Source organism: Solanum pennellii, chromosome 8 (assembly GCF_001406875.1).
Source record: "Solanum pennellii chromosome 8, SPENNV200".
Lineage (NCBI taxonomy): Eukaryota > Viridiplantae > Streptophyta > Magnoliopsida > Solanales > Solanaceae > Solanum > Solanum pennellii.
Window position 1 is genome coordinate 5,740,639 of NC_028644.1, and position 67,627 is coordinate 5,808,265.

Consider the following 67,627-nt stretch of genomic DNA (forward strand, 5'->3'; position numbering starts at 1 on the left):
CAACACTGGTGCACCCCATGGTAAAATACTAGGTCTGGTGAAGCCCTTATCTAGAAGGTATTTCAACTTCTCTTTCAATTCCTTAAGCTCTACTGGAGCCATTATTTAAGGAGGAATAGAAATAGGATGGGTATCTAGAAGGAGATCAATTCCAAAGTCGATTTCCCTTTCAGGAGGGACTCCGAGAAGATCTTTTGGAAACACTTTTGGAAATTCAAAGACTACTGGAACTGACTCAAGAGTTGGGGTTTCAAGTCTAGAATACTTTACCCGAACTAGATGATAGAGATAACTGTTAGATATAATCTTCTGGTCTTAAGGTAAGAAATAAATCGACCCATAGGCGCTAAGCTACTACCCTTCCATTCTAAGATTGATTCGTCTGGAAACTGAAAACGAACAATCCTAGTTCTACAATCGACTGAGCATAAAGCATGAATGTAACCAATTCATGCCTAGAATGACATCAAAGTCTACCATTTCTAACTTTACTAGATCTGCTGAGTTAACTTTCTGAGATACTGTGACAGAGTAATTTCTGTATACCCGTCTAGCTATAACTGGGTCACTGACAAGAGTAGAGACTGAGAAAGGTTCTAAGAGAGTTTTTGGACTAATACTAAAGTTTAGTTCTATATTGAGTTGCAAAAGACAAAGTAGTATCTGTTGTCTTTACACTGAGTGAACCATATGTGAGTCAAATCCTTAAGCTGGTTGGATGCCAATTTCACCCTCTCACTACCAGTTAGCAGTTACTTGCATAACTCCAAACATTTTATTGACCTCATCACTGAGATTCTGTGGGTCCTCACACTTGGGACCCTGAAACTCAGGTGAATCTTTCTAAATAAAGGTCGAATACTAGCTGCCACTGATCCACCATTGTTATTAGTTTGAACTCGAACCTTCTGATTGTTCTAGGTTGTCATACTTTTAGCCAAAAGCTGAACTGGCATTCTGAAACTCTATATTAGATTTTATTTATCTGGTACTAGATGAACTGCGTTAGCATTGCGTGCATTAGAAGTCCATGCCTAAGCTCTAATAGGATGCATGATCTGAAACGTAGAACGTTAAGCTAGAGTGGAATAAGATCATACCTTTCACACGATAAGAGTAACAAGAAAAATTTTTTTTCCTAAAAACTTTGTAGCCTCCCTCTCATTAGATGTGGTGAACTTCACACCCATGAAAAAGACTCTACTTTGTGCGGATTCTTCGACATCCTAGGACTCTTGAACCTAGTGCTCTGATACCAAGTTTTGTCATACCCCGAGCTACCCTCGAGACGCGGACACAGAACCTAGGACCACAAGTGATCCCAAGCTAACCCTGCTGGCATGATCATGAGCATACTAAAGATAATAAACTGTTGCGGAAGCTAAATCATAAAATATAATGAAATGATGGGGAATATCCATATGCTAAAAGAGAGATATATGAAAAACTGATGAGTTTAATACAAAGAAATATTTACTCACTATTAAGTTGAAACTAACTATGTTTGAAAATAGCCTCTAAACTGGACTAGAACTATTGGGAAAAGCCCCCGTTAAATCTAGCAAAAACTTAACTAAGTGACTAAATACTAAAATGAAACTCATAACTGTTGTCCTCGGAGATAGAGGACTCACCACTGAATCTACTGAACTAGAGATCAGTAATCAATTCTATGCGTGATCTAGATTCTGAGAACTGAACCTACATCACGAGAAGATGTAGCGCACATATGCGTCAGTACTTGAAAGGTACTGAGCATGTAGGATAGAGTAAATGTGAAATAAGACATTACTGAACAAGCAAAATAAAAAGTATAATAATCTGACATGATAAACTGAATTCTGAGCTAACTGGATGCAATGACCAATTTATAACATGCTGAAACTGAATACTGAATATACTGATAAATGGTCAATGCAGAGAGTCTGACTGAACTGTGGGAGTTACTAATAACCAATAATAAGACCACATGAGCTAAATGTGGAGTTCGATGTATACGCCCTATCGAAAGGACCCAATAAACCCTGCCAGAGGTATAAATGCATGCTCGCGTGATCACTAAACTAATTGCCCACAGAGGGGACTTACAACCTACTTGGCTAGTAGTTCTAGGACTATTTGGGTACGCTGAACTCTAGTCTAACTCTATATTATGCTACTTCCATGAATTTTGTAAATTTACTAATTATGTCTGAGTTTCAGTAAATACTAGATAGCTTGAAACTGAACATGCAAACTAAGAATGCAACAATTAATCTGGTAATTATGCATTTATAACTAAGGCAAGTATATCTGAAGTGTCTGAAATATCTGACCTAGCATGTGTAATTCAAGAACTAAAGAATTACAAAGCTAGGGTTCTGAAATTCATGCAATAATCTGAATAATAACATGATAATCTGATTGGAATATATATTTAATAAATTCATGAAAATCTACCAAAGTTCTAGAAACCCAAGGTCTAAGCATGATATGAGAATCAAGAATCTGACAGAAAACTAGGGACCTGATGGGTGAAAGGAACCCACTAATGAAATCCCACATACGTGGTGATGAAATCTATGGAAGAATACTTAAGTTTCGGGGCTTGAATTGCTGGAGCTTGTGGCGTTCTTGAACTAGGGTTCTTGAGCTTTTTCTCCTCTCTTGCTTCTAATTTTCCAGGTTTTGATTAATGATTTGACTAGGATATGTTTTAATTATGTTTCTAGGCTTAAATTGACTAAAATCTAATGATTTAAGGTCAAAACGACGTAACTTAGGGTTTAAACAGAGTGGGGAAGGTCTAAAAGACCTCTGGGAAAGTTGCTATCGGGCCAAATGACGGCCAGGACTGATGGTCCATCGTGTGCCCGTCGCCCCGTTGTTAGGTCTGTCGTCTGCCCGACGCCCCGTCGTTGGGTCCGTCGTCAGGGCCTGTTCGATAGGCCTTTACTCAAATGGGCATAACTTTTTTCTCTGAGGTCTGAATTTAGCATGGTCAGTGGATATGGAAAGATAATTCAATTATGTATCTGTGGGTAGGTCATGAGAGACTTAATTCATTTTGTGCTAAGAGTTATGACTATTTGAAATTGACCCAACTGCATTTCCCCTTAACTGTCTGCATTTCCCCTTTACTGTCTGAGAGTGGGTGAATCGGGGTCTCGATCGATAGTCACGGATTACGGATCGTCGTCTGACCTATGAACCGTCGATCAGTCCGTCGATCAAGACTTTGCCAATTTTTCCCGGCTGAATTTTAGGGAGATTCTGATCCCATCGACGGTTGTGCAAGACGGACCATCATCTGTCCTACGGACCGTCGATGCCACCGTTTGTTGCACCTGCAGAATTTTCTGAAAAAAATTGATTTTTGGTCTATTTTGGCTACGGTGTGTTACAAGAGTTGAGACAATTTTTTTTAAGTCTTCAATTAATTTACTATACAAGAGTAATATGTGTTGAAGGAATGCGTTCTTTTCGTGGAGCTTTGAACTCTTCAACTAATTCAAAGTTGGTTGAGTTATATGACGTTGTATCTGGAAGGGAACAAGTCAAGTGATATACTGTTAGATTGGTGTAGATTATGTCTCAGTGAACTTGAATCTCCTTTTAAAGAGATCGAGTATATGCGCCTCAACCTGAATTTGTTTTATTCATTTTTATCATTTTATTTCCAAGTGTATTTTAATATATTTCTGATATATCATACCAACATTAATATAACAAATTTAACTAAATAAATATAATTTTTTCAAATTATAAGAGTGAGATAGAGAATAATAAGAGTGGAAACCAAAGCTTGCGCTAATTTCAAATGAAAGAATGACTATTTTCAATAATTTGATGATATACGGTCCATTTTTGGTTAATACAGAGATCACACAGATATTCTTTCTAAATTTTTTAGAATGAGTTCAGGACAATAGGACCTTAGTTTAGTTAAGATGTGTCTCTGAGATTTCAATCATAGTATAGGGGTATTTGTACCTTATCCCCAAATTATACAAATGAGGTCGCTCATAGCAGCTTAAACTATGGTTACAGCCCGTCAATATGCAAACTGTAACTAAGAAGCCTAATTAAGTTCATTATAGTGACTATTTGCGAAATTTTCTCTATAGATTATGGTGACATTTTGACTATCCACATAGTGTTGATACTTTCCAAGATGCATGGTAGCTTGGACGACCCAAACAGACTTGTGTACTACCTGTTTATTAAGTTTCTAGGTGTAGCAATGCAACTTGAGCTTCTTAATTCCAACTTAGCAGAAACATATTCACAAGGATCTGAAATAGCTGTCTCAAGAGAATAAAGAGATATTTTGATAGACTTTAACACTGAAAAAAGTAGGGAGTATTCCTACCTTGTTGATATTTTAGATAAGGTGAACTTGTGTGGCATGAGCTTAACAATAATCGACTATAATATTTGAAATTCTTATGATTGTCCAGTCAATTCACTTTATGAAAAATGATATTTAGCGACATTTATTAACGACACTAGCTCAATTGTCGTGAAATATATATTTTTAGCGGCTACGCACACTCTTTGTATATGTCCTTAAATCCTTTAGTGACAATAGCTCAATTGCCGCTAAATATGTATTTTTGGCGACAATTAACAGTTTTTGTATATGTCCCTAAACCCTTTAGCGAAAGTGAATCTAATGACACTTAGTAAAGATTTAACACTCTTCATTAATATATGGGAAAATGAACAAGTACCCCCTCAACCTATGCCCGAAATTCTTGAGACACACTTATACTATACTAAGGTCCTATTACCCCCTTGGACTTATTTTATAAGTAATTTTCTACCCCTTTTCGGCCTACGTTGCACTAGCTTGAAAAAAAAGTCAACCAGCATTGGGCCCACAATATAGTGCCACGTAGGCCGAAAAGGGGTAGAAAATTATTAATAAAATAAGTTCAGGGGGGTAATAGGACTTTAATATAGCATAAGCGTGTCTCTAAAATTTCGGGCATAGGTTGAGGGGGTACTTGTGCATTATCCCTTAATATATTTATTTATTGCTGCAAAAAGTTGTTTTTGTTATCCTCATTCCTTTGTGTTTGACATTATAAATTTAGGGTTGAGTCAGATTATATATTCATTTATGGATTTTAAAAATCTTTCGAAGGGAGTGTATTATTATTATTTTTATTATTATTATTATTATTATTATTATTATTATTATTATTATTATTATTATTATTATTATTGGGTTTGCATTAGTTTATAGTAGTGCTTGTCCATAGATGTGAGAATTTCTCGATATGTTCGTACATATAAAGTAACAAGAACGTTTCAACAAACATAGACATATTACAATAGACTTCTCAGTTTACAAAAAAGCTTTTCCTTCAAAAGTTCCACTGCCTTGGCTTTCTTCACAAAAGTTATCGATGAGAATGACAACTAAAATGTGTGGAGATGATCTTGGAAGGCTTTGTAATTCCTGTGTCATTTCACAATGATCTGGAAATGCATCACTCCCTAATAATAATACAACAATGACAAACTTTTCTAGCAGGATCGCATGTTTGAGAAAATATTTACCAGTGACAGCAGAAACTATTTTCACTTAGTAGTCCCCTAAGGCTAGCGATCTCAACAGTCTTCAGATGTGGAAATGAGCCGTTAAAGTTATGTGTCTCAAACCTTTGGATTTGTTTACCCTCGTCTGTGTACCTTAACAGTGAGTCCTGTAGGAAAGAAACCACTACGTTAACTAGAGTACTCTCCTTAGATGAAAACCGGAAGACAAAGAGTTGATTGTGGATACAATAAAAAGGTCATGATCTTTTAAATTGAAGGAACATCTAAAGTGCTTAGCAAATGTTACATACAATGTAGTACATGCAAACAACAACAAATGTTTTAAAGCTTCATCAAATCTGATTATTCACCCCCTTAGCATGAAGGTGAGAACAATCATTTGTGAAACGTCTTTTTCCAACAACTTCCAAAAGTTCACTCAGAAATCATTTTGATAGAGACAATCACCTATGGTGTCTTGAATATTATATTAGACACATTTGGGTGGGCCGAAGACCGCCCTCGAATATTTTATTGTGAATGCTCTCAAGGGAGTTACAAAAACATTTTGGCACTATTAACCTATTATAAAAGATACTAAAGAGTTGATCAATGTGACACAATTTTACAGAGGAGTCTATGTCTGTCTGATTCTTTAGCTGGGATGGGTACAATCAAATATGAGATGTAGAGAAGAAAATTTTCGGCCTTAACTCACAAAAGAGAGAAGCTAGAGGGTACTTAATAATTGACAAGTGGAAAATTCGAAAGAAAACCCAAAGCTTATCTCCAATAGTGCAACAAAATGAACTTCCTGGTTTGATCCTTATGTCAACTCAAATGTTATTTGTCTCACCTTTTTCTCCTCATTTAGTTCTTGTGAAAACACCGTAAAAGGAGAAATCTCCACAAGCAAGAAGATATTGTTGTGAAGCTCCTTTTTGTGATTGGTTTAATCATAGAAGGCATCAAGAAGATGCATAGAGACTAAGGCAACATTGTAGCCGCAAAAAGCAAAAGTGACACCTTGTTAGCTACATTACTTGTGAAGCTTATTAAGCACTTAACTTATTTCTGTCTCAAATTGCAAATGGGAGTCCTCCTTGTAGGGGATTATCTTTTTAACACGTAAGGAAGTCACGTTCCCCCTTTTCGTAATACAAATAAAGATCTAAAAGAAACTTACTCTTGATGAATCCCCACGCAAATCAATGTACAATGTCTCAAGATCCAATGAGCTCTGTAGCAAGCTGCAAATTCCAGGGAAGTCTAACTGGCCTTCATTTATTTGAAGGTCCAACAATTTCCGGCTTGATGTTGGAGACTGCCACCCTTTCAACTTCAGAATGGACATGCACTTATAAACCAAAAAGATAAGGTAGAATATGTCAAAACATGGAAATATGACATACTCGATAAATGATATGCAAACCGTTGAATAATTCCCATAAAATAGCGTTGACTATACAACTGTGATTTTCCACATCAATCATGGTTGGTTTGAAAATCCAAAGACGACCCTTAAACGCTTGGAAACCCTATAAACATGACTTGAAGTAAGATCAATGTAAATCGAACCAAATTTTATACATTGTTCTATCAATTGCGAACTCTTTACTCTTGAGCACTTAGCAACTTAGTTATCAAATTATCCTAAGCAGTGACGATCTTATATTACTATAGTAATGATTCAACAGCAAATAGAAAAATCAAGAATTATGGATAGTGAAGAGTATGAATAAACCTTGATGCACCAGCTACTCAGTTCAAGACACTCGACATGGGCAACACTATGAAAAGTTTCTTCAAATAGCTAAAATCTTTCTCTAAGTTTCTTTCCTCAACCTTAAAATCAAAATGAAAACGAAGGATAGCATAATTAAGGGAAGAAACAATTCTCTACACAATGTGTATCTGACTTCACAATCCCCAGATTTCCAAATGTTCAATATGCGGGGCTATAATTTCTAGCCAAATATCACGATTCTCATCGTAGTACTCTTCTATCGTCAATACTGTCATCTTCACAAATCTACTTTCCAGACGTTGCACGCCCCAAACCTTTTTTAATTCCAAGCGTTCCAAGTTAGGGCAACCAGATAAAACCTTTTCCATAGCACCATCCGTCGATTCCATGAACCCAATTTAAAGAAAACCCAAATTACTCCAATTTACACTAGCACAAGGTTTCAATTGACATTGATTTGAAATCAATTGCTTTAACGACGAGTTTTTATACCCATAATGCGGAAACTCATACTTTTGTTGACTTGCAGTAATCAATGAAAGTGAAAAGAATTCAACATTTGCAACTTTAGTAGAAAAATGTATCCATAAATCAACATCTTTAGAATAAATCTCGTCATACCTAAGGACCCCGTTACCAAAGCTCTTGATTTTCTTGCAAGATTTCCAATAATAAAACTCTCTATGGACGGAGGCCAGGTAAGAAACAGTGTCATTTTGATTTCAACCATAGGGGAAAGTGAAAGAGAGTTTTAATGGAATGGACATCCAAAGAAATCGCCATCTTGTAGAGAGTAGGCTGGTTCACACAACTTGTTTGCATCCCACAACATAGAGAGGATGTGGAGTAGAATTGGCTCCGGCAGATCATTCAGCCGGTCTCCTCCTCTGGCCGCCGCCATGAATTTCTTCGGCCTTCCCATGGAGTACAGATAACCTTGGTAATGACGAATTGAAATGGAGTAATGGCGATCTACCCACTATGGTATCCTCATATTCTGCGCACAAAACTATCAAAAGTCCCTTTTATAAATTTTTTGAATTAAGAGGAGAGTATAAAATTGAAAAAAAAGAAGAGAAAATGTCTTAAATAGGATGCAAAATTGATGTATATATATTATCGACATCTAATAAATTATGCATATATAGCAATGACATCTAACAAATTATGCATATACAGTAACGATGTTTAATCTTATATCTTATATTACAAATTCCAATGAGAAATCAGGTGATATGCTATTCGATGTCCCAAAGTGTGAGAATTGGAACAATCATCACGCCACAATAAGAGAATTTTTCTTAAATGTCATGTTCTCTGTACTTGGATTTCCAAGAATACACTTAACATAAATCAAACACTTGACAAAATATACCTCCAAACGGCCAGGTATTATAATTGCTATTGACTATACGTCTAAATTTGAGAACATGTATTAGAGTTGCAATCCACAGAAGTATCTCTGATTTCATCAATTCTAAAACTTGTCTATATTGAAATATATGAGACGTCTTATATTACATTTCAAATTCTTCCAAAGCTGGACAAAACAAAATAAAAATATCATTTTATCTATCTTAATATTACACCAGCTATTGATGAATCGTCAATACCTCACTTGAGGATAGCAAATCAGTCAATTGTCTATCTTTTTTTAATCTTTTCCTCCTCCTCCTCATTTAAATCGGGCTCACACGTTCAATTTGATCAACCAAACATGCTTTTTAGCACCCAGAATATAAGGTTGTTTCAAACATGTCACTCACATTATCATTCAACTATACTGTTGGGAGCTGATTAACACCACATTCTTCCGTAGTTTTCTTCACTTCCAAAGGACTAAGCAGCATTTTCACAGGGACATTGATCAGGTAGAAACAATGTTTTGCAGTAAAGAATATGAATTTTAAACTACCTGATAACCTTGGTGGATTGTTCATAGAAGCAACCTCAGATTCGTGCAACGTGATCCCGCTAACACTACCTGTCGGGCGTATCAAATATCCATACACTTATCAAATCATTTAATCACAAAGATAAAATACGTACAACTCCAAAACACATAAATACTCATTAAAACAACAATTGTATATAAATTAATGAAACGAAAATACAAGTTAAATAATATATCTCTAGCTCAAATCCCACAATAAGACCATGGAGTATCTATTAGAGTTAAAATGAGTTCAAATGGGGGCATGAAAACAAGTCATAAGTTATAAATAGTTAGATAGAGCTGAAGCACTACTATCCATGAACAATGTGAAGCTTAACTCAGTAACCGAATCCATTCAAATGAACTCGTTAACCACTAGTCTCCCCCTCTGCAATGGTATCTGCATAGACACACAGGTAAGATCCTCGACCCACTACTTTAATATACTCCTGGAACAAGTGTTAGAAAATATATCTTCACAACAAACACATAATGATACGCACAAGAATTGGTTCCATAATATAAGTCCAAGCAAAATATCTCAAACTCAATCCACGCTTAAAGCTTGTGCAGTGCAAGATATCAGCCGACAAGTCCACGACAACATATATAAGCCAGGTAAGCAAGAGTGGCGGTTTGAATTTCACTATTGGGGAAAGTGAAACAGAGTGATACTGGAATGGACATCCTAAGAAACCGGCCATGATTTTCTTGTGGGTCTCCATGGAGTACCAATCTTCAATTTTTCAGTTTTGGTAAAGTTGCACAAAATTGGAAACGAGAAGAACATAACCTAGCACATTTCATATAGTTACGTGAAAACATTATATTCGGTATGTTAAGAAAATCGTATCACAAACTATTCAATAACAAAATTACAATTTGAAATATATGAATAATCAACCTATTGTTTTACAAAAAAATATGTATTAATGTGCATTAGACTACAATTGACTTTTTGTACCGATATATTTATCAATCTCATTGTTATTAGCCTTGTAATTTGTCATAACACCTATAAAATTTATATTATAATCTAAAATCAGTCCAAACCCATGTAAATAAATAGTAATAACAATTACTAAAAGTTAAACATAAAGTAATCAAAGAAAGAAACTTGAAAAGTAAACTTACTGTAATGGCAAAATGGTCTTGAATAAACATGAAAATAATACACAAGAATGCATATAACAATAGGCATAATACATATATTAGACCATAAATTTGCCTTTAAATTTTAACTTTGACCTCCAACTTTCATAGTGCACAAATATGCACTTTTACTATCCAACCTTTTAATAAATAAACACGCGAGTCCTACCTGGAAAAACGCGTGAGGTGCACGTATTTTGCGAGTTAGAAGTATTTTTTGAGGCCCACAACGGTACAAAGAATGCTGAAATGACAACTTTATCCTTAACGAATCTCTCTTTTATATATTTTTATATTTCCAAATTAAAATATCTTTTTAATTTTTTTAATTCTAAAATGAATTTGTAAAATATTTAATTAGTTGGCAGCCATTGAGTGGCTCACTAATACACATGGCTTTGGCTCCAAAAATCGCGTGTTTATTTATTTAAATGTAGAATAGTTAAAGTGCATGTTTCTGCACTATGAAAGAGAAACAGAGTGATACTAGAACGGACATCCAAAGAAATCGGCATAGCATAGCACAATTCATCTAAAGTCTTGCAATATATTATAGTACTAATCCTGACACGTGAGTTACGTGAAAACATTATATTCGGCATGTTAAGAAAATCACATGGCAATAAGTATCACAAACTATTCAATAACAAAATTACATATTTAGAATATATGAAAAATCAACATATTGTTTTGTAAAATATGTAACCCCTAAAATTAAAGTAACTATTGTATCACATAGAATAGTTGAACACGTAAGAATAATAGTGCACAAAGCCTTTCATATTGTATCAGCTTGATGAACTTTGCAAAATCCAAGCTCCTAAAATAAATTACAGTAATTACTTATAACGTAAAAAGAACCATTATAGCAGAATAAATACATTTGTATCAAAATTATTTTTCTAAAAACGTGAGATAAAGTCATGTCAATATAGTGATATGAAAATTTCTATACTGTATAAGAATATAGGCATACTAAAAAGCAAGAAAAGGCAATATACACAAGATATAATCTTTTGTTGTGACACACATGTCAACTACTATACCTCACGATCTAATTTAAATACGTGCTTTACATATTTACATTTATATAAGGATACATGAAAGAACACAATAAATTATGGCAAATATATACATTTGATTTTGGGAGTTATAATTACAAAAGAAATGAAAACTATGGATATTATTAAAAACATAGGTTATGAAACTTAAGAGGTGTAAATTATTGAAATGTGACCTTTTAATATAGAAAAAAGATGAAAAATCCAAATAAAAACAATAGCAAAACTTCTATGTTGTTATAAAACAATATAATGTGGATGTCCACTACTCCAAGAAGTTACTACATAACCTCCTCAATTATGAAGATAACCATAACCTCCATAACCTCCAACTTTATAACTATTACTCTTGTAACATTTCCCATGCACAACCTTCATCATTATATTCATGTTAGTGTCATGTTTATGACTAACTTTTTGTATATGGGAGATAGTCAAAGCATCAGTCTCAGCATCAACAGAAGAAAAGGGCTGACTGACCGCCGTTCAAGAGAGATCCCGAAGGCTCGAACTTTTTGCTAGCTTTGAAACATGTTATATTATAAATAGAGGCATAAGAGTTCATATTGTATACACTTGAAGGTTGGGTCAATGCTTGAAAGAAAGAAAGTTGTCTCATATTGTTCCTCTTGTCTTATATTCTTTTTGTCTTCATGTTTATATTATTCTTTTGTTCTTTAGTTTTACAACACGTTATCAGCACGAGTTGCTCATTCTCCGTCAAGAATAAATGGTAGGTATTTCTTGAATTTTTTATGAATTATCCTAGTAATTCTTCATGCAAGATATACATCATATTCTATATATTATTTGTACTAACAAAGTTTGTTTTGTGGTTATTTGAAAGTGGTGAGTAAATTGTGATATCTTCATAACAATATTTAGAGGGAATATCAAGATGTTTTAATTTTTTTTACTTGGACTTCTATATGGTTCCAACATGTTGTTCTAATTAATAGTTTTGTTCATTTTTATTCACTTTTAAGTCAAATTCAGATTATATTTATGATATTTAGTTTCTTTATTTTTGATAATGTATTGCTTTATAAGACATTGGTTGAGGGTAAGACAGTTAATTCAGGTTTCACCGCACCAAGTGGGTAAGACATCGAGTAAAGTCTCGGTGCACCATGTTAATAAGAAGTTGGGTTCAAGTCCCATCGGTTTATGACCAAATGCGTCTTTATATGGGTAAGACATTGGGTTTAAGTCCACTGCACTATAATGATGATATGATAATGACTAACACAAAGTTGTATACTTTTGACTGAAAGTAATGAAATTTACCCAATTAATTTTCTTCATTCTCTTATGTGAATGTGGTAGCAGTGCATAATATGTCTGAAAAATGACAAGTGGTTGAATTTATGAATATGGATGTGGTAGAATGTTAATGATCATCATTGTAATAATGAAAAGGAAGAATATTATGGGTTCTTAAGATGGTCCTTCAGATGTGAAGGTAAGTTTTATTCATCAAAGTGGTATGAGAAGTTAGACACATTTTTGTTGGTGCAACCTAATTTAAAAAGTTTTGTAAATCCTTCATCAAAATAAATGAATACAAAGTGGTAGTACATTTGGTACATTTGACCACTTAAACTGATGTTGAGTTGAGTTACATAATGCCAAAACAAGACAATGAGATTCTAATAAAAACTTATGGAACATGTACAAAATGGTTATGGTCCATTCTTGAAGAAAACGTGACTTGTGTTCGTATGGATAAGAACATGTTCATGTGTTGTTGGATGAATGTCACATCTCACCTCTACGAGAGGTTTGAGAGATTGAAAGAAAATCTTTTGACATAAGTAGTCATTTTGGTCATATATATATTTTGAGTACTACATAGATATTGTGGTATATTAAAATGATCTATTGGAGGACAAAAGAAAGAAATAAATCTTTTCTGTAAAGGTTGTGGCCATGACCAAAATAAATGTTGTTGTGTGGCAACACAAATTTGTCATTGGTTATCGAGAAATATGTCTTTAATGTAATAATTTTAACCATGACAATAATAATAGTTTTATCCTTGAAAGAGATGGTCACCATAAGAATGACATTGTGAAAATTGTAGTAGTCCACAAAATTAATTGATAGTTACGAAAGGGCTTGTAACTATCAGGAGAAATAAAATTATTCATAATATTGGGGTTGTAGTAAGTCTCAAAAGAAATTTTTTATGTTTCGGAAGAATTGAAAATAAATATTATATCTCGAAATTACTACAACAAAAGTGGGTTATAAATATTTATGTACAAGGTTACCCATTTTTCTTCTTGTTTGTTGTATACAAACATGGCATGACGATGGAATCACATGCAAAACTAAACTAGAAGTTTACTAAAATAAATACCAGTTGACATAATCGGTTGGCCATTCCGATTCAAATGTGATGCAAGAGAAATTGAGAATTCACGTAGCTATATGTTGAAGAAAGAAAAGATTTTTCAAGAATTCTCTTTTGTAGCTTGTTTTCGTGATAAAATGATCATTGTACCAGCTAAGGTTGGGATTGTATCTCCTAAAATTATTTGAAACATATAAAAATGTGAATATGGGTCCGTTCACCTGCCATGTGGACCACTTGCTATTATGATTCAATAGATGCTTCTGTGGTATGGTCACATGTGCATTTGTATTAACTTACAAATTGGTTTTTGTAAGGTTGTTTGCTCGAATTACTAAATTAAGAGTATAGTTCCAAACTATAAAGTTATGTTGATAATGCTGGTTGGTATAACGGAAATTATATGTATCCAATTATAGATAGATCATTGATTATGAGAACAAATCTCTCAAATAAAATTTGGTATGAGATGAGTTTATTTTAACATGTATGCATCAAGACAACAAGGTTCTCCCAACACAATTGGTTCAGGGTCAGGAACCAAATAATTTCCATCTAAAAATTTAATGTGCGCACATATGATTTTATTGCTTTACCACCAAGATGGATCCCCAAATGAGGTTGAGGGTGAATGTTAAATTTCCTAACATTAGGGGAGATATGTGTAGCAGCTGAAAATTATGTGTGGGGTGAACTATCTAGATCCTCATTAAAAAAAATGTGAACTTGAAGTTCAAAAGATAATTCATTTCCAAAATGTTGCAAGTAATTTGCCAGATGTATTTGCTGACCCAGTATTTTAATTAACATGCAAATACTCCGATAAATAGTCCTTGAAGGAAAGAGTCTATGGTACGCCTGAAGCGTGATAGACCAATCGATTCCAAATGTAAAACTCCTTGATAAAAGAGAGGAGCAAATTATCAAAATGGTCATTGTTAATGAGGCAACTGCTTTGAAGAACACTATGACATAAAATTTCATAAAACCTTGGCAAAGGCTCAGGTACCTGAAAATTATGAAAATGAAGAGATATCGATAAGTTTTTTCGTATTAGAGTCGATACCAAAATGGCCATCGACAGTATATTTGATATGATGTATCACTCAGTGCTATAAATGGTTACGATGATCTTAAATTCGAATATGTCATATAGTGTGGACAGATAAATGATTGACACTATTCAATTATATTTTGTTTCACTTAGAAAAGTGATGCTTTTGAACATATAGTTCATAGATAAAAATATATGTCAGTGAGGGTACAAATGAATCATTGTACGAAAGTATAACCGTAAGATGTAAAGTATGGTTTTTGCCTTGGGACATAAAGAATTTTCGCAGAAGTCCTGATATTATTAAATGGATATATGTTCTCTAATGGTGAATGCAACGAGACTTGCTTCAGTCTGGCAATAGATGAATTATTTGAATATGCATAATGATTGATTATTAAGTCTAACTAGACGATGAAGGTTATATGAAAATCTTTGAAAGATTTAAAAGGTGTTAAAGCAATTTCATTGAGTACCTAATATTTTGAGATTGCTTAGCACAAAGAAAGAATCTTTTCAACCTCATGAAAATGATTTAAAATGTCATGCATTGGTGCAAGTGGTGCACTTACAGATTGCTGGTTATGCAAATGCTAGGAGATGTGTGATTTTCTTTGAGGAGAAAAGACGAGCTCTAATAAAATTTATCAATCTCTCATGAGTCAAAAATGATTTGATTATGTAGATTCATAATATTTATTTGATCTATACAAAGCTCGATCGCAAAAGAGTTATTTTCTTACATATGGAGGCACAACAATATTTTGGCATTCAACAAATATTGATAACCACTTCTTCAAATAGTGCAGAAAAAATACTGATCCATGAAGTTAGTTGAGATGTGTTTGGTTGGAATCATGATCTATTATATTAAGAAAATATGTGATTTTTCAGCCACCATATACGACGGTAACATATAGCTCAATTGAAGGGAGGATATAATCAAAAGAGATCGAACAAAGTATATTTCACCAGAAGTCTTTCACACATGACCTTCAACAAAATTGTGAGATAGACGTTCAAAGGTTTATTCAAGTGATAATCTTGTAAACTTATTCACTAAAGATTGCCAACATCAATATTGGGAAGTTGTGATCAATATTGAAATGCATTGCTTTCGAGATATCAACTGGAGTTTTTATCGGGGGAGAAAAATACGCATTGTATCTTTTCCTTAACCATGACTTTGTCCCAATTGGGCTTTCCTGGTAAGGTTTTTAACGAGGCAACATTCAAAGCGTATTAAAAGATATGTGTACTCTTTTTCCTTCACTAGGATTTTTCCCCATATGGTTTTTTCAAGTAAGGTTTTAACGAGGCATATTATCTATGGACATCCAAGGGGGAGTTTTATAAAACAATATAACGTGGATGTCCACTACTCTAAGAAGTTATTACATAACCTCCTCAATTATGAAGATAACAATAACCTCCAACTTTATAACCATTACTCTTGTAACATTTCCCTTCCATAACCTCCCTCATTATATTCATGTTAATGTCATTTTTATGACTAACCTTTTGTATGCCTCTATGTTACACTATAAATAGAGGTATAAGGGTTCATATTGTATACACTTGAAGATTGGGTGAATACTTGAAAGAAAGAAAGTTGTCTCATATTGTTCCTCTTGTCTTATATTCATTCTGTCTTCATGTTTATATTATTCTTTTGTTTTTTAGTTTTACAACATATGTCATATATATACAAAGTTAATTAGAGCCTCAATACCTAAATGTGAAAATCAAGAACACGTATAAATGATTATTGATAAGAGCTAAGATTTCTATCAATTTCAAGACCAATGGACATATTTAAAATACTTGTGATCTCAAAAAAAAAGAGGAGAAAAAATAGAATGTCAGGTGGTAATTGATCCATGTTATTTTGAATAATGAATTATCATTAAATCAAATGTATCATTCAACCTTATTGGAACATAATGTCAAGTGATAATGGATAATATCAGATTAATTTTAAAAATATGTACATGACTAATATAATTTTACAATAGAGTTAATGTGCATCACTAGACTACAATTGACTTTTTGTACGGTATATTTATCAATCTCATTGTTATTAGCATTGTAGTTTATCATAACACCTATAAAATTGATATTACAATTACTAAAAGTTGAAACATAAAGTAATCAAAGAAAGAAACATGAAAAGGGAACTTACTAAAATGGCAAGATGGTCTTGAATAAAAATGAAAATGATACACAAGAATGTATACAACAAATGGGCATAATACATATAATAGACCCTAAATTTAGCTTCAAATTTTAACTTTGATCTCCAACTATCATAGTGCACAAACAGACACTTTAACTATCCAACATTTTAATAAATGAACACGCGAGTCCTACCTGTAAAAACGCGTGATGTGCACATATTTTGCGCAAGTTAGGAGTAATTTTCGAGGCCCGCAATGGTAAAAAAATGCTGAAACATAAACTTTATCATTAACGAATCCCTTTTATATATATTTTTATATTTCCAAATCAAAATCTCATTTTAATTATTTTTAATTCTAAAATGAACGTGTAAATATTTAATTAGTTAGCAGCTATTGAGTGACTTACTAATACACGTGGGAGCGTTTGCATTTCACTCTCTTTGGATCCAAAAATCGCATGTTTATTTATTTAAAGGTAGGATAGTTAAGGCCATGTTTGTACAAGTTGGAGGTCAAAGTTAAAATTTAAAGTCAAGTTTAAAGTTCAATATATGTATTATGCCTAGCATATATTAATTTTATAAATATACATGTGGTGACCCTTCATCGTCTATTACAACTTTTAATTTTTTATTCTTTTATTAAAGCAATAAAGATCCAAATTTTGTAAAAGGTGAAAGAAAAAATCTTAATCTTCTCCCTTTATTGAAACAATAAAAGTTCAAACTTCGTAAAAAAAGAAATACGACCTTTCGTGTATATATATTAGTATTTATTAAATTAAAGTGTACTTATATTTTTTTTCATAAATATATAATGATAATGTTGAATATAATGTTATAATCAATGTGTATTTACATTTTTGTCCACAAATATTATTACTTTATAAGGATATTTTTGTAATTCAACTTTTAACTTGAGTCCTTCCCACTTATAATAATATATGATATGATGAATAAATAAATAAAAAAACATATTATAAAATGAAAAAAATGAAATTTCATTTAAGAAAGAAAAATGAAAAAAATAAAAATAAAAAAGATATTCTTAAATGACGTCAAATTGAATTGAAATGTTATTTCAAATAATTTAATATAAAATACTCAAGTGTCTTTCGTTAATAGTTGGTTTAAAAACCAACCACCTTGATTCAAGTTAATTAAGGATCTATAGTTCGGTCCATATCCAGTGTGAGTGTTTGTGCATTGAGAGGATCAGGAAGGACGCACCTCTAGTATACCAATTATTGTGTCCATGATATATAATGAGTAACCAAGTGCGGAGTAAATAACTAATAAAATCATCTAAGCAATAGTCCACCCAAAATTAAGTAGCAAAACTTTAAAAACTAAAATGAAAAAAAAGGTTAAAAAATGTCCTTTAATTATGTAAAGAATTCAATAGAAATGTCTTTTCAAAATTATTTAGTATAAAATATTCCTATTGTTAATACTCTAGTTTAAAAGTGTCCATTCCGTAAATAGTTTTGCTCAAATACTCATCACCTTGATCCAAGTAAATTAAGGGTCTATAGTTCATTTCATATCCGATATGAGCATTAGAGTATTTAAAGGATCTTTACCTAATATGAGAAAGGTGCACCTCTAGTATACCAATTATCATGCCTGCTGTATACGCTGAATAGCCAAGTGCAGAACGAATAACTGCTTAAAGCATCTAAGTAGTAAGCCTACCCTAAAATGAATGCTATCCCATTCCAACTTAATTCCCTAAATATTCAGGTAGCACAGTCGAGACAATGACAAGTTCTTCGCCCCTGCAGAATGGGGTGATAGAAGTATTTTAGAGAATTCAAGAGAGCATCACGATGAGACGTTACTGTCAAATGAAAGTGCAGCGATATATGCATTATAACCATAAATTTAACTTAGTTGTTCAGTCTCTTGCCACAAAAATAGCTTTCTACCTGTGATAGAAGCATACAGGTCTTTCAACTACATTACGACATAATAATATGTTTGTTTTTTCTAGTGACTGATTACTATGTTGAGTCTACACTAGACTGAAATCACTGAACCACTTGCAAGAACCCAGTGGTACAGAAATGATCATACTCTAACTCATACTTGTAGAAACCTCACATACCATGATATAATCACTTATTTTTATCATTTATTATAAAGATCATCAACCATTATTACATCTGAATATCAACTACTTCCCCACATTCTCTATATCGTACTGTTCAAAGGCTGCGTTAAGTTCTAAGAATTTCCAGCTTGATGGTGGAACAGACCATCCTTTAAACTCTAGTATGGAGAGGCACTTATGAACCAAATAGATAAAGAAAAATATGTCAAAATCTAGGAAATGCAACTTACTTAGTAAATGACATGAAAATTGTTCAATAATTAAAAAAAAACAATTTCAACTATAGGACTGTTTTGCCATAAGCGACATCAAAGTATTCAAGGTTGTCTTACAAATCTACGGATTGATATTTAAACACTTGGAGAGAACCTACAAGTGTAGCGGTAAGGTTTGAATAATCTACCAACTCTTGTCCAAGATAAAATTTCAATACAAAAGGAAAATCAGAGGTGATTTTGATAGTTAAACGTTGAAAGCCAAGAGAGGGTGGATCAAAATTTCCGTTAGTCGACTTCCTGTAATTGCCGGTCGCTCACCTACACCGTAGTAGAATAAATAAACAGTAATAAAAACATGCACTAAGTAAATAAAATAGAGTGTTTTTATATAGGTTCGGATCACCAATGTGGTGCCTAGTCCAGTTCCCGTGGGTAACAAGGGTTTCTTTAAGAGCTTGTTGATAACTTGGGTGTTACAAAATGTTACTATTAAGAGCCCCATCTGATATGCAAATCACATCTTGTTCTTCGACACAATCTCTACCTGTCTAACTTACACTGAGATCTTTCTTTCACTTTTCTTAACAATTGTTCGCTCATGTGTGTACAAAGTTTTATGAAAGATAAAAGAGATTACAATATAAGTTCAAGTGAAGTGCGTACTTCAATCTAAGTCTGAGGGGGTATATATATGTATATATGAACAAACTTGCGCTGTTGTAAGGAAAACCCAAGAAGTTATACTTCAATCAAGGATTTTAGGAATCCTTTGATTGAGGCAAATTTCTAATCCATGTACATATTAGGTATGTGCATGGTAAATCACATTCCTTCCTTCTTGAAAAATATGTATCGGTTTTGTGCTTTGCTGAATGATTTATCTTGACTCTTTCTTCTCTTGATGGCTTGGCTCTATTCTTGGCTTGATTGATGATTTCTTGATCTGGTCCTATCAATCACGATTTGCTTGATTGATCAGATGCCAACTTATTTTGTTGATTGATCTGCTTCCAACTTTAGGCTGGCTGTTAATGATTCTTTAATCCCTTTGATTATGTCTTTCCTTTATGAAGTAATTTGTAAGGATCATAATATATTTCTGTCCAAGTTGGTGTTTTTTTTTTCTTGGATCCTTTCCTTATTGAATCTCCATGCCTGCGAGAACTGCGAGTAATATGGTAAGTGCCATTTATCAGAATTAACATAACATTAAGAAGCTAACAACTCCCATTTTTGATAATGACAATTAATTCACAATTTTAAATGGAGTATAGAGAGACAATGATATTTCCTAAGATATGGCAGTATGTAGCTCCCCCTATATATGTAGCTCCCCTGCCTTGAAGGCTTAAGGGTGTGTCGAACTTTGAACTTGGTTCACCTGTTTTAAAAATTGTGGTGGAAATTTTTTCCCCCTTTGGCATAATAAAAAAGAACAAAACACCAAATATAAACAGAAGAAGGTAAAAGCAACTTAAACCAAAGTAATTTAGAGGTTAGCGATCATCCAAAAAATACTTCAGGGTGTTAATCACATTTTTACAGAAAGAGTAACACCAAGAAAACTGGTACTTAATTAATAAGTAAGGTAAGTCCAAGACATTCTCGAAAGAAACAAAATCTTTCCTCAAGTAAAGGTTTTGTAAAGATATCGGCTAACAGATTCTCAAAATAAATAAATTCAAGCAAAATCATTGTTTTTAACATGATTACGAATAAAATGATGCTTGATATCTATGTGCTTATCTATAAAATGATGCGCAATATATTTAGATAGACTGATAACACTAGTATTATCGCAAAAAATAGGTACTCCCTCAAAGGATAAATCATAGTAGGGGAGTTGATGCATCATCCAAAGTAGTTGAGTGCCACAACTTCCAACTGCTAAATACTCAGATTCAGTAGTTGAGAGGGAAATAGAGGTCTGTTTCTTACTATGACAGGAAAGTAGAGATTTTCTCAAAAACTAGTATGTTCTACTGGTGCTTTATTATTTTTGTCATTTTTATCATATGAAAAATCATCATCTGACTATCCAATTAAGTCAAAACTTTCAAAAAAATGATACCATAACCCCATGTTAGAGGTTCCAATGAGATATCAAATGATTCGATTTACAATGGTGAGATGTGATTCCTTTGGAGAGGATTGAAATCGTGCGCATTTACAAATGTTGAACATGATGTCTGGTCGACTAGCATTGAGATATAATAGAGACCCAATCATTCCTCGATAAAGTATTTCGTCAACTACTTTTCCTCGGATTCTAGACAAGTGGGGGGGACTCATGTGAGTTCCAAAGGCTTTACTCTTTTCCATTCCAAACATTTTGATCAACTCTTTTGCATACTTATCTTGATTTATATATAAAAAAAATTATCCAACTGCTTAATTTGAGGACCGATATTTGAATTTTGACGATTGAGAGCTCATCCATAAGACTCATTCCAAATTCACCTTTCATGATATTTGAAAATTCTCACAAAGAGAAGGATTAGAGCTTCCAAATATAATATCACCAAGATAAATTTGAACAACAAAAATGCACGAGTCAATTTTTTTGTAAACAGAGTTGTATCAATTTTTCCTCTTTGGAAATCATTTTTTACAAGAAAAGTGCTCAATCTTTCATACCAAGCTTTTGGGGATTGTTTTAGACTATACAGAGCTTTCGATAATTTTAGACATAATCAGGACAAGAGGAATGCTAAAAAATGGGAGGTTGTTTAACAAAAACTTCTTCTTTGATAAATCTGCTTAAAAATGCGCTTTTAACGTCCATTTGAAAATTTGAAACGATTGAAAAAAGCAAACACTAGAAGAATTCGAATAGATTCTAACCTTGCCATAGGAGAAAAATCTTCATCATAGTCGAATCTTTCTTGTTGTGAGTAACCCTGAGCTACTAACCTGACTTTATACCGAATAACGTTCCCATTTTCGTCCAATTTGTTGCGAAATACCCATTTGGTTCCTATTACTGAACATGTCTTAGGTATTTCAATAAGATTCCACACTTTATTCTTTTTGAATTGATCAAGTTATTCTTTCATTGCTTGTATCTATGACTCATCTTCCACTGCTTCATTAATTCGTTTTGGTTCTAATTATAATATGAGAGCCAATGAAGCTGTTTTCTTGAGAGAGGATCTTGTCTGGATTTTGTCATCTGGTTTTTCCAGAATGAAGTTTTTAGGATAGCTCACGTTGTGTCTCCATTACCTGGGAATATTTACATTGTCAGCTAAAGTAGTCGACTCTTCTTCTGTGGTAGATGACTCTTCAATGAGATTTTCAGTGGACACTTTTGGAATATCTTTTGCTAGTTTGAGTTAATCAATTTCATCATCGCCTACTTCACTTTCCTGTATTCTTTTATTAGTGTCATCAAATATCACATGAACAGATTCTTCAACACTTAAAGTTCTTTTACTAAAAGCACGAAAGGCCTGACAGACTGGAGCATAACCTAGAAAAATACCTTCATCACTTCTTTGATCAAACTTACCAAGATTGTTCTTACCGTTATTCTTGATGAAACATTTGCATCCAAATGGATGGAAGTAGCTAATGTTTGGTTTCTTACCTCTCCATAGTTCATATGGAGTCTTTTTTGGTATAGGTCTGATAAAAACTTGTTAAGAATGTGACAAACAATACTTACAACTTCTTCCGAAAAATGATCGAGAAGATTTTGATCGAGAAGCATAGTTCTTGTTGTATCTTGTAGTGCGAAATTTTTCCTCTCTATAACTCCGTTTTGTTGAGATGATCTGGTTGAAGAGATGTTTTGAGTGAAACCATTTTGCACGCAGAATTCTTCCAAATCTGTATTCTCGAATTCACCACCATAACTAATATGAATAGTTGAGATGAAGTAGAAAAATCTTCTTTTTGTGAGTGAGAAAGATTAGCCATGTGAACCTTGAGAAGTTATCAACAATTACAAATGCATATCGTTTACCTCCATTCGAGTAGGACGAAACAAATCCATGTGAAAGAGCTGAAGGGGTTTTGAAGTACTTACAATATCTTTTCTTTATAGGATGATCGAGTCTTATTTCCCATTTGACATGCATCACAAATATGATCTTTCTCAAACTAGTTTAGGTAGACCAATGACTAGTTCAAGTCTAGAAAGTTTTCAAGAGCATGCGTACTTGCATGTCCAAGCTTTAAATGTCATATCCAAGGATCGCTTGAGACTACAGTAAGACAAGTAAGAGATGGAAAATCAATATAATTTAAAACATATATTTTATTAAATTGATCTCTGATAAGAATTAGCTTCTTCTGAGGATGTTTGATGATGAGCTGGTTGTATTGAAAGTAACTTGAAATCCAACATCACAAGTTTACTAACGTTGAGAAGGTTATGTTTGAGTTTCTCAACTAAATACACTTCGATTATATCGCATGATGAGTTGAGTGTAATATTCCCGACTCTAGTTAATTCCATTTTAGCATTGTCTCCAAATCTGACACATCCCCCCATCTATTTTCTTTTATAGTTTTGAACTTTCTTTCTTTCTGCACATATGTTTGGAGCATCCATTGTCAAGTACCCACGTTCTTTTTCTGTAGGTTTTCTTCGATTGCTCCTGGAAAAGAATAAGATAATTTCTTTTAGGTAACCAAACATTTTTGGATACTTGATGATTAGTAAGTTTGGTCTCCAACTCCACTTTCCAGAAAAATATTTTCTACAATTAAAAGATCTGTGACCAAAATCACCGCAAGTGAATAAAGTAATTTTAGTAGAAATTTCAGGAGAATAAGTGTACCTACCCGAGCCTACACCCTGGACGTAGCCTACATTTGAGAACCATTGTTAGTCCCCAAACAAACCTTTTATCTGACTGACTTCAAGCCGAAGTCTAACTTAAGCGTACAAAGCTTAAAACAGAATAAAAACTCATAAAATTGAAATACAAGGCTTTAACTCAAATGAACAATTCTGAATAAAAAGAATTATATTCAACTCGTCATAAAATAGGAAAATTAAGACCTTAAAGCATTTAATAAAATAAATGATACAGACTTCTGAAACTTTACTGTCTATCTCTGAAGCCTCTAAATGAAAATGATGGAAGTTGGACAAGACCCACGACATCCTAACAACTTATATAACTGAAAGGTATTGAAATCATCTAGAAGCAAGTAGGCTCACCATAGCTAACTCGAACTCTCACACGTATCAACGAAGCTCCGATTGATGATCCTGTATACATGTGTCTGCATCATGAGAAGATGCAGGCCAAATGGCTCAGTATGTGGAATATACGAGCATGTAATTAGAGGAATTCTAAAACATAACATAAGCTTGAACTTGAAAAAACTAAAAACATACTTACCTCTTTTCAAACGTACTCAACTCAAGAAGTACTTAAGGATACTCAAAACTACTAACTTACTCAACTCAGAAGTATTCAAGGATTAGATACTCAAACTTAGAGATTAGATACTCAAACTTAGAGATTAGATACTCAACTTCAAATATTAGATACTCAACTGCAAAGATATGATACTCGACTCAATGAATCACAGATCTACTCAAGATACTCAACTTAAGGTATGCAACTCGAAATACTCAACTCTTGATACTTAACTAAACTCATATCAATATAAAGAAGTTTAAACAAGTGCAATATAAAGAAAAGTTATTTAAAACATGATGTCAACTCGTAATCATAATATAATAAAAGACATACCATGATCCCTCTCAAAGTCTACTTGTGCAATGCATGAATGAAGTCTCATACCATCATTCATACTAAGCAAAACCCCTTGAGGAACCATGCAATTACTATTGTAGGAGTTTCTCTAACCGACAACAATCACTATCAACCTAAGTGGTGATACAACGTCTTGCCTACGCTGCCAGAACTGTCCTATACTTTAACATCATATACAACGCTCTACTTAGTGGATCCACAAGCTTAACTTAAGTGATCATCTAAAAAGTATGATCATTTAATACCCATTATGGATACATGGTTTATGGAGAATTGAGTTAATATGAACTTTCATCCCCTTATTAGTGCTCAATACTACTCTTAAAAATATATTTAGCTCATATGACAACTTCTTTCTTTGGTTTGAGATTATTACTCATAACTTAGCTTAAAAGCTCTCTTAGAATCAATGTTCCCTTTCTTTGTCAAATGTGAAAACATTTTTAAACTCTTTGGGAATACATAGTCCCATATACTTCTTTGAAGAAAAGACTTCAATTTTTACTCTTTACTCAACTTGAACTTTAAAAACATTTGTGAAAGACTTTTGAAAACTTTATAAACTTTACTTTGACTCGCTCTTAACTTCCAAACTTGACTCTTAACTTCTCTTGACTTTGATACTCTTACTTACCTTGAATTGGATTATGGATTCAAGGTTCGTGATCTCATGTTTATGGATGATTTGTGAGCATGAACTATGGTGGTGGGCTGGTACGGAATTGTGAGCATGAACTACTCAACTCAAGGACTCAAAGACACTTCTCATCTCAAGATTGTTCGACTAATAGGGTTCATGCGGAATTACGACCGTGAACAATTCAACTCAAGGACTTCATGGGTAACATGTTATATTACCATAATTAGAAATATAAACTCAAATGTGATAGAAACTTATTACTCAAGACTTAGAACTTGAAGATACTACTCCTCTCAAAGGTACTCAACTAAATCGAGTTCATGTGGAAGTTATGGGCATGAACGACTCGACTTGAAGGTCTACATAATAATATAAAACTTGTGAATACAAATCTTCTCATTCTCAAACTTACTTTCTATGAACTTAAATCAAATCAATAGTTTACCTCAAAGGATTCACAATTGAACTCAAAGGCTTTCTTGAACTCTACTCTTAACTCTCTCTTTAATGTGAATTATGAATTCAAGACTTTTGAATCATCGCATAGAGGATATCATGATAATAAGGCAGACTCATGAATATATTCTCTTCATCCTCAAATTCACTTGCTCGAGTCTTGAACAAATTACTAGAAGTTGTAGAAGACTCATCAAAAGGACTTTCTTAGAACGTCCGAAAGAATTATCAAAACTAAATTCTCAACTCTACCGTTAATTTGAATTATGAATTCAAGATTATGATAATGTTAGGAATGATTTTAGGTGTTTAGAAGTATCTTAGATTAGTTAGTCCTCACCTGTTCTACTGACATAGGCCCATCCGGTCGAGAGAAGAGACTTGAGTTTAGCCACTAGGTGAAGTACCAAGGAGAGGATCGGCTTCAGCCATAACCAATACGGAGAGATTTACATAGTAAAGCAGGCTAAACAATGATATCAAAGGTATGTGCCCAGGCTCGAATATCCTTCTTTCGTACCCAAGAGTAGCCCTCGAACATGAGTGAAGGTGCACTTTAAATGAACTCAGACGGAGCAATCGAAGACAAACTATATGGGGAAGGTAACCTGGCGTTATGGGTGGCACGGTGCGCCAGCCCCTAAAGCTCAGAGGAGAGTTTGGGGCGCTTTGGCCAGGGCCAAAAAATCCAACGAGCTTCCTTGCTCATTTTCTCACCCTAATTCCCCTAGAATCAAACAGTTTCTTTCCTACTCACTTGCATTCAATTAATTAAATTATTTACACTCTAATCTATTGAAAACAACTCTCAAATTACTCAATTTCATCTCAACAAATCATCAAAACCCCAAAACAACAAGATTTTGAATGAGCTTCAAGAATACCAATTATGAACATTCTGTCTAAATTTTTTTGAATAAGTTCGGAGGTATTAGGACCTTTGTTAAGTTAAGACGTGTCTCTGATATTTCGGTCATACTATAGGGATACTTGTACCTTATCCCCAAATTATACAAACGAGGTCTCTCATAGCAGCTTAAACTATAGTTTACAACCCGTAAATACGCAAACTGTAGCTAAGGAGCCTAATTAATTTCATTATATATAGTGACTTTGCGAAATTTTCTCTATCGATTATGGTGACATTTTGACTGTCCACATAGTGTTGATACTGTCCTAGATGCATGGTGGCCAGGACGACCCAAATAAACTCGTGTACTGCCTTTTTATTAAATTTCTAGGTGTAGCAAAGCAACTTGAGCAATTCCAACTTAGAAGAAACATATTCACAAGGATCTCAAATAGTTGTCTCAAGAGAATAAAGAGATATTGACAGGCTTTATCACTGAATAACGTACGAATTATGCCTACCTTGCTGATATTTTAGATGAGGTGAACTTGTGTTGTATCAGCTTAACAATATTGGACTATAACATCTGAATTTCTTCTGACTGTCCAATCAATTCACTACATCAAAAATGATCTTTCGCAACATTTTTTACAATAGCTTAATTACCATTAAATATATCAAAAAAAAATAGCGGCAATTTACACTTATTGTATATGTCCCTAAAGCCTTTAGCAACAATGAATCTAATAACACTTAACTAATACCTGTAAAGATTTAACACTCTTTATTAATGTATCTATTTATTGCTGCTAAAAATTATTTTTGTTATAGTAATTCCTTCGTGTTTGACATTGTAAATTTAGGGTTAAGTGAGATTGTACATTCATTTATGGAAAAAAAAATCTTTCAAAGGGAGTGCATTATCATTATTTAGATTGCATCAGTTTACCGTAGTGCTTGTCCATAGATAGAATTTCTCGATATGTCACAGTAGACTTCTCAGTTTACAAAAAAGCTTTTCCTAAAAGGTTCCACTGCTTAGATTTCTTTACAAAATTAGTTTGAGATGTTGCAATTGGCTCTAAATATAGGGGCCAAAAGTTATCGATGAGAAATGACAACTGAAATGTGTGGAGATGAAACCCTAATACAACCAATATCAAATCTTTAAGAGATAAAATGCAACAACTAAAGATCATTTATAAACACCTTTGAAACCCTAATACAACCAATAGAGAAAAAGTCTATTTTGATCAAATCCCAACAGAAACAAAAAAACACTAAATGGTTTTTCCTATCTGTCCTAACCTTGATCAGAGTTGCCTAGTTAGTCGAGATGCGCCAAAACTCAGCTTGGACACTAATTTCATAGAAAAATCAAGTCCGTTTTTTAATAAGTAATGCTATAAGAAGAAAACATAAAGCTTTAATCAAGATTTGAGTACTTGAGCAAATTTTGGCATCATAAACAAGTCAACTAAAAGCATACATACAAATCTGACAGTCAAAACAAATATTCAAACACATTCAGATGAATCAAGAACCAGAGAAACTAAGGATCTGATCAGATGAATTGATAATAAGTACACAAAAAGGTAAAATATGACATTTTGGGAAATCAAGATTCAAGACTAATGTGCAAAGCAAACAACTTTATAACAAAATACAAAATGGGGTTAATCTAAATCTGATCAAGAGGGTAAAAAAGTGCAGAATAGAAGAAAAAATACACAGAAAAATGATTACCTTTTGTTAAGAATTTGCTGGAAAGCTTGTTGATTTTGGACAAGAGAAGTGTAATATGTAGACTGATATATCTATTCAAGCGGTTCTTTTGGTATTTATTGTCAACATATGTCTTCCGCNTATATATATATGTATATATCTTATTTCATTCACATAAATATTTATTATTTAATTTCATAAAATGTCTCCAATTTATAGTATTTTATTTATTTTAAAATGATATAATTTTGGAGACTGGGAAAGAACATGATGGGTTTGAAAATGATCAAGATATATGTAACTGAATATGGTCACTATAAGTCTATAATTATATAATGATTTGTATGATAAGTGTTATGTGAGATGATTAGTGTTGGGTTTTAAATTTGAATGGAAAATGAAGAGTTGCGACTTTTATGAATAGTTGTGACTTTTTTGAAAGGTTGCGACTTTAATGAAAAGTTGTGACTTTTATGAAAGTTTGCGATTTTAATGAAATGTTGTGACTTTTATGAAAAATTGCGACTTTTATGAAAATTTGTGACTTTTATGGAAAGATTGTCACTTTTCCAAATGTTTGTGACCTTTCCGGCAAGGCACAATAAGAATCTTTTCGCACTACCCTTTGTTTTCTATAAATTGAGAGATTCCTCTCATTTTAAATATAGAATTTCTGGACTTCTACTACTTCTAAATCTAGTATTCTAAGTGTACTTTACTGCCGTTGAGTGGCTCGCTGACACTAGAGTTCTGGATATCAATATACTGGTAATTGAAATCATTTTACCCTAGGAGGACATATTCCAAATCAAACCTCGGATTCTATAGGGGAATAATTTCCTTAAGGGGACATTGTGCATTCAGTGGGCTTCATCTTCTTTCTGTTTTTTCAAATTCTAGTATGTGTTACAAATTTTAGATTTGTGAATTAATTTCTGTTCTTCTATTCTTCACTGGTTCATTGAACTTTGGTTACTTCGTGTGTCACACCCGGATTCTGGAATCTGAATGCAACCGGCGTCATTAACCTCTCAGAGGTCGTAGACAAGTCTCTTCTTAGCTTTCATCACAATCAATCTAGTTAAATTTTGCGGAAAATTTAAAACTTTTAAAGCATAGTGAAGTATACATAGACTTCATATGATTACTATATAGAATAATGAGCTCAAACTAAACAACCATCTACAATAGATGTCGCGCCCCATTTTTTACAAAAAATGGATTGTGTGCACGACCTAACAACTCTTTTGGGATATGGAGTTTAAGGAGTCGCCACCTAATGAATTAAGGAGTGTTAGGGCACATATATAACCAAACTAAGTCTAGCTAAGGTCAACGAGCCAGAGATCAGGGTAAGAGTTCAAATTACCGCGAGGGAAAGGTGTTAGGCATCCCTTGAGGTCCACAAATATGGGTCACGATTGTATCTCATGCAATTTATGTGGGGGTTACAAGTAGAAATTAAGGTCACTTCATTGTTTATATTTTAACATGCTAGCTAGGTGATAAATATTTATCACGCCCCGAGCTACCCCCGAGACACAGACAAGGAACCTAGGACCACAAGTGATCCCAAGCTAATCCTGCTGGCATGATCATGAGCATACTAAAGATAATAAACTATTGCGGAAGCTAAATAATAAATTATAATGAAAAGATGGGGAATACCTATATGATAAAACTGAGATATATGAAAAACCGATGTGTTTAATACAAAGAAATATTAACTCACTACTAAGCTGAAACTAACTATGTCTGAAATAAGCCTCTAAACTGGACTAGAAATACTGGAACAAGCCCCAACAAAATCTAGAAAAACTGAAACTAAATGACTAAAGACTTAAATGAAACTCAATACTATTGTCCTAGGAGAATGAGGACTCACCACTGAATCTGCTGAACTGGAGATCGGAAATGGATCTATGCGTGATCTAGATGCTAAGAAACTGAACCTACATCACGAGAAGATGTAGCGCACGTATGCGTCAGTACTGGAAGGGTACTGAGCATGTAGGATAGAGTAAACCTGAAATAAGACATAAATGAACAAGCAAAATAGCAAGTATAATAATCTGACACGATAAACTGAATTCTGAGCTAACTGGATGCAATGGCCAATTTATAACATGCTGAAACTGAATACTGAATATACTGATAAATGGTCAATGCAGAGAGTCTGACTGAACTGTGGGAGCTACTAATAACCGATAATAAAACCACATGAGCTAAATGTGGAGTCCGATGTATACGCCCCATCGAGAGGACCCAATATACCCTGCCAGAGGTATGAAGGAATGCTGGCGTGATCACTAAACTGATTGCCCACAGAGGGGACTTACAACCTACTTGGCTAGTAGTTCTGGGGCTATTTGGGTACGCTGAACCCTAGTCCAACTCGGTATTATGCTACTCCCATGAATTCTGTAAGTTTACTGATTATGTCTGAGTTTCTATAAATACTGCATAGCTCAAAACTGAACATGCAAACTGAGTATGCAACAATTAATTTGGTAATTATGCATTTATAATTGAGGCATGTATAGCGGAAGTGTCTGAAATATCTGACCTAGCATGTGTAATTCAAGAAATAAAGAAATACAAAGCTAGGGTTCTTAAATTCATGCGATAATCTGAGTAATAACATGATAATCTAATTTGGAATATATATTTAATAAATTCATGAAGTTCGATCAAATTTCTAGAAACACTATGTCTAAGCATGATATGGGAATCAAGAATCTGACTGAAAGGTAGGGACCCAATGGGTGAAAGGAACCCACTTGTGAAATTCCACATACCTTGTGATTATACCCACGGAAAAAATACTTCAGTTTTAGGGCTGGAACTGCTGGAGCCTGCGGCGTTTTCGAACTAGGGTTCTTGAGCTTTTTCTCCTCTCTTGCTTCTAATTTTCTAGGTTTTGATTTAATGATTTTACTTGTATATGTTTTCATTATGTTTTAGGCTTAAACTGACAAAAATATGATGATTTAGGGTCAAAAAGACGTAACTTAAGGTTTAAACGGAGTGGAAAAGGTCCAAAAGACCCCTGGGAAAGTTGCTGTCGGGCCAAACGACGGCCAGGACAGACGGTCCGCCGTCTTCCGGCGCCCCGTCATTGAGTTCGTCGTTAGGGCCTGTTCGACAGGCCTTTACTAAAATGGGCATAACTTTTTACTTGGAGGTCTGATTTTAGCAAGGTCGGTGGCTATGGAAAGATAATTCAATTATCTATCTGTGAGTAGGTCATGAGACACCTAATTCATTTTGTGATAAGAGTTATTATCATTTGAAGTTGACCCAACTATATTTCCCCTTAACTTTCTGCAAATTTTCCACCTATGGTCCATAGGTCCACCTACGGATCGTGCTGGTCATCCGTAGCTCTTGTCAGAGAGTGGGTGAATGGGGATATCGATCGACGGTCATGGACTACGGACCGTCGTCTGACTTATGGACCGTAAGTCCGTTCATCGTCCAAGACTTAACCAATTTTCTGGGCTGAAATTTTGGGAGTTTCTTATCACATCGGCGATTGTGCAGGAAGGACCGCCGTCTGTCCTATGGACCGTCGATGCCACTGTTGGTTGCACCTGCAGATTTTTTTAAAAAAAACTGATTTTTGGTCTATTTTGGCTATGGGTGTTACTTTATCTCCCCCTTAAGAACATTCATCCTTGAATGAAGACTACACTAGTTCAAATAGAGGGAGAGAGATGCAAACCCCACTACTAAACACTGAGAACTGAGTTTTTGACTGAATTGAGTTCTGAGTACGTGCAATTACGCTGAAAATGCAAGTACAAACTGAGGGAACATGATTCTAAAACTGAATTTACTCATGAATGACTGGAAAACTGAAGAGGAATATTACCTCAAGCTGGAGTGGAATCAGAAGGAAAGAGGTTAGGATACTTGGCTTTCATGACTGCTTCTGCTTCCCAGATAGATCCCTCTACGGACTGACTCCTCCATAAAACCTTGACTAAAGCGACTTCTTTGTTTCTCAACCTTCTAACCTGACGGTCAAGAGTCTCAGCTGGTACATCCTTATAAGAAAGACAATCTTTCTTTGCCACACTCTCTAATGGCACTATAGAGGCTGGGTTACCCACACACTTCTTCAAGAGTGAGATGTGGAAGACCGGAGGCACTGCTGCTAATTCTGCTAGAAACTCTAACTCATATGCCATCTTGCCAACCCTTATCAAGATCTTGTAAGGTCTTACATATCTAGGGCGGAGCTTCCATTTCTTTCCAAATCTCATCACCCATTTCATAGGTGAGACTTTCAAAAAAACCCAATCATCAACTTGGAATTCTAGTTCCCTTCTCCTTACATCTGCATAAGATTTCTGACGACTTTGGGTTGTCTTAAGTATATCTCTAATGAGTTGCACTTTCTCCATAGCATAAAGGACTGAATATGGACCTATCAAAGCTGCTTCACCTACTTCAAACCAACCAACAGGAGATCTACATCTACGCCCATATAAAGCCTCTTAAGGGGCCATCTGAATGCTGGAATGGTAGCTATTATTGTAGGCAGACTCAATAAGAGGAATGTGATCATCCCAACTACCTTTGAAATCGATCACACAAGCTCTTAACATATCCTCTAAGGTCTGAATAGTACGCTCTGTCTGCCCATCCGTCTGTGGTTGAAATGTTGTACAAAGGTTAGCTTGAGTACCAAGACCTTTCTGAAATGACTTCCAGAAATGAGAGGTAAACTGAGGACCTCTATCTGAAATGATAGACAAAGGAACCCCATGCAACCTCAAGATTTCATTGATTTAAAGCTTGGCATAGTCCTCCGCCGAATTTGTAGTTTTGACCGCTAAAAAGCGAGAAGATTTAGTCATCCTATCAACTCAAATGGAGTTATGTTGTTTTCGAGTACGAGGTAACCCTGTGTGAAATCCTTATTGATCACATCCCACTTCCAAGTAGGAATATCGATCTCTTGAGTCATACCTCCTGGTTTTTGATGTTCTACCTTGACTTGCTGGCAATTGGGGCACTTACTCACAAAATCTGCTATATCCTTCTTCATTCCATTCCACCAATAGACTTCTCGCAGATCACGGTACATCTTAGTGTCACCTGGATGAATAGAATACCTAGAGCTATGGGATTCTGCAAGAATATGCTGTCTCAACTCGCCCACATCAGGAACACACAATCTACCCTGGTAGCGAAGTACACCATCTCCCCCTTGGGAGAAAATCTCCACTCTCTGATTATGGGCTGCACCCTTAAGTTCAAGCAAGATTGGGTCACTGTCTTACTTTTCCTTAACCTCAACTACCAAAGACGATTCTGCCCCATTCTGAACTGTTACACCGCTGCCTGATATGCTCATAAGGCGAACTCCCAAACGAGCAAGCCTGTGAACATCCTTCACTAGCTCCTTCCTTTCTTCCTCAACATGGGCTATAATACCCATAAATAATCTAGTAAGAGCATCTGCTACTACATTTGCCTTACCTAGATGATAATGCACACTCATATCATAATACTTAAGGAATTCAAGCCATCTCCTCTGGTGAAGATTCAACTCTTTCTGAGAGAACACATACTGAAGGCTCTTATGGTCAGTGAACACATCTACGTGAACACCATACAAGTAGTGTCTCCAGATCATGAGTGCAAACACTTTTACTACAAGCTCGAAGTCATGAGTTGGATTGTTCTTCTCATGAACCTTAAGTCGTCTAGAGGCATAAGCTATCACCTTACCTCACTGCACCAACACATAACCTAGGCCAACTCCGGATGCATCACAATAGATCACACAACCATCTCAACCCTTTGGTAGAGTCAAGATAGCAGCTGTAGTCAATCGTGTTTTCAATTCTGTGAAGCTTTTCTCACAATCATCTGACAATTGAAACTTGACCATCTTCTGAGTCAACCTAGTCAATGGTGAGGCTATGGATGAAAATCCTTCCACAAACCTTCTTTAATAACCTGCTAGACCTAAGAAACTTCTGAAATCTGTAGCAAAGGTAGGTCTGGGACATTGTTTCACTGCTTCTATCTTCTGCGAATCCACTCGGATCCCTTCGCTAGATACAATGTGAGCAATCCATACCCAGAATGACATCAAAGTCTACCATTTCTAACTCTACTAGATCTGTTGAGGTGACATTCTGTGATATTGCGACAGGGTAATTTCTATATACCCATCTAGCTATAACTGGATCACCGACTGGAGTAGAGACTAAGAAAGGTTCTGAGAGATTTTTTGTACTAACACTGAATTGGACTGCTATACTGAGTTGCAAAAGACAAAGTCATGTCTGTTGTCTTTCCACTAAGTAAACCATATGTGAGTCACATCCTTGAGTTTGTAGGATGCCAATCTCACCTATCACTACCAATTACTGACATCATACCAAATATTTTCTTGACCTCATCAATGAACTTCTGTGGGTCCTTAACACATGCAACCCAAAAAAATTAGACGGATTCATACTAACAAAATCACAAACTTTGGCTTCCACTGATCGATCATTTCTATTATTAGAAAGTACAACCTGCTGATTGTTCTGGTTGGTCATACTCTGAGCCAAAAGCTGAATTGGCTTTCTGAAATTCTGCATTTGAACTTCCTTATATGGTACTAGAGGAACTGCGTTACCATTGCATGAATTTAACATTCCATGCCGAAGCTCTACGAGAAGGAATGATCTGAAACGTAAAACGTCAAGTTTGATTGAAATAAGATCATACCTTACGCACGATAAGAGTAACAAGAAAGTGAAGTTTTTCCTTAAACACTTCATAGACTCCCTCTCATTAGATGTGGTGCACTTCACACCCATGAAAATGATTCTACTTAAACCTAGTCCTCTGATACAAAGTTTTGTCACGCCTTGAGCTACCCCCGAGACGCAGACACGAAACATAGGACCACAAGTGATCCCAAGCTAATCCTGCTGGCATGATCATGAGCATACTAATGATAATAAACTGTTGTGGAAGCTAAATAATAAATTATAATGAAAAGATGGGGAATACCTATATGTTAAAACTGAGATATATGAAAAATCGATGTGTTTAATACAAAGAAATATTAACTCACTACTAAGCTGAAACTAACTATGTCTTAAAATAGCCTCTAAACTTGACTAGAAATACTGGACAAGCCCCAACAAAATCTAGAAAAAACTGAAACTAAATGACTAAAGACTAAAATGAAACTCATGACTGTTGTCCTCGGAGAATGAGGACTTACCACTGAATCTGCTCAACAGGAGATCAAAAATTGATATATGGGTGATCTAGATGCTGAGAACCTGAACCTATATCACGAGAAGATGTACCGCATGTATGCGCTAGTACTGGAAAGGTACTGAGCATGTAGTAAGCTTAAATAAAACATAACATAACAAGCAAAATAGCAAGTAAAATAATCTGACATGATAAACTGAATGTTGAGCTAACTGGATGCAATGACTAATTTATAACATGCTGAAACTGAATACTGAATATACTAATAAATGGCCAATGCAGAGAGTCTGACTGAACTGTGGGAGCTACTAATAACCGATAATAAAACCACATGAGCTAAATGTGGAGTCCGATGTATACGCCCCATCGAGAAGACCCAATGTACCCTGCCAGAGGTATAAAGGAATGCTGGCGTGATCACTAAACTGATCGCCCACAGAGGGGACTTACAACCTATTTGGCTACTAGTTCTTGGACTATTTGGGTACGCTGAACCCTAGTCCAACTCGGTATTATGCTACTCCCATGAATTCTGTAAATTTACTGATTATGTCTGAGTTTCTGTAAATACTGGATAGCTCGAAACTGAACATGCAAACTTAGAATGCAATAATTAATCTGGTAATGATGCATTTATAACTAAGGCATGTATATCTGAAGTGTCTGAAATATCTGACCTAGCATGTGTAATTCAAGAAATAAAGAAATACAAAGCTAGGGTTCTGAATTTCATGCAATAATCTGAGTAATAACATGATAATATGAATGAAAGGTAGGGACCCAATGGGTGAAAGGAACCCACTTGTGAAATTCCAAATACTGGTGATGAAATCCACGGAAAAATACTGAAGTTTCAGGGCTGGAACTGCTGGAGCTTGCAGCGTTCTTGAACTAGAATTCTTGAGCTTTTTCTTCTCTCTTGCTTCTAATTTTCTAGGTTTTGATTTAATGATTTGACTTGGATATGTTTTAATTATGTTTCTAGGCTTTAACTGACTAAAATATGATGATTTAGGGTCAAAAAGACGTAAATTAGCGTTTAAACAGAGTGGGAAAGGTCCAAAGACCCCTGAAAAGTTGATCTCGGGCCAAACGATAGACTGGACTCACGGTCTGTCATCTACCCGACGCCCTATCGTTGGGTCCGTCGTTAGGGCCTGTTCGACAGGCCTTTACTAAAATGGGAATAACCTTTTACTCGGAGGTCTGATTTTAGCAAGATCAGTAGCTATGGAAAGATAATTCAATTATATATTTGTAGGTAGGTCATGAGACACCTAATTCATTTTGTGCTAACAGTTATTATCATTTGAAGTTGACCCAACTGCATTTCCCCTTAACTGTCTGCAAATTTTCCACCTACGGTCAGACCTAAGGACCGTAGGTCCACCTACGGATCGTGCTGGTCATCCATAGATCTTGTAAGAGAGTGGGTGAATGGGGGTATCGATCGACGGTAATGGACTACGAACCGTCGTCTGACCTACGGACTGTAAGTCCGTCCGTCGTCAAAGACTTTACCAATTTTCTGGGCTGAAATTTTTGGGAGTTTCTGATCCCATCGACGTTTGTGCATGACGGACCATTGTCTGTCCTATGGACCGTTGATGCTACCGTTGGTTGCACCTGCAGATTTTTATGAAAAAAATTAATTTTTGGTCTATTTTGGTTATGGGGTGTTACAATATTGGACCATTAAATCTATTGTATTATTCTAATTAATTAGCTAAGCATGTAAAGCTATGTGATAATATAATATTAAACAATTAAAAGAGCATCCTTATTTTAATTAATTATTTAGGCTTGCAAGACTAAGTGATAAAATATTAAACAAATTGAGAAATAAATTTATTGTTTTTAATTAATTATTTAAGCATGTAAAACTAAGCGATTTAGCAATAAATAAACATCAAATAAAAAATTTAAAGATAAGCGAGATGATAGAAAAATGGACAAATAAATAAGCAAATAAATTTATTTTTATTTTTAATCTACCCCAAATAAACATATTTATTAAACAAGTAAAAGGGTAAAAAGGGAAGGGAGAATCAAAAGAGACTTTTTGGATCAGCACTCGACTTTCTTTTATTTTCCAATAGGCTGCCGTATAGGGACAGATAAAATCAAGGTTTGTCTTTCAAGCCTGAGTCAATGTCATCATCTTCGTATGGACAATTACCCCTACCCCACAACCACATGCATTTCGTACCTAAAAGGTGCCTAATCGTCCCAACTTGATTGTTCAAGAGGCATTGGACTCTTAAAGGGTGGATTTTGACAAAACAGAATATTATCCCTCCTAGACACTAAGTCAAACAAACAAGACAAACAAAACAGTCATTTTAGCACGGTAGGTTTCAATTTGGCCTCTAAACTTTAAATAGACATACTTGCAAACAACACATAATTGTGAAAGGTCTCATGCTAAGTGTGTGAGCATACAAAGTTATAATAACAAAACAAAGATTAATTATGAGGGCCAAATATGACATGAATGTAGATTTTAGTGTTGAACTAATTTTAGAGTGAACAATGATAAGTGACATAATATATTTTATTTTATTTCCAAGTAGTAAAGGATATGAGCCACATACACATATATTTTAAAACAATAGAGAATTTAATTATTAATGCAAAATATAACCTAGGAAAACAAATTTTATTTAATTAGGCAGAAAATTTATTTTAAGAACAACAATAGATTTAATGCAGAAAAACATTTTAGAAAAAAGCAGTAGCAAAATATTATGAGTACAAAAAATTATTTTAAAACAATGTTATACATTCAAAAATTAGTTAATTGAGAACATTTTATAATAGCAAATTTATTTATTAATGCAGAAATTATGTTTAAGAGATAGTAAATTTATTAGATGTAATAAATCAATAGGAATTGTTTATTTAAAAAAAAAGGTCAAAAATATGCACAACGAATTTTATTTTAATTATTGATATGCTGAAAATTTACAAGCCTATTAACATGATTTCTAGGTGTTTAACATACTAAAAATGACAAAGTAAAGAAACAAATCAATTATGAACATGCTAAAAATTAGTTGATAATTCCTATAAACATGATTTCTAAGTGATTTAATAATCAACACACTTAAATAAAACTTATAGGCATGTTTTCTAACTCCAAATGACATATGAATGCATAAATTCTATAGACATGATTTATTCAATGAGTAACTAAAAGGCACAAAAATTATATTTAACATTTTAGCAAATTAGTCATAACTCATTATTTAACACGCCAAAGTGGATAAAATTAACTTCAAACATTAATTGGGCAAAAACTAAATGATTGAGCGAAGATGATTTGCTTTATTTTATTTTTATTTTTTATGGTTAGATCTAAAGTTACTTTATCACATACAAAATTTTATCAAACAAATTACGAACCCCATAGGGGTGCTTTTTAACACCAATAAGTTTTTTAATAAAAGATGGTTATATACGAGAGCTTTAGAGTTATACAAATATTACACAAAAAAGGTTCAAATAAATAAATAAGAAATACATAGATTCAAATATATGAATTAAACAAATAAACTTTCTTCATAACTAATCTTCAACTTGAACTTCAAGTTTGAAACCTGTCAAAGTAAATCAAATAGCTACACAAGTAATCACATTTATTTTTAGACAAGATGAGACACATGTGCAATTGTTTAACATCAAATTATACATATATAAAATAATAGAACAATAAACTTACACAAATGTATGAATGCAAAAAAAATGTAAATGCTAATTAGGAATACTAACCGGTTAAGCAGAAAAGGAATACTAGCAATGAAAACGAATTGATCCAACTTTTACTCTAACAAAGCAAAGTACACAAGTAGCACTTGAAAGTTACCGAAAACTTATTCGTTTAAGAATATCAATAGTATGAATAGTAAGAGAATGAAAAGTTAAGACGTCTAGCTCTTGTACTAAGAGAGAATGAATGAATTAGTGAATAGCAGGGTCCTATTTATNGGGGGGGGGGGGGGGGAGAGAGCATATAAGGAAAACAAATAATAAAGGAGTAAATTTAATACTATTTCCTTATTTTTCAAGGAGGGCCATAATCATTTAATTGTATTTACCAAATATAAGCAAGTAAGAATAAATTAAGAGAGAGTAATATTTATTGTCCTTAAATAAAGAGGAGCCAAAATCAGAGTTTTCTTAAATATATTATTATACCAAATATAAACAAGTAAGGTATTATGAAAAGAATATAATTAGGAAGAGCAAAATTATTTTTCGTTAACTAAAGAAAAGCAAAAAAATAAATAAATTTGATTTTAAATTATTATTATTTTACCAAATATATGAGCAACTAAATATGACAATGAAATAATAAGGTTGCCATAAATAAACAAGTAAGAATTGATTAAGTCGAATATTAATGGAAGGACGGATGAGTTAATATTATTCTTATTTTAAGAGAGTCAAATGAGATTATTTTTCTTTTGTTTACCAAATATAAATAAATAGAGCCGTCAATATGGGCTAGACACGTTGGGCCGGCCTAACCTAACTCGGGATTTAATAGGCGTAGGCTAAGATTTTTGGAGCCCATTTAAGAAAAGGGGTTTTTAGTCCGGCCTGAATAAGCCTGTTGATTTGAGGGGCTTGAGAAATATAAAGGTCGGCCCGTGGGCCAATAAGAATTAATTAAAAAAATATAATATAATTTTAAAATTTAAAATTAAAGAGAGTTCAAACTCAAAATAATTAGGTTAATATTTCTATGGGAAAATTGTATATAATAGCAAATTATTAATTCAAATTAAATTCTATAAATATACTTTGATTTAATTGTACCCTATAGCAAACTATAGCTATTTTCGCCACTCTCCTTGGTGTAATCTCGCTCGCCACTCTCATTTGGTGGCAGTCTCGCTTGCCTCTTTTTTTTTTTACACAAGCACAAATGTATAGAATGCGTTTGTGTTTATATAAAGCAAGAAAAAATTGTATATATACATACATTTTCGTTCCCCTCTCCCAGAATTCGCTCGTCACTCTCCCTAATCTCGCTCGCCACCCTCACCTCTCTCGCTTATACAAACAGAAACGAAATTTATAAATTGCTTTATATACACATGCAAATACATATATTATCGTCCTATACACTTATAATTATACAAAAAAATACTCCCCTGCCCAGTTTTTTTGGCCTTTCTCTCTTTCTCGTTTTATACAAATTCAAATTGTATATAATTTCTCTCTTTCTCATTTTATACAATTCGATTCAATTGTATATTTACTGCCCAAGTCTCTTTTGTCTTTCTCTCTTTCTCATTTTATACAAATTCAAATTGTATATAGTCGTCCTATACACTTATAATTATACAATACAAATATTTCCCTGCCCAAGTCTCTTTTGCCATTCTCTCTATCTCATTTTATACAAATTTAAATTGTATATAATTTCTCTCTTTCTCGTTTTACACAATTCGTTATATACAATTCGCTTCAATTGTATATGTATAGCAAATATACATGTATATATTTACTATGCAGCGCAATTATGCAAACTTTGCTATAGCATACAAATATGAATTTTGTGCTTACTATATGTAAAAGTTATCCTATTTCTATTTATATATTTATACTTTTACTTGAAAAAAAACTTAATAACTATTATAAAGAAAATTTTATTTGTGTATTTGATTAACAAGTAGTAACATTAACATCATGTAATATTGTTTTGTCGATATTTATGATAATATTTTTAAATAATAATTTATAATTTAATTTAATAATTATAAAAATATACTTTTTTTGAAAAATGCGCTGGCCTGGCAAGCCCGTAGCCCACGTACTCGTGAGTTAGCCAACCATTTTCTGGCCCACGTCAAAAATGGGCTAGCCCGACCAGGCCTGTCAAATGTCAAAGCCTGTATGGGTTAGCCCGGATGGGGTGGGCTAGCCCATATTGACAGCTCCATAAATAAATAAGAAAATCACTTAAATAAAGTAAAAGGAAATCAGTAACCATAATAGCACAAATATGTCAAGTAAAGAACACAATATGAAATGGTAAATTGATATAATCAAACAAAGAACATATATAATTAAAAAAGAAAGGGCAAATACAATCAAATATTTATGATCATGCTTTCATGGGCATGTTCAACTAATTTATTCGAATAAATTCTATTTTAAATAATCATCCCAAGTTATCATGAATAAGAGAGTGCCAAACTTCATTAACGGATTTAAATTGACTTGGAGATAACTAAAAAAATCTCCAACTAAGCATAATAAAGGCACTTCCAAATTATACAAGGGAAAACATATTAATGAGAGACATAATGCAATACCCACAAATTCTATAGAGTTTGAAGATCAGACATGCTCAAAATCAGCCGACCTAAACATATAGAATTATCTATTTGAAATATAGGATAGAACAAAATCTAATACCAGCATTTAACAACACATCACATGTGAAGGATTAAAGCGAAAGATAAAGAATGCAACTATTTCACCAAATGAGCAAGAGAAGAGTGACTAATAAGGCAAAATTTTAATCAAAAGCAAACACCATAACAATATTAGATAAAGCAATTTCAGTAAAACGAACTAGAAAATCATATCTATGAATTATAACACGATATTTCGAGAACAAACAGCCATATTCATGAGGAATTGAATTCCGGATAAAGAGGATCGTATCTAGGGAGGATCTGAGAGATCCGCCTTATCTTTTATTTGCTTCCCAATTTCTGATCGGAGCAGCAACTGTAGCGAGGTCTTGTTGGTCACTGTTTTTGCTGGAGCTTGTTGCGGCTGGTCCTGCAAAATAGAAGGGAGAAAAGGCAAAAAAAATAAGGAACGAGAGGCGGAGGGAGATGAAGCAGCGACGGCTGCCGGCTATCCTTGCCGGGCTGTTGTTGGTCGCCTGGCGTGCACCTCGCTGGCACTGTTGGTTGCTGCTGCCTCTCGCTGGCCTGATGTTGCTGCTGTGCGCCTCTCCAGGCGCTGCTGCTTCACCAGAATCTGTTGGGGAGAAGAGACGGAAAGGGGAAGGAAGAAGGGAGGAGGGGAAACGAAGGAGAGGAGAGAGGAGAGGCTGCCACCACTTCGAGGTGGCGATTCAGCCGGAAAGAATGGAGAGAAAGAGAGAGGGGGCTGGCGGCTGCCCAAGAGAGGGGAGGGAGAAGAGAATGAAATTTTTAGGGATTAGGCTCTTTTTAGGTTAGAATAGGTAGATTGAATGTGGACCATTGATTTAATAAGAAATGAAAGGTTACGATTCGATCTAGTATTTAATTTATTAATGGATGGATAAGATTAAAAGATGAAGTCTTGAAATTAGATTGAAAAAGATATGGAATGACTGAAATTGCAATGAGATTCACTAGAATTGCAAATGCAAGATGGTTATATTTGAAATACAATTGAAATTGAATAGGCTAAAATTGAAAGAAATTGGAATAAAATAAGCTAATTTTTAAATAATTTAGAGGAAAATTTAGGAATTGCTATTTAATGAAAATACAACATGCATTAAGATATCTTTTATATAATTGAAAATCACTTAAATTTTAAACATTTGAATGAAGTAATTATTTTGAAATTTATTAAGAACTTTTAAAAAATGTTTTAATAATATTTACAATAATTATATAAAGTAAACATACTAAAATATATAATTTTATGCAAAATCAACTAAAATTTTAAGCTTTAAATGAATTTTTAAAATATGCATTTAATCGAATAACATTCATAAAAATGGTTAAAGGTCAGCCGAAATTGGGTGTCAACACTTAATACAAAGATTTGAATAAAAGTCTGAAATGAAATGCTAGGGACAACATCAACTAGCTACGTCTAAAGTACTAAACTAGAATGATAGGTGTAGCATCCTCGAACTCAAGAGACCTACCAAAGTCTGGAGATTGCTGATCCAAACTGCTTCAATGAGTCTTCAATCTGCTCTCTGACCTGCGCCTATAAAATAGTAATAGTATAGGGTTAGTACACACTTGTACTAAGTATGGGTATATGCACATATACACATAAGGACTATGCATGATCAAGGAAAGCTCTTCCTATAACAACATACCATTTCTAGAAAGTAAAGTCACTAGACTTTCTTAATTCGTTATTTGTGAATTATGGTATGAATATGACATATTTTAATGCATTCAAAGAACACAACTCATTTTCTATATGAACATAAGACCTTAGAATCATGAACATAATTTTAGAACTCGAACGAAAATTTTGAAATTTGCTCCTCCAAACCCGAGAGCTCCTTCCCCAACACTTAGTTTATTTTTCAGTCTTTTTCTTCCTGTTGATGTGTAGTTCAAATATCTCTTTAATCTTATGTTTTACTTACAAGTGCAATGATTCATTGTAGTCCTATACCTACAAAGAATCGAGTAAGTAATCCAAAAGACTAGGGAAATGATTTGGCTACCCTTAATACAAGTTATTCTTTCCATTCTTGTCAAATTGGGCATGAAATCTTTATAAGCCAAATTTTATTGGCTAGACTACTTATTTTATCATTTTCATATTATGGAGATAATGGGGCATTGATTAGTCATTATGTTTTACTCCCCTTTATTGGTATAATATAAGAAGTCATTATAAGCCAATTTTTATTTGACTATGCCCATTATTTGATCATTTGCATAACGTGAAGATATTGGACCATATATCTTGATTTGGCACAAGCCAATAACTTGTTAAAACTTCATTCTTATCAACCACTGATGATTTGATATACTTAAGCTCTTACTTTCTTAGCTTACCTTGAACTTTAGATTTCTTCTTCTTTCTTTCTTACATTCTTAAAGAAATCTTCAGCATTAAGATCATGCGAGCCAACATGAAATCCAGTGTCTGCCCCACACCGAAAAGGGGTGGTTCACCGGCTAAAGTGAAACCAACTCCTGCGTCTTTCCCACACCGAAAAGAGGTGGTTCACGGATAAAGTGAACCGAATACTTTTTTGAGCATTTAATCGACATAGATCATGTGAGCTAATCATGAAATCCAGTGTCTGCCTCACATCGAAAAGGGGTGGTTTCACCGGCCAAAATGAAACCGCATCATACCTAGCTCTCTTAGGTGGAATCCACTGGCTAGTTCCTATGTTGGCAACATAGTTCGAAGACTAGGAGACATACGGAGACTACTTATCCATCTTGGTGGTAGCCTCATCTCATGAGGCTTACATGTGCTGGAACAAGTTCATTGCTAGTCTATCGGTGCTTTGCTCAACTTCTTTTTCTTTATATCTTTTAGAGTTGACTCAAACATTATGGAAGCTTGCTTCTAGTTATGAGGTTTACTTAACTCTTTGGATAACCGGTCATCCCTTTCTTTACTTGATGAAATGTGAATTTCACCTTACATTATCATCTTGGTGTTAATGAGACTTGCTCACAATTATTAACACCCTTTTATGTAAGTATCTTTAGCATAATTGTCTAGGTGTGAGTGAGACTTGTCTCACTTCTTTTAACATGTCATTCTGGTCACTTTCATAATTCTTAAACTTTTAATTATGTTATTATTCACCTTATATTGTTCAATGACATTTGGTAGCTTTATACCACTCTCTATGAACGTTATGAAATTTATTCAATGTACTTACTTATATTCATAGTTCATTTGGAAAGGGTATGTTGGGACTTGTCCCAATGATTGGCATACCCTTGGGTTATGAATTCAAATTTAAATTGGTCATGATTAATTTGGTTTAAATTAGTCATTAACCAACTTTCACATATTCTTAAGATAACATTGTAAGCCAATTCTATTACTAGCCAATTTATTGGCATAAGCCAAACTTTCACATCTTGTGGTAATATAATTTACATTTAATTAACTTATAAGTACAATTCAATGAACAACTTATAACACTACATTCAACTTCATAAGCAACTCATAACAATTCATCTTTCTCGAACACCATTAGACACTACACATTCTTTATCTCATGTAAGTAATACTCAAACTATACAAATCTAATTTGTAAGTCCCATTCGACATTAATAACTCAAGAACCCTACACATGATGATCAATTAGCACCACATACCAATAACATGTTAGAGATTACATTATACAGCTCTTAAAATCAAAAACAAGGATAACTATGGTGATAAATGTTAAATAGTATTGGGAATATCTCTAGTTTCGATATTCATGAATTCAAAACGTTTGAAAAGCCTCTTGGGGAAAGGAATCCAAGAGAGAAAACTCATACCTTATGTAGACTTGAATCTACGAAGATCACCTTGCACAAAAACCTTGAAGAATACCTTGAAATCGCCTAAGAGAATTGAGAGAAACTTTTCTATTTTTCTTTCGTTTGCTCACTGTTTTGAGTCGCGAGTTTTCTAGTGTTTGAACTTGAGTCTAAGTCTTAGGAACTGATTTTGACTAATTCAACTTAGGATAATTAAGTTAATTAAACAAATTAATTAGTTAATTACTAAAACGCCCCTCCTAGATTGACTAAAAATAGGAAAGCATTTAACTTAGTCAAATCTGAAATTTTTCCTAAGAGTTTCGGCCTTGCTTGTGAATTTTCCTTAATTAATTAATTCCTTAATTTAATTAATTAAGGGACCTAGTATAATTACTAAAGTACACCTAAGTCTTTGGGACCATAACTAACCCTTTTGGACCATCCTGGATTATGTACTAGGATGTATCTTGAACTAATTACTAGTTTAGTGTCACCCAATTAAGTCTTAGGTTGTCGGGTGCACTAGATAGTTTATTTTTTTTCCTAGGTTAGTTACCTAGTAAGTCATTTACTTAGAGTCTAGAGTTGGTTAGAGAGTTAGGCCCCACATGTGTGGACCCTTGCGCACGCCTGCCCCTCCCCCCCTTTGGCCGGTTTCCACATGTGCTTGCACATGTGTTGCTTGTACTTTCCTAACTAACTATTTTTGATGGTTCATTTGGAATGTCTACTTATTTTCCTAAGGATCCTCACTATTTCCTTGGGCACTGCTTAATCTACATGACCATTTTAATTGGTCATGTGCTATGGTGCCTAGGCTTGACATATGGATGCCTCGCACTTATTTTGTGAGCAATGAAAATGGAATATTTTTAGCTTAGGGTCTTTATTGCAGGTAGACTTCTTGGTACAACCTTGTTAATACATAGAAAATTGGCTAACACCCTTTAAGCCAATATTTTCTAATATGCCCAATATATTTAAATATTGGGCATTGCGATGCCTATGTACCCCCAATACCTATTCTTAAAACTTAATAGGCTCTTCACTAGACGAGTACATTTTCAGGAATGTTACATTGTGTTTCTGCAAAATTTGTTGGAATCAGTAAGATCCTTTAAACACTAATTGACAATAATTCTTCTTTAAAGAAAATATTTCATATATTTTTCTAATCTGTTTTTTATTCTAGTTTCTCTACTATTTTTTTATTTTCTAGCTATGAAAATATTCTTAAACTTTGTTGTGTCTTACCGAGTTCTTCAAAATTTTGTTCTAAGTATGTTACGAATACAAGATGAACAACAATCTTAAGGAAATTAATATACTGTTAATATTATTCGTATTCTAGTGATTGAGAGAATCTTGTTATGAAAGTAGAAGATAAATGCATTACTTCTTTATAATTCGTTACTTTGTTTAGCAAGGTCGAAGTGAGAATGTAACAGATAATTTTTGTTGTATTCCGATTAAAGATTACCAGGTAACCTTCTTATTATAATGTCTAAGGAGGAAAATAGTTTCTAAGAGTTATCATCTTTGATTTTTTTTATCATGTGTATCTTTGGAAAAAGATCTTCAAACTATATGTTGTGGAATAAATTTTATTTGACAAATATTGTTGCCTTTAAAATTCTGTAGTTTGCAAAAATGAGAGATGCATATTTTTGTATAATAAAATAGTATGTCAAAATGTTATAGTTGGAAGACTATTTGATAAGAAAAAAATTTTATGTGGTAAAGAATATGTGTTATTCTGTTTGGAGAAAGAAAAAAAAACTTTTATAGTTTTGTACTCCATGTGAAATGTTAGTGTATCTGATTTTTGTAGACTAAAAACTTTTGTGGTTTTCTACTCTGGATTAATTGGACTATGCAATTGGTTTGAAGAATATGAAAACTTCACATAATAAGTCAGTGTTGTACTTTTGATTTTCTATAAGCTTCAATATAATATAAAAATAAATTGTACAATTTTTTTGTCCTTATTGTTAGTATTTAAAATACTAAGTGGTATTCCTATTTATGATAGAGGAAAAATACTAGTGACTTAGAGTTTGTGATTTTGTGCCTCTATGGAATGAATTTTGACATTGTGTAAATATTATCAAAGAGAATTGCAGAACTATAATTCTTTCGCAGAATAACGTTTCCAAAAGAATTTTCATATTAGAATATATGGAAAAACTTTTTTCAAATACTTGAAAAATATTTTTGAGATCACATTTAAAATGTGGGGGTTCTTTGCTTATGATTAGATTTGGTGTCTAATTTAACTTTGGAGCAAAAGATATGAAATTCAATCATACTTTTGTATTATGTTAGACCCACAAAATTCTTGAAGTATATTTGGTATTGTGGTTGTTGAGTTTCTCTATTACTTGTATACATTATGACTAGTATGAAACTACCAAATGTTATGTATACTTGTTAAAATGATTGTGTTTTTTTTTTTATAAAAAACGTCACTTGACGTGATGTGATTTTTCATGAAAAGTATCATAGACATGAATATAGGTGAACAATCATTTGTTATGTTTTTGTAAACGTAACATTTGAACTATATTGTCTTTATTGAACCCGATGAGACTTTGTTCATGGGTAGTTCTATAACAATCAAATTGAAAGTTATGGAAAGGTCATTCCGAAAAGGACATTTGACAAGGTGATAACTCTAAACAATGTTTGTATCACACAAAATTGTAAGATATAAGAATGAAATATTATTGAGGAAAAAGCTACTTCGCGAACAGCTTTTCGAACTCAATGTTTTTATTTGTTCTTAAATGCTTAAGTCAATGTTTCAAATGAACACTTGGGGCATGTAAATTACAAAACCTTGTAAGAAAAACTGATCAACTTAGAAGTTTTGTCTAACTTTGAGTGCAATAAATAAAAATGTCAAGTTTTGTGGAATCTAAGTATGTTGAGCATTCTTCTAAATCCGCTGAAAGGAATTGTAATCCATTAGAATTGATTTACACTGACATTTGTGATATGAAGTTAACTCCATCTCATGGTGGGAAAAAGAATCTCATTACTTTAATTGTCAATTGCATTAGAAATGACTGTGTCAATTTGCTAAAATAGTAAGGATGAAGCAATAGAAATGTCTCGATAATGTAATATCGAAGTTGAAAATCAGTGTGGAAAAAGATAAGAAGTGATAAGAATGAAGAGTATAAATCTCCTTATGCAGAAATATGTTTGGAAAGTGGAATTATGCATAAACTACTGCCCTATTCACCTCAATCTAATGAAAAACCGAACGTTGAAAGAAATGATGGATGCATTATTTATAAGTTCGGGTTTACCTCAAAACTTGTGTGGAGTAACTATCCTTAATGCAAAAGGGAACAACCAAAAGTTTTGTCTTTTCAGAAAGAAAGGGATTTTGTTTTGTTCAGGATACAATCTTTTCCATATGAGAAATATAAAGGAAGGAAATTCGACATGAAATATTTCAAAGTGTGGGGGTGTCTAGCCAAAGTCCAAGTTCCTATTCCTTCGAATATGATTTCGTAAAATTTCTTGTGTCTTCTGTAGACTCATCCTTTGGAAAGATGGTGTTAATAGTGAAATTGATGCAATCTTGAGCAACCATATTAGAAGTTAATTGATTTTCTTCCAGAAAATAAACCTTTGGGTTCAAAGTGAATCTTTAGAAGAAAAATAACAGTTGATGAAACTATTGAAAAACATAAAGCAAGACTTTGTGTCAAAGGCTTTAAATAAAAACAAGGTTTTGATCTTGTCAATATATATACTCGTGAGTAACTAGAATTAAATCCATTCGGATGCTAAAATTATTAGTTGTGGTATATGACCTCCAAATTCATCAAATGAATTTTTTACTTTCTTAAATGTAGAATTGGAGGAAGAAATTTACATGGAACAACCCGAGGGTTTTGTGGTTCCTGGTAAATAAAAGAAAGTGTATGAACTTGTTAATTCACATTATGGACTAAACGAAGCATCCAAACAATGACATAATTTGACAAAAACATGTTGGCAAATAGATTTAAGAATGATGGAAGTGATAAATGTTTTCACATTAAAATCATAAGGTCATTGTTTGTTTGTATATTGGTGATATGTTGATCATCAATAGAGACACTAATGACATAAATGCTACTAAACGTATGCTTTAAAGCAAATTTGGAATGAAAAATATAGGAGTTGCTGATGCGATCTTAGATATAAGAATTCATAAAACTCCATAATGTTTAGCATTTTCACGGTCTCATTGCATTGAAAAGGTACTTGACTTGTTAAAATATTTGGATCTCAATATTGTCAAGTCTCCAATAAATGTGAGCTTTGCATTTCAAAAGAGTGAAAGCAAAAGTGACTCACAATTGGATTGTGCTAGAGTTTTGGGAAGTATGATGTATATCATGTAGTGTGTGCGATCAGATATAACATTTGGTATTTTAAACTGAGTTGGTTCACAAGTGATCCCAAATAAATTCATTAGATGACAACAAATAGAGTTTAGAAGTTTTAAAATAATACTTTAAACTGTGTCTTGCATTATAACAATATCCAACAGTATTGAAAGATATAGTGATACAAATTGGATCATCGGACAAACGAAGTAAAATCCACGAGCGAATATGTATTTACTCTTGGTATAGGAGTAGTCTCTTACAAATATTTTAAAATAGACATGTATCGCTAGCTGTACAATGATATTTGAGCTAGGTGCTCTAGATAAGGTCGGAGAATAAGTTAAAAGACTCCAGAATTTCTTGATAGATATTCTATTTTGGCCCAAACCATTGGCATTAGTATGCATACACTTTCACAGTCAAGATGCAATAAATAGGGCATGGAGCATGACGTATAACAGAAAGTCGCGTCAAATATGCCATAGACATAATACCGCTAAAAAACTACTCTCTAGTGGAATTATCAGAATTGACTATGTAAAGTCAAAGGATAATGTGTCGGATCCACTTACAAAAAGGCCTAACTAGAGAGAAACTTGAAAGATCATCTAAGGGAATGGATTTACGGCTTCAGACAAGTCATCATGGCGGTAACTCTATCTAGCAGACTGGAGATCCCAACATCTAGATTCAAGGAGAAAAACAAGTTGTGAATGATGGTTCAACATTGTCAATAAACTCAATCCATTCTCAAAATGAAGACAATGCTCAAGGAAAAGAATACAACATTAAGGCTTGTTAATGAGTTAATAAAGCTTAATGGGTTTAATGATTTGCTAAGTTCGGCCAAGTTGACCAAATAGTGTATCTACACGATAACACGATTAGGAATCACCTATGTGAGTGTGAAGTGTAAGCCGCTTCAAATAAGACGATTGTCAAAAGCCCATCTCTCTATACACTCATGAAACTAGGAGGTGTTCATGGCTACAACGAACACAATCGTAAGAACCATAAACGGTAAAGGGTTAATTGTGTAACATATGGTTGTCTAGGTATACACTAAAGCTCGACGGTTCAAAGATATCGCATCTACCGATTGACCGAGTATATCCGACATATGTTCACTACGGAAAGTCGAAGGGGAAACCTACTTATCCAGATGCAATTAATTCTTGCTTGTAAAGTACACATAATTGTCCGTTTCTTTGTCTTGGATTCATTCCCCATTCATGCGGAGGATTGTTGGGTTTTAAATGTGTGAATGGAAAATGAAGAGTTGCGACTTTTATGAATAGTTGTGACTTTTATGAAAGGTTGCGACTTTAATGAAAAGTTGTGACTTTTATGAAAAGTTGCGACTTTTATGAAAAGTTGTGACTTCTATGGAAAGTTGTGACTTTTGTGAAAAGTTACGACCTTTCCAAAAGATTGTGACTTTTCCAAAGGTTTGTGACTTTCCGGTAAGGCACAATAAGAATCTTTTCGCACTACCCTTTGTTTTCTATAAATTGAAAGATTTCCTCTCATTTTAAATATAGAATTTCTGGATTTCTTCTACTACTTGTAGATCTAGTATTCTAAGTGTACTTTACTGCCGTTGGGTGGCTCGTTGACAACAGCATTTTGGGTATCAATACACTGGTGATTGAGATCATTCTACCTTGGGATGACATATTCCAAATCAAACCTCAAATACTAGAGGGGAATAATTTCCTTAAGGGGACACTGCGCATTCAATGAGCTTGATCTTCTTTCTGTTTTTCTAAATTCTAGTATGTGTTACAAATTTTAGATTTGTGAATTAATTTCTGTTCTTCTATTATTCACTGGTTCATTGAACTTTGATTACTTCGTGTTTCTGCAAAGTTTGTTAGAATCAGTAAGATTCTTTAAACACAGATTGACAACAAATCTTCTTTAAGACAAAATATTTCATATATTTTTTAATATGTTTCTGATTCTAGTTTTTATTTTCTAGTTATGAAAATGTTCTTAAACTTTGTTGTGTCTTACCTAGTTCTTCAAAGTTTTGTTCTAAGTATCTTACGGATACAAGATGAACAACAATAAGTCTGTTGAATTTCATGTAGAAATTTCACATCTAGGATTAGAGAAATCAAGGATTGTATTGATGTATAGTATATCCATATATTGATAAAAATAATGTTGAGTTACAAGCTCTTTATATAGGAGAGAATTGTAGAGTCCTAAGTTAACTATACTTAGAGTCCTACTACAATAACTATTACTACTATAATAATAATAATGCAATTATATATAATCTAATCCTAGTTGTACTATAATCCGAATAATAATATAATTCTAGACGAAATATAATCCTAATTAACATAGGTAGTCTAATCCTAATGTGACTCTAATTCTTCAGCAGTGTTGTGAACTCGTCAGTCAGCTTTGTTGGACCAGTTCCTTTGACATGGTCCAATCTCATCTTTCTTATTCATCAACACTTGTTACAGACGCGTCAATCAGCTGCTGTGGATATGTTCCTTTGACATGTTCCAATCTTTGGCTTCCTTCTTCTTCAACACTTCCCCTCAAGCTAGTGAGTAGAGGAACGATTACTCCTAACTTGCTTTGAATATCTACAAAAAAGAACTTTGACTACCAAGAAAAAACTTTTTTTGTCAATACTCGGCATGTCGATGTTGTTGTTTTCAAATATCCAATTTTTTTTGGAAACCCAGTAAAACTTGTTTTGTCAATGATTCGGTATGCGATGTTGTTGTTTCTCTTCCCTAACTTTTTGGCAGATAATACCATTTTATGGTTTTGTTGTGGTACGTCTTCTTCATCTTACCTTATATCAAAGCCTGTGAGCGCATTAAAAAATTGATTAAAGGTAAGATATTGTGTCTTATCTACACCTCTAGCAAAATTAATTTCTTTTGTTTTTTGAAGATAAGTACTTTTTTTCAAGAATTTTTGCATCTCCTTGGCAGTTGAGCAACTCACATTCAGGTGCATGTTTTTGATCGATCGAGAAATTATTTTTTTACAAAGTTTCTTTTAATTATTTAATTAATTAATTAATTAAAATTAAATGGCCAAAATGTTTTCAATTAATTAGTTGATTACAAAAAAGTTTTTAATTATTTAGTTATGATAAATCGTAACGTTTCAACTTTTTAGTTGATTAATCCGACCCGACTTGCACCCGCTCGACCCATTTATTTACAATCTTTTACCATTTATATTTAAATTTCCACCGTTTGGAAATGACTGTTCTGAAAGGTTGCAACTTTCAGGAACAGCCGGGACCGTTTGAAAGGTTGCAAACTTTCATTAATGGTCGTGTGGATTCTGATAGGGTTGCAACCTTTCGGAACCTATTCTTCTTGCCTATAATTACCATTTAATCTTTAGAATTTTTCCTTACAAATTTTTCTGATTTCTTCTTGTTCTTCTTCTGCACAAAGTCTCTTCGTGTACTTTATTGTAGTTGAGTGGTTCACTGACACCAGATTTTTGGGTATTAATATGTTGGTGATTGAGATCATTCTATACTGGGAGGACATATTCTCAATCAAACCTCGGATACTAGAGGAGAATAATTTCCTTAAGGGGACAATGTGCATTCAGTGGGCTTGATATTTTTCTATTCTATGTTTCCAGATTTTGGTACGTTTACATATTTTAGTTTTTTCTGAATTAATTTTTGTTCATTTTTCTTACTAGTTCATTCAAGTTTGGTTACTTTGTGTTTCTACAAAGTTTTGTTGGAATCAGTAATTCTGTTTTTCAAACACAAATTGGCAACAATAGCCTTCATAAATCACTAATAATAATTTGAAGAGGTTTAGAGCTAAGCAGTGATAGTTGGGAAAAAGGATGCCGATGGACTTTATTAGATAAACAAGAATTACAATGAAAAGGTTTGTCTCACTCATGAAACGGTAACAAGAACTTATTTAAAATAAACCTAAGAACTCTAGAGTGTGGATGACGAAGACGTTGATGTCAACTGGTGAGAGGAATGGATGTAGTGGTCATGTGCGCTTGGGAGATGGGACAAACCACTCATACAGTCCATTTTTGATCTGGTAGAGCACCAAAGGTTTACACATTTTCATATCCTTCACAACAAAGTCAAAATGAAAAAATTCAAACGACTTAAAATTATCTTGGCAAAACTTAGAAATTGAGATAAGTTTACGTTTAATGGAAAGAGCACAAAGAGTGTGGGTTAGTTTTAAAATATTATTTGATGCATTTAATAAAGTAGAACTAGTGTGAGATATAGAAATTTTATTACCATCACACATGGAGAATTCTTCGTTATTGTGGTACGACTGTAGGTTGTGTGGTTCTTTGGTGATGTGATGGGTGGCTCCCGAGTCAACTATCCAGGGTTTGGTGGCAGCAGTAAACCCAGTTGCATAGTTGGCTTTGGCTTCAAAGTGATTGTGACACTTTGAGTGACAAACATTGGCGGTGTATAGGGGCGGACCCACGTTGAGTCCAGGGTGTTCACCCTAACACGCTCGGCAAAAAATACACGATATATATAAGGTAAACTTTTGTATTTCTGTAGATGCATATGTTTTGAACCTCTTCAATAACAAATAAAAATAGACGGCTAAATGGTAAGACCCCTGAATATTAAGCTGCATGCCCCAGGTTCGAATCCTTGCAACAACATTTATTTTTTTTCCTTTATAGTTTTACTTTATTTTTATTTAGAAAAATCAGTTCTATTTTTCAAGCATTTTTTATTTTAAAAACGTTCCAAAAGTGTTGTTTTAAACCCAAAATATTCAAAGGTCCCATTTCAAAAGACTTATTTACAGTTTATATTGTTATTTTTCGAATCTCCTGAATGGAGTTCCTGGGTCCGCCACTGGCGGTGTATCCTATTTTGTTACATAGTTGATAACGAGTAACACCCTTTGGGTTTGAGTTAGATTGCCATTGTGGTGCAGTATTTTCCGTGAGTTCTAACCTATTGTTGAGATTTGGTTGTCTGCCTGCGATTGTTGCGATTATTAGTGTTGTTTTTTGTGGGAGTGGCAACTGCAGCAGTGATAGGACTGGACAGTTTCTTAGCATCCTCGTGGTGAAGGAAGAGTTCATAGTCTAGTAGTTTTTCAAACAATTCCTCATAAGAGAGGGTTGTATCACGTGCACGAATGGCACCAGACATCTCTCGAAACTCTAGCTCCATACCACTTAGTATTTTAACTATGAGTTCAGGATTGGTCACAGGAACACCAACAATTGCTAACTCATCAGAAAGGAACCAAATATCGTGACTATATTCAATGATGGAGCGAGAGTCCTTAGTGACATGGGAAAGCTGATCACGCAAACTAAAGACCTGAGTTTGAGACTTGTTCGCAAAAGTGGTATGTAAAGCATCCCAAGCTGATTTAGCCGAGTCAGCGGTAGCAACAGTAGAATCAATGGTGGGTTCGACAAAAGCCATAAGGGAATTTTGGATGAGTTTATCTTGGTAGAACCAAGGTAAGAAGATAGGATTAGGAGATATGTTCGTACCGAGGGAAATCGTGCGATTGGAGGCTGGAGTGGTCCCATCGAGATAGCCAAAAAGGTTGTTTCCATACATAAGCATGGAGAATAAGGTTTTGCAGGTGGCGAAGTTGTGAGAACCAGTTAGTTTAATGGGTAGTTTGAAAGCAGGATTGAACTGAATGAATATGTTACTACCCATTGTGTTATCAACATTAACAACTGACGAGAAGGAAGGAAAAAAGATTGGATAGTTCTCGTTAGAGCGTGAAGATCCATGATACCATATAAGGACTGACTATAAGTTGAAAGACGATAATTTATTAATGATGACATAAAGTTGCTTAAATAGAGTTACACTGGAAAGACTACTAAACGAACTGAAGTAACCAAACATAACTAGACAATAAATGTTGAAACCTAATCCTAAATAAACAGGGAGATAGACTTCTCAAACTTAATACAACTAAATAACTAAACTGACTCGTGATGTTCAAATAAGTTGTACCTTATCCCCAAATTATACAAACAGGTAGGTGTCTCATAGCATCTTAAACTATAGTTTACAACCCATAAATATGCAAACTGTAGCTAGGATCCTAATTAAATTTATTATATATAGGGACGATTTGCGAAATTTTCTCTAGAGATTATGGTGACATTTTGACTGTCCACATTGTGTTGATACTTTCCTCGATGCATGGTGACCTGGACGACTCAAAGAGACTCAGTGTGCTACCTGTTTATTAAGTTTCTAGGTGTAGCAATGCAACTTGAGCTTCTTAATTCCAACTTAGAAGAAACATATTCACAACGATCTGAAATAGCTTTCTCAAGAGAATAAAGAGATATTGATAGACTTTAACACTGAAGAACGTAGGGACTATTCCTACCTTGTTGATATTTTAGATGAGGTTAACTAGTGTGGCATGAGCTTAACAATACTGGACTATAATATCTGAAATTCTTCTTACTGTCTAGTCAATTCACTACATCAAAAATGATCTTTAGCGACATTAAATAATGACAATAGCTTAATTACCATTAAATATATATCTTTAGCGATAATTTACATTCTTTATAAATGTCCTTAAAGTCTTTAGCAAAAATAGCTCAATTGCCGTGAAATATGTATTTTTGGCAGCAATTAACACTCTATATGCCCCTAAAGTCTTTAGCGCCAATGAATCTACTAACACTTAACTAATACTCGTAAAGATTTAACACTCTTTATTAATGTATCTATTTATTGGTGCTAAAAGTTATTTTTGTTATAGTAATTCTTCGTGTTTGACATTATAAATTTAGGGTTAAGTGAGATTGTACATTATTTTATTGATAACAAAATCTTTCAAAGGCAGTGTATTATTATTATTATTGGGTTTGCATCAGTTTACAGTAGTGCTTGTCCATAGATGTGAGAATTTCTCGATATGTTCATACATTTATAGTAACATGAACGTTTCAACAAACATAGAAATATTACGATAGACTTCTCAGTTTACAAAAAAGCTTTTCCTTCAAAGGTTCCACTGCTTAGCTTTCTTAAAATTAGTTTGAGATGTTGCAATTGGCTCTAAAGATGAGGGCCAAAAGTTATCGATGAGAAATGACAACTGAAATGTGTGGAGATGATCTTGGAAGGCTTAGTAACTCCTGTGTCATTTCAGCATGATCTGGAAACGCATCACTCCCAAATAATAATACAGCAATGACAAACTTTTCTAGCACGATCGCATGTTTGAGCAAATACTTAACCAGTGGCAGCAAAAACTTATTTTCACTTAGTAGTCCCCTAAGGTTAGCAATCTTAACAGTCTTCAGATGTGGAAATGAGTTGTTAAAGTTATGTGTCTCAAACCTCTGGATTTGTTTACCCTCATTTGTGTAACTTAACAGCAAGTCCTGTAGGGAAGAAACCACTACGTTAACCAGAGTACTCACCTTAAATGAAAACCGGAAGCCAAAGAGTTGATTGTGGATACAATAAAAAGGTCATGATTTTTTAAATTGAAGAAACATCTAAAGCGCTTAGCAAATGTTACATACAATGTAGTACATGCAAACAACAATAAATGTTTTAAAGTTTCATCAAATCTGATCATTCACCCCCTCGCATGAAGGTGAGAAAAATCATTTGTGAAGCGTCTTTTTTCAACAACTTCAAAAAGTTCACCCCGAAATCATTTTGATAGAGACAATCACCTATGGTGTCTTGAACATTGTATTTGACACATTTGGGCCGATGACCGCCCTCGCTTACATTATTGTGAATGCTCTCAAGGGATTTACAAAAACTTTTTGGCACTATTAACCTATTATAAAAGATACTAAAGAGTTGATCAAAGTGACACAATTTTACAGAGAAGTCTATGTGTGTCTGATTCTTTAGCTGGGATGGGTACAATCACCTATGGGATGTAGAGAAGAAAATTTTTGGCCTTAACTCACAGCCGAGAGAAGCTAGAGGGAACTTAATAATTGACAAGTGAAAAGTTCGAAAGAAAACCCAAAGCTTATCTCCAATAGTGCAACAAAATGAACTGCCCGGTTTGATCCTTATGTAAACTCAAATGTTATTTGTCTCACCTTTTTCTCCTTTTTAGTTCTTGTGAAAACACAATAAAATGAGAAATCTCCACAAGCAAGAAGATATTGGTGTGAAGCTCCTTTTCTGTGATTGGTTTAATCATAGAAGGCATCAAGAAGATGCTTAGAGACTAAGGAAAAATTGTAGCCGCAAAAAGCAAGAGTGACACCTTGTTAGCTACATTACTTGTGAAGCTTGTTAAGCACTTAACCTATTTCTGTCTCAAATTGCAAATGGGAGTCTTCCTTGTAGGGGCTTATCTTTTTAACAAGTAAGGAAGTCATGTCCCCCCTCTTCGTAATACAAATAAAGATCTAAAAGAAACTTACACTTGATGAATCCCCATGCAAATCAATGAACAATGTCTCAAGATCCAATGAGCTCTGTAGCAAGCTGCAAATTCCAGGGAAGTCTAATTGGCCTTCGTTTATTTGAAGGTCCAATAAATTCCGGCTTGATGTTGGAGACTGCCACCCTTTCAACTTCAGAATGGACAGGCACTTATAAACCAAAAAGATAAAGTAGAATATGTCAAAACATGGAAATATGACATACTCGATAAATGAGATGCAAACCGTTGAATAATTCCCATAAAATAGCTTTGACTGTACAACTGTGATTTTCCACATCAATCATGGTTGGTTTGAAAATCCAAAGACGACCCATAAACACTTGGAAACCCCATAAACACGACTTGAAGTAAGATCAATCTAAATCAAACCAAATTTTATACATTGTTCTATCAATTGCGAACTCTTTACTCTTGAGTACTTAGCAACTTAGATCAAATTATCCGAAGTAGTGACGATATTAATGTTACTATAGTGATGATTCAACAACAAATAAAAAAATCAAGAATTATGGATAGTGAAGAGTATGAATAAACCTTGATGCACCAGCTACTCAGTTCAAGAAACTCGACATAGGCAACACCATGAAGAAGTTCCTTCAAACAGCAAAACTCCTTCTCTAAGTTGCTTTCCTCAACCTTAAAATCAAAATAAAAACGAAGGACAACATAATGAAGGGAAGAAACATTCCTCTGTATGATGCGTATCTGACTACACAATCCCAAGATTTCCAAATGTTTAACATGCGGAGCTATTATTTCAAGCCAAATATCATGATTCTTATCGTAGTACTCTTCGATAATCAGTATTGTCATGTTCACAGATCTAATTACCAGACGTTGCATGCCCCAAACCTTTTTTAATTCCAAGCATTCCAAGTTAGGGCAACCAGATAATACCTTTTCCATAGCACCATCCGTCAATTCCATGAACCCAATTGAAAGAAAACCCAAATTACTCCAATTAACACTAGCACAAGGGTTCAATTGACATCGATTTAAAATCAATTGCTTTAACGACGAGTTTTTATACCCAAACTGCGGAAACTTATAATTTTGTTGACTTGCAGTAATCAATGAAAGTGAAAAGAATTCAACATTTGCAACTTTAGTAGCAAAATGTATCCATAAATCAACATCTTTAGAATAAATCTCATCATACCCAAGGCCCCCGATACAAAAGCTCTTGATTTTCTTGCAAGATTTCCAATAATAAAGCTCTCTATGGACGGAGGCCAGGTAAGCAACAGTGTCATTTTGATTTCCACCATAGGGGAAACGGAAAGAGAGATTTAATGGAACAGACACCCAAAGAAATCGCCATCTTGTAGAGAGTAGGCTGGTTCGCACAACTTGTTTTGCATCCGACAACATAGAGAGGATGTGGAGTAGAATCGGCTCCGGCAGATCACTCAGCCGGTCTACTCCTCTGGCCGCCGCCATGACTTTCTTCCGCCTTCCCATAGAGTACAGATAACCTTGGTAATGACGAGTTGAAATGGAGTAACGGCGATCTACCCACTATGATATCCTCATATTCTGCGCACAAAACTATCAAAAGTCCCTTTTATAAATTTTTAGGATTAAAAAGAGAGTATAAAATTGGAAAAAAAGAAGAGAAAATGTCTTAAATAAGAAGCAAATTGATGTATATATATTATCGACATCTAATAAATTATGCATGTATAGCAATGACATCTAACAAAATTATGCATATATAGTAACGATGTTTAATCTTATATCTTATATTACAAATTTCAATGAGAAATCAGGTGATATGCTATTCGATGTCCCAAAATGCGAGAAGTGGAACAATCATCACGCCACAATAAGAGAATTTTTTTTAAATGTCATGTTCTCTGCAATTGGCTTTCCAAAGAATACACTAAACATAAATCAAACACTTGACACAATACCTCCAAACGGCCAGGTATTATACTTGCTATTGACTATATGTCTAAATTTGAGAACATGTATTAAAATTGCAATTCCACAGAAGTATCTCCGATTTCATCAATTCTAAAACTTGTAATATAGTTGATATATATGAAACCTCTAATATTGAATTTCTAATTCTTCCAAAGCTGGACAAAACAAAAAAAATATCATTTTATCTATCTTAATATTACATTAGCTATTGATGAATCGTCAATACCTCACTTGAGGATAACAAATCAGTCAATTGTCTATCTTTTTTTTAATATTTTCCTCCCATTCCTCATTTAAATCGGGATCACACGTTCAATTTGATCAACCACACAAGCTTTTTAGCACCCAGAATATAAGGTTGTTTCAAACATGACACTCACATTAGCATTCAACTATACTGTTCGGAGCTGATTAACACCACATTCTTTTGTAGTTTTATTCACTTCCAAAGGACTGAGCAGCATTTTCACAGGGACTTTGATCAGGTAGAAACAATGTTTTGCAGTATAGAACATAAATTCTAAACTACCTGATAACCTTGGTGGATTGTTCATAGAAGCAACCTCAGATTCGTGCAACGGGATCCCTCTAACACTACCTGTCGGGCGTATCAAATGTCCATACACTTACCAAATCATTTAACCACAAAGATAAAATATGTGCAACTCCAAAACACATAAATACTCATTAAAACAACAATTGTATATCGATTAATGAAACAAAAAGACTAGTTAAATAATATATCTCTAGCTCAAATCCCACAATAAGACCATGGAGCATTTATTAGAGTTAAAATGAGTTCAAATGGGGGCATGAAAACAAGTCATTAGTTATAAATAGTTAGATAGAGCTGAAGCACTACCATCCATGAACAATGCAAAGGCTCAACTTAGTAACCGAATCCATGCAAATGAATTCGTTAACCACTAGTCTCCCCCTCTGCAGTGGTATCTGCATAGACACACAGGTAAGATCCTTGACCCACTACTTTAATACACTCCTGGAACAAGTGTTAGAAAATATATTTTCACAACAAACACATAATGATACGCACAAGAATTGGTTCCATAATATAAGTCCAATCAAAATGTCTCAAACTTAATCCATGCTTAAAGCTTGTGTAGTGCAAGATATCAGCTGACAAGTCCACGGCAACATATATAAGCCAGGTAAGAAAGAGTGGCGGTTTTTGAATTTCACTATTGGGGAAAGTGAAACAGTGTGATACTTGAACGGAGATCCAAAGAAACCGGCCATGATTTTCTTGTGGGTCTCCATGGAGTACCAATCTTCAATTTTGCAGTTTTGGTAAAGTTTCACGAAATTGGAAACGAGAAGAAAATAACCTAGCACATTTCATATAAGTACTAGTGGTCACACCTGAGTTACGTTGAAACATTATATTAAGAAAATCACAAAGCAATAAGTATCACAAACTATTCAATAACAAAATTACAATTTGGAATATATGAACAATCAACCTATTGTTTTATTACAAAAAAATATGTATTAATGCGCATTAGACTACAATTGACTTTTTGTACCGATATTTATCAATGTCATTGTTATTGGCCTTGTAATTTGTCATAACACTTATAAAATTGATATTACAATCTAAAATTCAATCCAAACCCATGTAAATAAATAGTAATAACAATTGCTAAAGTTGAGACATAAAGTAATCAAAGAAAGAAACTTGAAAGGGAAACTTATTGTAATGGCAAGATGGTCTTGAATAAAAATGAAAGTAATACACAAGAATGCATATAACAATAGGCATAATACATATATTAGACCCTAAATTTGTCTTCAAATTTTAACTTTGACCTCCAACTTTCATAGTGCACAAACATGCACTTTAACTATCTAACCTTTTAATAAATAAACACGCAAGTTCTACCTGACAAAGTGCGTGAGGTGCATGTATATTATGCGAGTTAGGAGTAATTTCCGTGACCCACAACGGTAAAAAAATGCTGAAATGAAAACTTTATCCTTGACGAATCCCTCTTTTATATATTTTTATACTTCCAATTAAAATATAATTTTAATTTTTTTTTTAAATCTACAATGAACCTGTAAAATATTTAATTAGTTGGCAGCCATTGAGTGGCTCACTAATACACGTGGGAGCGTTTGCATGTATGTGCACTATGAAAGAGAAACAGAGTGATACTGGAACAGACATCCAAAGAAATTGGTATAGCGTAGCACACTTCATCTGAAGTCTTTGCAATATATTATAGTACTAATCCTGACGCGTGAGTTACGTGAAAACATAATATTCGGTATGTTAAGAAAATCAGATGGCAATAAGTATCACAAACTATTCAATAACAAAATTACATATTTACAATATATGAAAAATCAACATATTGTTTTGTAAAATATGTAACCCCTAAAATAAAAGTAAGTATTGTATAACATAGAATAGTTAAACACATAAGAATAGTAGTGCACAAAGCATTTCATATTTTATCAACTTGATGAACTTAGCAAAATCCATGCTCCTAAAATAAATTACACTAATTACTTATAACGTAAAAGAACCATTATCACACAATAAATAAATTTGTATCAAAATTATTTTTCTAAAAACGTGATATAAAATCATGTCAATATAGTGATATGAAAATTTTCTATACTGTATAAGAATATAGGCATACTAAAAGCAAGAAAAGAGAATATACACAACATATAATATTTTGTTGTGACACACACGTCAACTACTATACCTCACTATCTAATTCAAATACATGATTTACATATTTACATTTCTATAAGGATACATGAAAGATTACAATAAATTATGACAAATATATACATTTGATTTTGGGAGTTATAAATACAAAAGCAATGAAAACTATGGAGATTAACATAGGTTATGAAACTGAAGAGGTATGAATTATTGAAATGTGACCTTTTAATATAGAAAAATGATGAAAAATCCAGATAAAAAAATAGCAAAACATCTATGTCATATATATACAAAGTTAATTAGAGCCTCAATACCTAAATGAGAAAATCAAGAACACGTATAAAAAAATATTTATAAGAGCTAAGATTTCTATCCATTCAAGACCAACGGACATATTTAGAATACTTGTGATATAAAAAAAAAAAAGAGAAAAAATAGAATGTCAAGTGGTAATTGATCCATGTTATTTTGAATAATGACTTATCATTAAATCAAATGTATCATTCAACCTTATTGGAACATAATGTCAAGTGATAATGGATAATATCAGATTAATTTTAAAAATATGTACATGAATAATATAATTTTACAAAAGAATATGTATTAATGTGCATTTGTAGACTACGATCGACTTTTTGTATCAGTATATTTATCAATCTCATTGTTATTAGCCATGTAGTTTGTCATAGCACCTGTAAAATTTATATTACAATCTAAAATTCAGTCCAAACCCATGTAAATAAATAGTAATAACAATTACTAAAAGTTGAAACATAAAGTAATCAAAGAAAGAAACTTGAAAAGGAAACTTAATCAAAGAAAGAAACTTGAAAAGGAAACTTACTGTAATAGCAAGATGGTCTTGAATAAAAATGAAAATGATAGACAAGAATGCATATAACAAATAGGCATAATACATATATTAGACCCTAAAGTTATCTTCAAATTTTAACTTTGATCTCCAACTATGATAGTGCACAAACCGACACTTTAACTATCCAACATTTTACTAAATAAACACACGAGTCCTACCTGGAAAAACACTGATGTGCACGTATTTTGCGTGAGTTAGGAGTAATTTTCGAGGCCCGCAACGGTAAAAAATGTTGAAATAACAAGTTTATTCATAACGAATCCCTTTTATGTATTTTTACATTTCCAAATCAAAATCTCTTTTTATTTTTTTTAATTCTAAAATGAATGTGTAAAATATTTATTTAGTTGAAAACCATTGAGTGACTCACTAATGCACGTGGTAGCATTTGTATTTCACTCTCTTTGGCTCCAAAATCGCGTGTTTATTTATTTAAAGGTAGGATAGTTAAGTGCATGTTTGTGCACTATGACAGTTGAATATCAAAGTTAAAATTTAAAGTCACGTTTAAAGTCTGATATATGTATTATGCCTAACAAACATTAATTTTATAAATTCACATATGGTGACCCTTTATCGTCTATTACAACTTTTAGTTTTCTTCCTTTATTAAAGCAATAAAGATCTAAATTTCGTAAAAGGTGAAAGAAAAACTCTTAATCTTCTCCCTTTATTGAAACAATAAAAGTCTAAACTTTGTAAAAAGTGAAAGACGACCCTTCGTGTATGTATATTAGTATTTATTATAATAATGTGTATTTATATTTTTTGTTGATAAATATATAAGAATAATATTGAATATTTTATAATCAATGTGTATTTACATTTTTGTCCACAAATATTATTACTTTTCGATAAGCTCGATTGAGAAATTAATCATAGAGATAGTAATTAATTAGGTTTAAATTTTTCTTGAACATGGAGAAGTAGAAGCTTATAAATTAATGCGTAAACCCCAAATCTTAAGCACATGAAGATAAATATTAACAACTAGAACATTGACACATGTACTATATGAATATTTTCGTAATTAAACTTTTAACTTGAGTCCCTCCCACTTATAATAATATATAATGAATAAATAAATAAAAACATACTGTAAAATGAAAAAAATGAAATTTCATTTAAGAAAGAAAAATGAAAAAAATAATAATAAAAAAGATTTTCTTAAATGATGTCAAATTGAATTGAAATGTCATTTCAAACAATTTAGTATAAAATACTCAAGTGTCTTTTGATAATAGTTGGTTAAAAACCCACCACCTTGATTCAAGTTAAATAAGGATCTATAGTACGGTCTACATTCAGTGTGAGCATTTGTGCATTGAGAGGATCAGAAAGGACACTCCTCTAATATACCAATTATTGTTTCCATGATATATGTTGAATAACCGAGTACGGAGTAAATAACTACTAAAAACATCTAAGCAATAGTCCACCCCAAAATTAAAAAGTAGCAAAACATTAAAAACAAAAATGAAAAAGAAAGGTTTAAAAAATGTCCTTTAATTAGGTAAAGAATTCAATAGAAATTCAAAATTATTTAGTATAAAATATTCCTATTGTAAAATACTCTAGTTTAAAAGTGTCCATTCTGTTAATAGTTTTGTTCAAATACTCATCACCTTTATCCAAGTAAATTAAGGGTCTAAAGTTCATTTCATATATGATATGAGCGTTAGAGTATTGAAAGGGTATTTCCCTAATATGAGAAAGGTGCACCTCTTGTGGACAAATTATCATGCCTACTGTATACACTGAATAGCCAAGTGCAGAATGAATAACTGCTTAAAGCATCTAAGTAGTAAGCCCACCCCAAAATGAGTGTTCTCCCATTCCAACTTAATTCCCCAGATATTCAGGTAGCATAGTCGTTTTTCGCCCCTGCGGGAATGGGGTGATAGAAGCATTTAAGAGAATTCAAGAGAGCATCACGGTGAGACGAATCATTTATCATTCTGTTGGGTGTCAAATGAAAGTACATTGATATTTGCATTGTAACCATAAATTTAACTCAGTTGCTCAGTGTCTTGCCCCAAAAATAGCTTTCTACCTGTGATAGAAGCATACAGGTCTTTCAACTACATTACGACATAATATTATGTTTGATTTTTCTAGTGACTGATTACTATGTTGAGTCTACACTGGACTGAAATCGCTGAACCACTTGCAAGAACCCAGTGGTACACAAATGATCATACTCTAACTCATACTCCTAGAAACCTCACATACCACGATAGAATAACTTATTTTTATCGTTCATTATAAATATCATCAACCATTATTACATTTGAAGATCAGCTACTTACCTACATTCTCTATATCGTACTGTTCAAAGGCTGCGTTAAGTTCTAAGAATTTCCAGCTTGATGGTGGAACAGACCATCCTTTAAACTCTAGTATGGAGAGGCACTTACGAACCAAATAGATAAAGCAAAATACGTCAAAAACTAGGAAATGCAACATACATAGTAAATGACATGAAATTGTTCAATAATTCAAAAAAAAAAAAAACTTCAACTATAGGACTGTTTTTCCATAAGCCACATCAAAGTATTCAAGGTTGTCTTGAATATCTACGGATTGATTTTTAAACACTAGGAGAAAACCCACAAGTTTAGCGGTAAGGTTTGAATAATCTACCAACTCTTGACCAAGATAAAATTTCAATACGAAAGGAAAATCAGAGGTGATTTTGATAGTTAAACACTAAAAGTCAAGAGGGGGTGGATTAAAATTTTCGTTAGTTGACTTCCTGTAATGGTCGGTCGCTCACTTACACGGTAGCAGAATAAATTAATAGTAATAAAAACTTGTATAAGTAAATAACATAGAGTGTTTTTATATTGGTTCGGACCACCAATGTGGTGCATAGACCAGTCCCCGTGGGTAACAAGGTTTTTTTAAGAGCTTGTTGAGAACTGGAGTGTTACAAAATGTTACTATTTAGAGCCCCGTCTGATATGCAAATCATATCTTGTTCTTCGACACAATCTCTACCTGTTTAACTTACACTGAGATCCTTCTTTCACTTTTCTTAACAATTGTTCGCTCAAGTGTGTACAAATTTTTATGAAAGATAAGAGATTACAATATATG

General features: G+C 33.5%; 2 protein-coding genes and 1 long non-coding RNA gene across 3 annotated transcripts; all 3 read right to left on the reverse strand.

Moving 5' to 3' along the window:
* Positions 1-23,633: 23,633 nt before the first annotated feature.
* LOC114078304 lies at positions 23,634-28,852 on the reverse strand. The gene is made up of 4 exons (XR_003579907.1): positions 28,773-28,852; positions 27,548-27,643; positions 24,516-24,580; positions 23,634-23,946 (listed from the first exon to the last, which is right to left on the reverse strand). It is a non-coding gene; the product is annotated as an uncharacterized LOC114078304 (long non-coding RNA).
* A 26,709-nt stretch (positions 28,853-55,561) lies between these two features.
* Positions 55,562-56,290, reverse strand: LOC107027447. Its single transcript, XM_015228614.1, has one exon. It carries the CDS (start codon positions 56,288-56,290, stop codon positions 55,562-55,564), a length of 729 nt encoding a protein of 242 aa, XP_015084100.1.
* Positions 56,291-57,684: 1,394 nt separating this feature from the next.
* Positions 57,685-60,470, reverse strand: LOC107027448 (putative F-box/LRR-repeat protein At3g28410). Its single transcript, XM_015228615.1, has 3 exons — positions 59,565-60,470; positions 59,008-59,178; positions 57,685-57,993 (listed from the first exon to the last, which is right to left on the reverse strand). Exons 1-3 carry the CDS (start codon positions 60,468-60,470, stop codon positions 57,685-57,687), a joined length of 1,386 nt encoding a protein of 461 aa, XP_015084101.1.
* Between the last annotated feature and the right edge of the window lie 7,157 nt (positions 60,471-67,627).

Coding starts and splice junctions, on each gene's coding strand:
- LOC107027448 (XM_015228615.1), bottom strand. CDS start 60,470: ATGGCGGCGGCCAGAGGAGTAGACCGGCTGAGTGATCTGCCGGAGCCG. Junction 59,179..59,564: donor TGAGTAGCTGGTGCATCAAG/GTTTATTCATAC, acceptor TTGGTTTATAAG/TGCCTGTCCATTCTGAAGTT. Junction 57,994..59,007: donor TGCATGGGGATTCATCAAGT/GTAAGTTTCTTT, acceptor TCTTCCCTACAG/GACTTGCTGTTAAGTTACAC.
- LOC107027447 (XM_015228614.1), bottom strand. CDS start 56,290: ATGGGTAGTAACATATTCATTCAGTTCAATCCTGCTTTCAAACTACCC.